This window comes from Zingiber officinale, chromosome 6A (genome assembly GCF_018446385.1).
Source record: "Zingiber officinale cultivar Zhangliang chromosome 6A, Zo_v1.1, whole genome shotgun sequence".
Classification (NCBI taxonomy): Eukaryota; Viridiplantae; Streptophyta; class Magnoliopsida; order Zingiberales; family Zingiberaceae; genus Zingiber; species Zingiber officinale.
In genome coordinates this window covers 25,147,269-25,219,357 of record NC_055997.1, presented here as the reverse complement: position 1 = coordinate 25,219,357, position 72,089 = coordinate 25,147,269, and the positions used below count along the sequence as shown (strand labels likewise).

At 39.9% G+C, this 72,089-nt stretch overlaps 3 protein-coding genes and 2 pseudogenes across 4 annotated transcripts; 4 read left to right on the top strand and 1 right to left on the bottom strand.

Moving 5' to 3' along the window:
* Positions 1 to 22,770: 22,770 nt before the first annotated feature.
* Positions 22,771 to 27,694, top strand: LOC121996153 (tubby-like F-box protein 8). 2 transcript variants are annotated; one of them, XM_042549996.1, is made up of 6 exons: positions 22,771 to 23,015; positions 23,135 to 23,197; positions 23,803 to 24,256; positions 25,497 to 25,584; positions 26,619 to 26,751; positions 26,835 to 27,694. In XM_042549996.1, exons 3-6 carry the CDS (start codon positions 23,900 to 23,902, stop codon positions 27,556 to 27,558), a joined length of 1,302 nt encoding a protein of 433 aa, XP_042405930.1. In that variant the 5' UTR covers positions 22,771 to 23,015; positions 23,135 to 23,197; positions 23,803 to 23,899; the 3' UTR covers positions 27,559 to 27,694. The 2 variants fall into 2 exon arrangements, with proteins under 2 accessions (XP_042405930.1, XP_042405931.1); XM_042549997.1 differs by lacking the exon at positions 23,135 to 23,197.
* A 756-nt stretch (positions 27,695 to 28,450) lies between these two features.
* Positions 28,451 to 30,218, top strand: LOC121996152 (protein ROH1-like). The gene has a single exon (XM_042549995.1). It carries the CDS (start codon positions 28,677 to 28,679, stop codon positions 29,907 to 29,909), a length of 1,233 nt encoding a protein of 410 aa, XP_042405929.1. The 5' UTR covers positions 28,451 to 28,676; the 3' UTR covers positions 29,910 to 30,218.
* Positions 30,219 to 32,850: 2,632 nt separating this feature from the next.
* On the top strand, positions 32,851 to 37,976 carry LOC121996151 (annotated as a pseudogene).
* Positions 37,226 to 38,117, top strand: LOC121994691 (annotated as a pseudogene).
* Positions 38,118 to 38,628: 511 nt separating this feature from the next.
* On the bottom strand, positions 38,629 to 48,810 carry LOC121996150 (protein LIKE COV 2-like). Its single transcript, XM_042549994.1, has 7 exons — positions 48,560 to 48,810; positions 47,259 to 47,311; positions 47,067 to 47,176; positions 39,674 to 39,841; positions 39,445 to 39,542; positions 39,230 to 39,356; positions 38,629 to 39,052 (listed from the first exon to the last, which is right to left on the bottom strand). Exons 1-7 carry the CDS (start codon positions 48,683 to 48,685, stop codon positions 38,946 to 38,948), a joined length of 789 nt encoding a protein of 262 aa, XP_042405928.1. The 5' UTR covers positions 48,686 to 48,810; the 3' UTR covers positions 38,629 to 38,945.
* Positions 48,811 to 72,089: the final 23,279 nt, after the last annotated feature.

The following is a 72,089-nucleotide window of genomic DNA, read 5'->3' as shown; positions in this document are numbered from 1 at the left end:
TACTGGTCGGGTACTCTCTCTTCAGCAAAGCCTATCTAGTCTACAACAATAGGACTAAATTGATTGAAGAGTCCTCAGATGTAGCATTTGAAGAAATCCCTAAATCGAATGATCAATCAAGGGATGTAGGAGAAATTCAACTTGAACTTAGAAATCTAAGTTTGAATGATCAAAATGAAGGAAGAGTCGAGGTTGACTCTGATGACGATGAGCAAAGACAACAAAGGGCTCAGGCTGATCATTTGCCTGATACTGAGTCTCTGCCTGTGCCTAGTGAGACCATTCATGAGGCACCGCCAACACCAAGGCAATCTAGGATAGCCTCTAGTCATCCCCAAGACCAGATTGTGGGAGACATCCAACAAGGGGTTAGGACTAGATCATTCTTTAGAAATGAGTCTAATGAGGTCGCCTTGATCTCAGAAATTGAACCAAAAATAGTTGATGAGGCATTGCACGATCCTGACTGGATCATAGCTATGCAAGATGAGTTAGGTCAATTTGAAAGGAGCCAAGTGTGGGACTTAGTTCCTAGACCTAAGAAGACCACCATTATTGGAACTAAATGAGTCTTCAAAAATAAGTTAAACCAAAAGGGAGAAGTCGTAAGGAACAAGGCGAGACTTGTAGCAAGGGCTATAGTCAAGTCGAAGGCCTCGATTATGATGAGACTTATGCTCCCGTGGCACGATTAGAGTCCATTCGTTTAATGCTAGCTTTTGCTGCACATAGAGGTTTCAAGCTCTATCAAATGGACGTTAAATCGGCCTTCTTAAACAGATTCATCAAAGAAGAGGTCTATGTTGAACAACCACCAGAGTTTGTGAATACCGAAACTCCAAACCACGTGTACAAGCTCAAGAAAGCTCTTTATGGGCTTAAACAAGCACCTCGAGCTTGGTACGAAAGGTTGTCAACTTACCTACTAGAAAAGGGTTTTGTGAGAGGTCAAATAGATCCAACACTATTTCTGCGTAGAGATGGTGAAAATATTTTTGTAGCCCAAGTGTATGCCGATGACATAATTTATGGCTCAAATAACAAGGACTATTTGAATGAATTTATCACTCACATGGAGAGTGAGTTTGAGATGAGTCTGGTGGGAGAATTGACTTTCTTCCTTGGACTTGAAATCAAACAAACTCGAGATGACATTTATGTCCATCAGACGAAATACACTCAAGAGATGCTCAAGAAATTCAACATGAGTGACTCTAAGGAAGTGTCCACTCCAATGGCGACAAACACTCGTCTGGACAATGATGAGAGTGGAAAATCAGTTGATCTAACGCGTTATAGAAGCATGATCGGTAGTCTTCTATATCTCACAGCTAGTCGACCGGACATACTCTTTGCTGTGGGCATGTGCGCTAGATATTAAGTCTGTGCCAAGGAATCTCATTTAATTGCAGTTAAGAGAATTCTGAGATACCTTAAAGGCACAATTAGTGTAGGTCTTTGGTACCCTCGTACTGAGTCTTTTGACTTGATAGGTTATACCGACTCCGATTATGTTGGGTGCAAATTGGATCGGAAAAGCACTAGTGGGGGTTACCAATTCTTAGGATCATCATTGGTTAGTTGGTCAAGTCGGAAGCAACATTGTGTTGCTCTCTCCACGACCGAGGCTGAATACACCACAGTTAAGTTCATTGTGCATGCGCTTTCTCTGATATTTTCTGATTCGTACTTCTTTTTGCCCATCTCTGTTTAACCTTCTGCTGTGAGTCTTTTGGAGATACAGGTTGCAGGTACCATACCAGTGCTTAGTTTCAAATTAAGCCTCATCAAAGGAATGAGACAAAGGATCTTTCCACTGCTTTCTTTGCGTCAAATGCATTTGAAGCAGCAACGGCTACAGGTTGCGATTGGCTGTGTCTCTGGCAGTGATCAGGCGGCGATTGGCTTAACTCCTGGTGATTGGTTCGAGCTCAGAGGCACCAGTGAAGACCGTGGTTCTATTGGTGTGAGCTCAGAGAATCAGAAGAGGAAGAGAAGCGATTGGCGACGCCGTAGCTTGCAGCAGGGATTCGGTGCAGGTTGGCAGCGATCCGGTGCAGGCTGATCGAATGCAGAGACATAAGAAGCAGTGTATGTTGGAAAGAAGAAGAGAACGTGAAGCAAGTGAAAAGCTGTGTGTGTTTCGGTTGAGAGCTTGCTGTGTTCTTGGACTCTGTCTTCATCATCTTCGTGGCTGTGAGCTTACTTCGATTTTCTTTGAGCCACTGTAATCTGTAAGTCTTGTGTGCTTCATTTTAAATCTGTTCGAAGACTTTGTGGAGAGGTTTCTCCACCGAGAAGGAGAGTTTCATTAGCCGGTGTCATCCGGGGTGTGATCTACCGAAGATCAAGGGCTCGTCCACCTTACGGACACGCCGAGGAGTAGGGGCAAGTTATCCCCGAACCTCGTATATCTTGTGTTAGTGGTGCTTGGTTCTTTTCTCGTATAATTTCTTTTTGTTTGCTTATTTTTCGCTGCGCTAACAAACTCGCTTAGAATTTTTGTGAAAAGATTAAGATTTTAGTGAAGGCTATTCACTCCCCCCCCCCTCTAGCCATCCAAAGGATCCCAACAGAGGAGGCGTGCCAAACTTTAAGAACCTATAGAATGAAGTTGAACCCCAACAAGTGTTTATTCGGCGCAAGGAGCGGTCATTTTCTCTGGTATATCGTGACCGAGCGAGGGATCAAGGCAAATCCAATTAAGGTAAAGGCCCTACAAGACATGCCTCCGCCTTACAATTTGAAGGAGGCCCAACAGCTGACCGGACGGATCACCACGCTTTCAAGGTTCATCTCTAAGACGTTCGATCGGAGTCTGCCATTCTTTAAAGTACTGCGTCGAGCTACAAGATTCCAATGGGATGCAGAGTGCGATCGAGCTTTAGAAGAGCTCAAGGAGTATCTTAACTCCTTACCTATGCTAGTTAAGCTGAACACCGGAGAGTCTCTTTGGATCTATTTGTCATCCACCGAGCATGCGGTTGGATCGGCATTAGTCAAGCAGAACAACCATGAACAGTAGTCTGTGTATTTTTAAGTCATATATTGAAAGATGTTGAAACTCGCTACACTGGTCTGGAAAATTTAGCTTATGCTTTGGTGCTTGCCGCTCAGAGACTCCGTCCATACTTTCTTGCTCACCCGATCATCATCATGACCAACAGTACCCTGGAAAAAGTCCTCCTCAACCCAGAAACGTCCGGGTGGTTAATCAAATGGACAACCGAACTAAGCAAGTTTGATATCCAATATCAACCCCGAACGATGATCAAAGCTCAGGCCTTGGCTGGTTTTGTTACAGAGGTCCAAAGCGTCGAGCCGACAATAATTTGGAGAATATATGTCAATGGTTCATCCTCTCAACAAGACAGCTGGGTCGACATTATGTTCATTTCACCCAAGGAGATCGAATACAACTTTCCATTCGGGTGGATTATCGGGCCACCGATAATGAAATTGAGTATAAAGCCTTGATAGCCGGCTTACAGGTAGCATGACATGTCGAAACCACAAAAGTCTTCATTCACTCAGATTCTCAGTTGGTCGCCCAGCAGCTATTAGAAACGTTCGAGATCAGCAGCTCCATACTCAAGTTATATGCAGAAGCTTTCAAGAAACTAAAGGTAAATTTTCAAGAGGTCACTATACAGAAGATCCCCCGATCGGACAATCAAGTAGCGGATGAGCTGGCTAAGTTAGCTAGTTCATTATCACCAGTCAGGATCATCCAGCCGATCAAACAAGTCTCGCTGGTGGCACACATCAACCAGATGGAGGGAGTGGTCTGCTCGATCGATTGGAGAACGCCACTGATCGAATTTCTCCGATCGGGTATCATGCCAGCCGACCGAGAGGTAGCACGTCTATTAAAGAAGAGGGTCAAACATTTCACCTTGGTCGAAGATCAGCTGTATAAAAGAGTCTTCTCCAGACCCTTACTCAAGTACATTGGACCAGAGGACACAGAGTACATCATATAGGAAGTGCACTAAGACTCTTGCGGAAGCCATCATGGCGGATGTTCGCTATCTCGAAAGATCCTCCTAGCCGGATATTTTTGGCCAACTCTCCAAGAGGATGCCGCTCTGACAATAGTCACTTGTCTGTCCTGCTAAAGATTTCACAACATCTACATCGACCAACCGAAGAGATGAAGACATCCACAGTGCCTTGCCCATTCGACCAATGGGGCATGGACATCGTGGGGTCGTTTCCCATGGCAACCAGTCAGCGGAGGTTCCTGCTTGTCGCAGTGGACTACTTCTCAAAGTGGGTGGAGGCCGAGCCGTTAGCAAGGATAAGTGAGCAAATGGTCATCAAATTCATCTGGCAAAACATTTTGTGTCGGTTCGACATCCTCCACCGGCTCGTCTCGGATAACGGGAGGCAATTCGTAGGTCAGAGGCTCAGGGAATGGTGCGAAGGCTATGACATCACAAGCCTTCCCCTCAGTAGCCTATCCTCAGAGCAACGACCAGGCGGAAGTCATAAACTGGGAGATCCTTAAAGGCTTACGAACTTGGCTTGACCATGAAGGAGGTAGCTGGGTCAACGAACTCCCAAGTGTCTTATGGGCACTTCGCACGACTCCAAAAGAAGCGACTGACGTAACACCATTCCAGCTAGTGTATAAAGGGGAAGCAGTGGTCCCCGTGAAATTTAGAGTAGAATCAGATTGAATTTGACTCTACGGCGAGGGAAATACCTAGCGAAAGTTAATGGAGCTCGACTTGGTAGATGAATCGTGGGATAAAGCCACCATCCGGCCAATGACATACCTACAGTGGATGAGGGAAAACTACAACCGAAGGGTAATCCCGAGGTGTTTCCAAGTCGGATATCTGGTGTGAAAGAAAATCAAGTCGGTCGACGACGTCATCAAGTTCGAGGCGCCATGGGGAGAACCTTACAAGGTCGCACAGAAACTACGCTCGGGGGCCTACTACTTACAGGACGAAGACGGAAGGAGGCTCGAGTGGTCATGGAGCGTAAATCATCTCCAACCCTATAGGGTCGGATGAGAGGTGCGTAAGTAAATATAGATGTATTCATGCACATGTCATCTAGATACAGGACAAACATGAATAAAAAATAAATTTTCCAAAATCTTGAGTTGATTAGCCAAGTTAAAAGTCGAGCGGCGACTATAAACTCTTATCATTATCAGCGGTCGAGCGACGACCTTAAACCCTTGTCGTTATCAGCGGTCGAGCGACGACCTTAAACTCTTGTTGTCATCAGTGGTCGAGCGACGACCTTAAATCCTCGTCGTCATCAGCGGTCGAGTAGTGACCTTAAACCCTTATCGTCATCAGCGGTCGAGCGACGACCTTAAACCCTTGTCGTCATCAGCGGTCGAGTGACGACCTTAAACCCATGTCTTCACCAACGGTCGAGCGACGACCTTAAACCCATGTCTTCACCAATAGTCGAGCGGCGACCTTAAATCCATGTATTCACCGACGGTCGAGCGGCGACCTTAAACCCACATTTATGCTATGAAACGGTCGAGTGACGATCTTAAAACTGGAATTGATCGATTAATTAAGAAAACAGATAACTCGTTACCGATCGGAAGAACACAAGGCCACACTTCAGATTGGGCAACAACACTTGGTCTAAATACAATTCTAAAATACCGAACGACTAGAAAGGGACAAAGAAAAATGGTTCGACGGACGGACTATCATTCATTAATACTTTAAAATATTACAGAAGTAAAACTCGCACGAGCAGGTTCACTCAAGATAATCTAAAACATCATCGGGCAGCGACTCAGTCAGCTTGTCCCGGCTAATGATCTTGCTTGTCAAAGCGGTGGGGAGGTAGCCACCTTCCTTTAGTTGATCGACAGTCCCGTCGATAGCAAGATCGAATAGATGAAGTGCCCGATCGTCGACCTTATCGTTAAAAGCGCCCGAGCAGATGTAGACCTGTGATAACCATGATTTTGCTACATTATTTTAATTCATTATGCATGTTTTTATTGGACTATTCACAGCATAATCTCACATTTAGATTGCATTTCATAATTTGCATGTGATCTTGGACTTAATTGCAAATTAGCCTATTTTCATGGTATTTTGGTGCTAATATTTGTTTATTATTTTGTAGGCATTAAAAGGGTCATGGACCCGATCAGATCCGACCACATTTGGGTTTAAATCTAGGGCAAAATGAGGCAATCACATCTTGGAGTTATTTGGACTGTTCATCTTCAATCAAGCAGATCTGAGCCATCCGTGGAGGATCTGGTCCATCCGAGCTACAAGGAAGCACATCACAACCATAGATGAAGATCAGTACCTTTTGATCCAGATTTGGGATGTTTTCCACCGTTGATCAAGCATCGAGAATCCACAGCCGTCCGATCAGAACTGAAGTGATTTAAAACCCGCGTGAGAAGCTACAGTGCCTGAGCTCAATTCGCGATTTTGTGCTACAGTGCCGTCTTCTTCGTCTCCGCGAAGCCGCAGCTCCCATTCCACAATCCAGATCCGATTCTTCTTCTTCTTCAACGACTGCGATCCCGAGCTGTCGGCGTTCATCTCCCGGTGACCAGAGAGCATTGAAGGAGGTTTCCTGATTGCGATTTGGGCTCTGTTTCACCGCCGCATACCCGGTTGAGGAGGTCTCCTGATCGGCGTTATTCGCTTCCACCAGAGCTTGAAGAGAGGTTTCTCAGATGCTTCTGGACATTTTCCGATTGCCATGCCGCAGCGAACCTGGGTCGATTTGGCCGATTGATCTGGTTTGTAAATTTCCAGAACCTGAGCTCTGTTTCTTCGGTTGATGAGGTTATCAAAGGGATGTGAGCTGAAGGGAGGTTTCCAAGATGCTGTGATCATCACCTGATAATATCTGTAAGCTTAGGGATTGTTGTTGAATGCTTATAGGGGTCCCGAGAGCATTTCTGTCGTTTCACAGCAGATTGGAGAAGTTGAGTTCGGGATTTTGGTTTGTGGAATGCTAGGGTTTAGATTTCCTTGTTCTTGTCTTTAATTGTTCTCAAACTAGCTCAGATCATCAGATCTGATTTCCTTTACCTTGCAATTCAGATTTTGTTTCAGTTTTGATAGTTGCTTTCTTTGATTGTTTGCAATTCAAACCCTGTTTAGCTACTAACCTAGTTTACAATTACAGTCATGTTTTCTGCAATTCCTTTAGTTTTAGTCTTCAATTCAGAAAATCTTTGTTCTAAACTTGGATTTGTTGTGATAGAGATTGAGCTCAAATGATGAAAGAATCACTTAGTCTTAACATTGATACCTCTGTTAACCTTCTTGATTGAGGTTGTGAATTGAAGTTTTGCTAATTAATGGATTAGTTTCAATGATGCAAATTTGAGGAGTGAATGAATTATTGATCTATGAGTGTGATTCGGAGTTGAATGTTAGCTCGATTCATGCAAGAATTGTTTGGTTTCAAGCTTTAAATGTTGATTTCTTATTTCAGTTATTGTATCTTAAGTTCTGTGATTGTTAATTGGATATATAGTGATTGATTCATTTGACTAAATGATGCGTAAATCTGAATTTAACTGTGGCCTATTTGATGAGGAGGAAATGAATCATGTTTAGATGAGAATGAATTCTCTTTGATGCTATTCTTGACCTAGTTGGAATTAGATTTTGATTGGAACCAATTCTAGAATTCATACACACTTACTAGTGCTCTTTGGAAAAATACGACTTGGGACTCCTTACTACGACGCGTGTCTTAATTTTAGTGAATTTCCAATCTTTATTAATTTGATGCGCCTTGTGACATACAAAAAGGCCGACACCAAATTTTGGCGTCGTTGCCGGGGAGTAACTAGTAGTGTGTGTTTAATTTTAGGATGTGCATTGGATTTGATTTATTTGGTTAGCATCTTGATTGGATTTGATTGCTTATTTCTCTTTTGTATTTTCATGTTGATTTAATTCTGAATTTTTAAGTGCTTTTATGTTCATATTATCACGTGTTTGACACTTTATGCTTTTGAATCTTCTAATTTTATTTGCTAGTGTTGCAGTGAAGAACAGGAGATTTCTTAAGCATGGATCTGTATTTTCAGAATTTTGGAGGTGGAATGGAGAATTATCAGTGTTTTCAACTTGAGTATCAGTTTTACCCAAGCATGGATCAACAAAATAGGTATGAGTCATTTTCAAATGGTTTTAATGCTAATTGGGTGGATAATTCATGTTTCAGGTATGAAAGTGCACGAGGACAATTTATTGAGCCATATCCAGCTTACCAGAGTTCATATGAGTTCCAAGAAGTTTCAAAAAATTTTATGCCACAATATTTTCAACAAAATGACCCTCAGATGGATGAATCAACATGGAAACTCAGGGAGATGATGCAACAAATGATCGAACATCAAGAGCAACAATTTTCAAGGATTCAGAACATACAGATTCAATTAGATCAAATTACATCATCTATTAATCAGCTGCAAGCACAAAACTCCAGTGGAGAGATGGAAAGTAACGATTCTGTCAGGTCTGACCCTACTTCCATTAATTCACATGATTTTTCTAATATTTTTTGTGATGATTATGTAATTATGCAAATTTCTGATCCTAATGATTTTGTTGTTGAAGATGTTGTTAGTGATTCAGGTTCTGAACATTTCTTTGAAGATGATTTAAGTGTAGAGGAATGCTTACTGGAAGCATTACCTCAAGAATCACCAAGAGCTGAAGATGTAAGTGTAGGGACTTGTGCTATGGAGCCAAGCACCCAAGAATCACTACATGAGGATGAACATTTACAAGAACAAGAGCTTGAGCCATATCATGATGAAAAGGAGGTAACAATCATCACTCCAGATACTTTTCAAGATGACAAGGTGAGTATTTTTTGTGATTTTTCAGAAAATTTAATTGAGGTACCAATTGTAGACTTTATTAGATGTGATTCATTCATTGATATATTTTATACCCACACTAATATTCTCCTACTTTCTTCTTACCCCACACGCATGTGGGAGACGTTTTCTTTGATTGATGTTGTAGGAGAACATAAGCTTCCGGAGTGGATGCTTACACTGAACCGCCTTAGACCTCCAGAAAAAATTTACAATGGAAAAATGATGAATAAAAAGAAATTGATTGCAACCAAAAGTACTCCACTACCGGCATGGATTATTCTTCTCAATCTTCTTCGACCACCGGAATGAAGGGGAGTTGGTTCTAATTTATCTTTCTTTTGCATTTTAATTCATGCTTTGTTAATAAATTCTTTTTATGCATTTCTTTAGTTACGTACTTTGCACTTGCATTTTTGTTTTTATACTTTGCATTTTTGTCAGTACATAGCATTTTCATTTTGAATAAAAGTCTCCATGGAATTTCTTAAGTAATATTTTTAAGATGGTAAAAGTTTCTTAAATTTGATCATCAATTTTAGGTCATTGGACATGATTGAATACTCTACTTACATGATATTGGTTAGTTTGGTGGTGGATTTCTTCTTTGATTAATTGAGTTGATTGCATAAATATTACCTAGGGAGGACCACCACAAGCCTATACTCTACTATATTTTTGTGTGGCATGTACTCATGACAATTGAAACTCTAGAACTTGCTTTGCTTCTTTTCAAAGTCACAATAGCATTTGTATGCGTGTAAATAAAGGAAATTTATCATTCTTGCTTTCTCATAAATTCCAAATTTCCTTCCTCACAATTTTTCTTGAAACATTTTTTTATCTAGCATTCTAACTCTTGATCACCTTGCTTTGTCTTCATTTCGTTTGGAGTGTTGGTTGAACTCTTGATGAGTTGGCTTGATTAGATGAACAAAAGTTTAAGTGTGGGGGAGGATTGGTATATGTTTAAGGATGATGAAGAATTTAGATGGCTTTGTGAGAATTGATCTTTGATTGTATATGCTTTATTGAAATTGTTGGAGCATTATTAAGTGCCCAAATTGCTTAAGGCAGTGAGGTCTACTGATAGACACTTTCCAGTGAATGTGTGTTGCTGTTGGGAGGCAATAATGAGGAGAATAATTGCATGGAAAAGAATAGTGATACATAGAGTAAGGTGCTAATCTGTTTTATGATTTGAATTTCTGGAATTTTTGGTGCAGAATTTGCAGAGAAAAAAAGTGCAGTAATGTAAAACAGAAACTTAAGAGGAGTCAAGAGTTGAGCTGTGAACTGGATTTGCAAACTGTGGGTGCCAATTCCAATCTGTGGAGTACTATTTCTTTGATGCCAAATTCACATTTTGGCTCTGAATATAAGTAGATAGAAACCAAAAGGAGACGTTTGCTGCAAGAACATAGAAATGCAGAAAGAGGAGGTTTTTGTAGCTATTGTAATCTGAGCAAAATGGATCAGAATTCGAAATTTAGTTGGTAAATATCATTCCACTGATGAAACACTTGGAAATAACATTATAAATTCTGAAAAGTTGAAGAAAAGGACAGTAATTGACACTAAAAACAGTTAGGAGAAAAGCTGGAAAACAGAATGCAACTTTAACTGTTGTATCAAGTTTGTATTCATGTTTATGCACCAGTTTTATGTTTGTTGTTCCTCTCAATTGAACATCATAAGTTCTGGAACTCTGCTACAAGAAATGGTGTGAGTCCCTTGATGAAGAAAATGAGGAGTGGAAGCTGAAAATTCTGAAATTCTGAAACTGGAATCTGGAAACTAGAATTTAGAACTTAACTCTGAATTGGATTCTGGATTACTAATTTTCTTTCATCAATGACTTTGAATTGAAGCTGAATTGAGGAGTTTACTAATTTCTATATCAATCTATCTCTTTTGATTAGTGAAGGACCAATTTCAGTCATGCTGGAAAGTCAGTCAACTAACAAGTTCGAAGAGTGTTTACTCACTTAAATGACTACCCAGGTGCTGTAATTCCATAAGTGGATCCTGAACCTAATTTACAAGTAACTGAAAGTTGTTGCTGCTGTAAGTGAACAACAAGGTGGAACTAAGTTTTAAAGCAGAGATGCATAAATGAAGTTTGAAATGAGTTTTGAAATGTTGTAATTAGCATGCCCTTATACTTCTCTTAAGGAATTTCAGAACAAATACCATGATGTAGAGTATGCGGTTCAGAAGATGTAGAACCTGGAATTGTCAAATTGCACTTTGTAGTGGCACAAAGGAAGTGTATCGAGAACCAAGTACGAGTGGCAAATTCATTTTGCAACTTCTGATCTTTGGCCATTTCAAGTTTCTTATGATTTGAAGCATGAATTCCTTAGAGTTCCAGAGCTCTTCATGACCTAAGCTAGAGTTCCCTCAAGATTCTTTAAATTCTGTTATCTGAATCAGATCTGTTGCATTAACCCTACAGCAGTTTCAAGCATTGATTACTGTCTTTAAATTCAGAAATGCAGAATTCTGAAAAATAAAGTGCCAATTCTGTGCCAATTTTGGAAATGGATTGTAGCCAGTTAGAGTTACTGAAACCTGTAAAGTTTTTTGTGTAAGCATTTGTAAGGATATTAAGAAGCGAGATGAAGAAGTATTGAGAGTTGTGATGGTTAAATAGGGCAGAGTTGATACAAAGTCAATTGTTGTTAAAGAAGCTAGCTGTATGGGTAGATATTGAAAGGTGTTACAATTTCTACATAATCCGGCCAAGTATCCAAAAGTTGTCCAATGCTTGATTTAAATTCTGAAACAGAAATTCTGTTGGAAAAGAAGCTGAATTCCGAAAGTGTGAAATTGAAATATGAGAATTGCAGCTAAACTTGAGTTAGAATTCAAGAGTTCCAATCAAATGATTGCAATCTTCTATGCCAACACTCTAAGAGGATTTTCCAACACTTCTAACTGGGGAGTTTCAGAGCTGAGAAGAAAAGCTGGAAGTGGCAAAGCTTCTAACTTGCCTCTGTTATGATAAAAATTCAGTTTTTGGAATTGTGCCAATTGTGTGCTAATTTCCTCATAAATTCTTGAATCATTGAGAAACTTAAATATTGTTGAAGGTTGTGTTGGTATTGTTGTCAAGAAGATCTGAGCCGTGAGTTAGCTATCAAAGAGATCTGCCATTCTTATGTAAGGGGTGAATTTTAAGTTGCAATGAATTTTAAGAGAGATTTTGAAGTACAACCAGAATCAAGTTATTATCTGAAACTTAAAACTTAAAATTCTGGGCCAGATTTTTCTTGGAAACCAACTTCTGAAACAAAGGATCAGAATGCAGTTTCAAAAAGAGCAGTTTGAATTCTGAAGTTTTTAGCATAGTTTCTGAATTTGATTTGATTAGTTGGTTTAAGTGCTTGGTGATGAAATTGGCTTCCTCTGGAAATGATATAGTAAGAAGAAACTGTTTGAATTGTTCAAGAGAAGGAAAAGAGGTTGACATGAAGCTGCAAAATGGAAATCTGTAGAAATGAACTAATGTATCAACAAGTTCATGTGCAACTAAACACAATAGCAATTTCTCTCTTGTTGTGTAGTTGCTTAAGAAACAAATTAGGAAACTTAGCAATACTGAAATTGAAAATTCAATTTAAATTCTGTTGTTGAAGCTGGATTTGGAAGCTCCATTACTGATGTTGGCAACACTACTGGATTTTGAGCAACTTAAAGCTGCAGCAAAAGGGAAAAACAGAACTTAACACAGGTCTGGAAATTTGCAGAATCTGATGTGGATCCATGTAATTGTAAAAATCAGAGAACTCTGATTCTGGTATTAATTGTAGACCAGCAGCTAAGCGTGTTAGAGTTCTTACTCTTTTGAAGTTTCTATGTGTTGCTGAGTTCTTATAATGCTTTGTAATCAGTGAAGAGCTCAAAAGAGAAGAAAAAAAATTATAGAATCTGATTTCTCAAATTAGTTGTTGGATTCTGATTCACAAGCTGTGAAAGTATGTACCAGTTACCAAGTTAAGTCTCCATTGTGCTAAGTGGTGTTTTACGTTTCTGGATTTAATGAAGTGCAGGAATGTAATGGTGCAATCTTTTCAACCTATTTGCTGGAATTCTGGAGCAAGAGTAGCTGATTTCTGAATGGACAGGGATAAAAAAATGTGAATCAACACAAAATTAAGATATTGAATTCTGTTCTTTTTCTTGTAGTTGCTGCTGTTGAAGAAGGTGCCAGAATCACAAGTAACATTTACATGGTACCTGTAATTTTATAATTACTGCAAACAAAGAAACAGTAGTCAATTACAAGCTGTGGAAGTTGCCACTTAAACAGAGAAATAGAAACTGTTTTAAGGTTTATAATTTTTGAAACTGAAAAGATTGAATTCATATTGGGGAATGCAGAATTTAGTTCAATTGATGGAATTATGTGCAATCTGTAGTTGTTATTCTGGACAGTGAGTGGCTATTGACAGCAAATGAAGGTTGATGTTAGATATAGAAGTATAAATGAAGGCAACAGTGAAGGATGGTATGATTCATGGTATCCAAATTGCAGAAGTTAATTGGATCCTTGAAGTATTGTAGCTGCTGAAGGAGTTCCTTGAGGATTTGATTGGATTCTGATTTCAGAAGCTGCAGCTGAATGCTATAGCGATTTTTATTTCTGAAACTTTTACAAAACAAAGATTGTCTTAGTTATCTTTGTGCCAAAGTTTATGTGGATTCATGATTTTGTTCTGGACTTTACATGAATTGCTGAAATTGCTGAAACAGAATTGTGTGAAGCTGATTTCTTTGTCCAAATTTCTGATAGGAGCTGTTATGTGCTGAAATGAAGGTTGCTGTTGTGTTGGAAACTTGTCTGGAAGTGATAAGAGAATTGAGATTCTTTTCATGCTTCTTGTGCACATAATCTAGAATATGGATTCTGAAAAGCTGTTATGTGGAGCTGAGTTCAGTAGCAGTAATTGAGTTTGGGATTCTGAAATTAGATTCCGAACTACTGGGTATTGCAGTGCTGAATTCAGGAAGTTGGTAAGAGTTTCAAGGGATTATTCTGGTATTTTGTTGCTGTCCATTTACTTGGCTGGAATTTTATAGATCATGCAGAATTGAAATCTAAAACTAGAGTACCAGTTGTGTGCCAAATCATTTTACAATTTCTTCACCAGGAACAGCTTCAATTTAAACTCTTATCAGCCTAATAATGAATGAAAACCTTTGCTAAATTGATTTGTTTATGATTAAAGCTGATTTTACCTTGGAATCGCATTTCTGAAACTTATGTCTAAAATTCTAGACTTCTGTGAGCACTAGCTAGTTGCTACAGTTTTGTAAAATCTGCTGGAGTACTGAAGTTTAGGAATCTCAAGCTGGCTTTTTACTGGGCTAAATTTTAAGTGTGGGGAGTACAGTAAGAAGACACAGAAGACAGAAACAGATAACAGAATCTGGGAAAGGAAAAAACAGTGGCTAAATGAATATCAAGACATTGGAATTTGTTGAGTTTCATTGCCCGAGACGGCCAATGGATTAAGTGTGGGGGAGGGTGTTGGATACATGATGTGAGATAAGTTTCCAAATGCTGAAATTTAAGTTGAAAATGCAAAAACAGTGAAGAAGAAAATTGAAAAAATGGCACATCAAAAGAGTATCAAATATGAAAGATAGAGTATCAAGATTCTATGTTTGCCATCAAATTGAAGGAGAGGTTAGCTTGATATTTTGAATTGGTAATGACAAATGGTAAACAACTCTTTTCACATCAAATTGGTAAACTCATCAAGTATATTCCTCCAATACTCTTATCTTCTCATTTTCTTCATTGATACTTTTTTTTTCTTTTACCATTTCATTCACTTTCATTGTTCTTTTTTTATTCCATTTTAATTCTTGTTGATAAAATCCTTTTGATTCATGTATGCTATGTTTATCGTGGTGGAGAATTAGAAAATAAGCAAGCTTATGGTAGTGAAATGTTATGAGTTGCATTGAGTGAGCTTCACATATATGCATGTTTTGAGTGTGAGGGCTAGAATAGGTACATACCTTGTGAGATTGCAATTTGCTTAATTTTTCAATTGGATTGAAACCACCATACCTACCGATTATTGTTTGGATTGTATTCATGATTGTTTGTGATCTTAAAGATGATCTTGGTTAAATTCTTTTTACTATCTTCTAGGTATTGCTAGGGAATTTGTATGGAGATGATTTTAGGTTTTATTTACTTGCACGGGACGTTCAAGACTAAGTGTGGGGGATTTGATAACCATGATTTTGCTACATTATTTTAATTCATTATGCATGCTTTTATTGGACTATTCACAGCATAATCTCACATTTAGATTGCATTTCATAATTTGCATGTGATCTTGGACTTAATTACAAATTAGCCTATTTTCATGGTATTTTGGTGCTAATATTTGTTTATTATTTTGTAGGCATTAAAAGGGTCATGGACCCGATCAGATCCGACCACATTTGGGTTTAAATCTAGGGCAAAATGAGGCAATCACATCTTGGAGCTATTTGGACCGTTCATCTTCAATCAAGCAGATCTGAGCCATCCGTGGAGGATCTGGTCCATCTGAGCTACAAGGAAGCACATCACAGCCATAGATGAAGATCAGTACCTTTTGATCCAGATTTGGGATGTTTTCCACTGTTGATCAAGCGTCGAGAATCCTCAGTCGTCCGATCAGAACTGAAGTGATTTAAAACCCGCGTGAGAAGCTACAGTGCCTGAGCTCGGTTCGCGATTTTGTGCTACAGTGCCGTCTTCTTCGTCTCCGCGAAGCCGCAGCTCCCATTCCACAATCCAGATCCGATTCTTCTTCTTCTTCAACGACTGCGATCCCGAGCTGTCGGCGTTCATCTCCCGGTGACCAGAGAGCATTGAAGGAGGTTTCCTGATTGCGATTTGGGCTCTGTTTCACCGCCGCATACCCGGTTGAGGAGGTCTCCTGATCGGCGTTATTCGCTTCCACCAGAGCTTGAAGAGAGGTTTCTCAGATGCTTCTGGACATTTTTCGATTGCCATGCCGCAGCGAACCTGGGTCGATTTGGCCGATTGATCTGGTTTGCAAATTTCCAGAACCTGAGCTCTGTTTCTTCGGTTGATGAGGTTATCAGAGGGATGTGAGCTGAAGGGAGGTTTCCAAGATGCTGTGATCATCACCTGGTAATATCTGTAAGCTTAGGGATTGTTGTTGAATGCTTATAGGGGTCCCGAGAGCATTTCTATCGTTTCACAGCAGATTGGAGAAGTTGAGTTCGGGATTTTGGTTTGTGGAATGCTAGGGTTTAGATTTCCTTGTTCTTGTCTTTAATTGTTCTCAAACTAGCTCAGATTATCAGATCTGATTTCCTTTACCTTGCAATTCAGATTTTGTTTCAGTTTTGATAGTTGCTTTCTTTGATTGTTTGCAATTCAAACCCTGTTTAGCTACTAACCTAGTTTACAATTACAGTCATGTTTTCTGCAATTCCTTTAGTTTTTAGTCTTCAATTCAGAAAATCTTTGTTCTAAACTTGGATTTGTTGTGATAGAGATTGAGCTCAAATGATGAAAGAATCACTTAGTCTTAACATTGATACCTCTGTTAACCTTCTTGATTGAGGTTGTGAATTGAAGTTTTGCTAATTAATGGATTAGTTTCAATGATGCAAATTTGAGGAGTGAATGAATTATTGATCTATGAGTGTGATTCGGAGTTGAATGTTAGCTCGATTCATGCAAGAATTGTTTGGTTTCAAGCTTTAAATGTTGATTTCTTATTTCAGTTATTGTATCTTAAGTTCTGTGATTGTTAATTGGATATATAGTGATTGATTCATTTGACTAAATGATGCGTAAATCTGAATTTAACTATGGCCTATTTGATGAGGAGGAAATGGATCATGTTTAGATGAGAATGAATTCTCTTTGATGCTATTCTTGACCTAGTTGGAATTAGATTTTGATTGGAACCAATTCTAGAATTCATACACACTTACTAGTGCTCTTTGGAAAAATACGACTTGGGACTCCTTACTACGACGCGTGTCTTAATTTTAGTGAATTTTCAATCTTTATTAATTTGATGCGCCTTGTGATATACAAAAAGGCCGACACCAACCTGCTTCATGAGATTGAACTTGCTCGACTCGACTCCCTGATAAATCTCTAAGGTTGCTCGGAAGGCCTTCAACTCTTCCTTCAACTTGGCTAGCTCTTCATCTTTAGTAGCGAGCTGGGTCTTCGCTGCAGTCTGGTCGGTTATTCGTCCATCTCGCTCGGCCTTTAATGTGGCCTCCACCTCCTTTAGGTATTGGACCAACACTTGGGACTCCTTATTTTTGACTTCTAAGTCCTTGATGGCCCGGAGCTTCCTGGTGTTGGCCAAATTGAGCTTGGACTCGAAGGAGCTAACCTATTTATCAAGCTGAGACAATTGTACAGCCTGCTCGACACCTTTGCTCTTCTCCGCCTCCAGCTGCTCGGAGCTCTTACTCAGATCGGCTCTTAGTTGAGCCATCTCAGCACTCATCTGCTCTAGTTGCACCTGGGAAACAAATGATTAACCACTCGGTGCCCGTAGCTACTTGACTTCCTACTCCAAAAAAGAAGTCTTTGGCACATAGCCATGCTTCCTAGCCAATACTGCGAGGAAGTAAAAAAAATTTTAGGGCCAAGCGGCAACAAATAGTAACTTGTAAAATACTTACCCCAGTGGATATTTGGGTATGACTGTCGGCAAGCGCCACTAGAGGTATGACCGTCGCATGGGCTCGGGCATCGGCCCATATCTGTGCTAGCGGTCCCTAGATGATTATTTGGTGCTCTGGGGCTGGTGATTCAGCGCTGTCAGAGTCACGCCACTCGTCCGTGGGCAGATGAATGACCGCCGTTATGTGGCGCTGGCCACTCAGAGCAGACGGGGTTGAGGTTGCTCTGCCAGCCGACCTAAACGTTGACGCCGGCCGGATGCTAGACTTCCGAGTCTTCGGCAGTGGAGGCGGTATAAAAGCGACCAGCAGCACACAGATTGTCCCTTGCGACAGTCCGGACAAAGACGACGTCCAATCGGATGAAAATGAAGTTTATGGGACGGTCGTCGCTCGCTCGGGTGCAGGGGTGGAGGTTTCACCCCGCTCAGATGAGATACGTGGACTGGTCCTAGTTGGAGTCCGTGTAGCGGAGGTAGTAGATCAGGCAGCAATCTCCATGCAGCGCCTCTTTCGGCTTATCAACATCTCCCCGGAAGAAGCCGATTCCGAGGCCTCGGCGACTGGAATTACAGGAGGACTCTCGGGCAGTGGATTCACTGCGACAATCGCTTCACCACCAACTGTAAGGCTTGCTACTCTTTTGCTCCCTTGGGCTAGGGCTCCTATGATCTCTCCAAGCGAATCCTCATGAGAGCCGATTGGCTGCAAACCGCGGCTCTCCAACTCAACCACGGTCGTAACATTGATCTCTGCATCCATGAGTTTGGATTTTCCTGTCAGACGTGCACACAACATGACTTGAGATGCAACAGAAAAAAGAGAAATCAGTTAGATTCAAAGGTTAGACTAAGAAAGAGCATACCTAGGCTGAACAGAAGCTTGGTGCGGATCAAGCTCAAGCCAAATACGTAGAGGACGCACTCCAGCAGTAGTTTGTGGATATCATACTTCTGACCAACCAAGCTGGAAGCCGCCTAAAGGTAGTCTGATCGACCCTTGTACCTGCCGAGCGACGATGGATTCACAACCTCTAGCTTCTAGTCGGTCAAAAAATTAGGCTGATCGGGGAATTTGACAAAAAAAATAGTAGTCCTTCCAATATTTATTGGAAGACGACATCTTATCGAAAAAGATCAAGCCCACTCGGGCTTGGAATAGGAAGGTCCCCAGTTCAGACAATTTTGGATAATAGAAGTAGTGGAAGAGCCGGGCGGACAGAGGAATGTTGTGTAGGCGAAAAAGGACTACAACGTCGCACAACAGCCGAAAGGAGTTTGGCACTAGCTGGTGGAAAGAAATCCGAAAGTATTTGCAAACTACAGAGAAGAAGGGGTGGACAGGGAACCGCAGACCGACGGTAAATTGGTCCCTAAAGAAACATACAAAACCCTGAGGTGGCTCATGGGGTTGATCGGACAAAGAAGGAAGGGCAATTTCATAGCCCGGAGGAATTTCATAAGCAAAGTTTAGGCTCTCTGCGGCATCCTCGTCGAATCTAAATTCAACGGAGGTGTACCAGAGGCCAGGAACAAGGACAGAAAGATGGGAGGAATTTGCCATCAAAAATAAAGATTGACAAGAACACAACCAGCTCGATTGAAAAAGAGAGAGGGCACTAAGAACAACCAAAAGATTTGAATGAGAAGGAAATTTTATGAGAAAGGGGAAAGATCGCCAGAGAAGAGAACGCAGGAGTAGATCGCTGGAGAAGAGAACGCAGTGAAAAATCATCGGAGAAGAGCACACAGCGGCAAAATCTGAAGACGAAAGAACAAAGTAGACGACGACGACACACGCGAGGCTTATAAAGCTTGCGGGCGATCGACGACAACCATCCGATCCAGGGTACACAAGCCTAGAAACAAATCCAGCCGCTGAATTTGAAAATGGTGCACGTCATTAAGCATAGGGATGTAAACGAGCCAAACCGAGCCGAACAGTATCAGGCTCGAGCTCGGTTCGTTTAAGTTATATTCGGGCTCGAGCTCGGCTCGATCTCGAATCGAGCTTTTATCACAAGGCTTGAGCTCGGCTCGTTTTAGAATTATCAGGCTCGCGAACAGTTCGAGCTCGGCTCGTTATTAGCTCGATTATCAAAGTTAACGAACCTAACTCGTTAAGCGAGCTCGGGCTCGTTTTCGGGCTCGATTAGAGCTCGTTTTTTTGGTTCATTTTAATGCTCGTTTTAGAGCTCATTTTTTTTTGCTCGTTTTAGAGCTCGTTTTTTGCTCGTTTAAGGCTTGTTTTAAGGCTCGTTTTTTTGGCTCGTGAGCCTATAAATGAACATGTTTGCGAGCTCACGAGCCTAATATCCTTAAGCTCGAGCTCGGCTCGATAAAACTGTCGAGCTCGAAATCGAACTCGAGCTCGGCTCGATATGATAAACGAACGAACTTGAACGAGCTTTTTACCGAATCGAGCTCCGAATAGCTCGCGAACTGTTTGGTTCATTTACATCCCTAATTAAGCGGATGTCCGCCTGTCACATTAGGCGTGCGGCGGCAGTATAGGACACGTGTCCTTTAGTCAACAGGTCACATTTAAAGCCCTTAATTAAAAAGGTATGGTCGCGTGCTTAGCCATAATCTTCAAGGATTTAAGCTGATTTCAAGAAATTCAGATGGCATCAGCCAAAATCACGCTCGCCCGAGGGGATACAGTGAAGGTCGAAAATTATAAGAAGTATTGCTAACCATCTTCCCGATCGACACACAATCTTCCCGATCAGCCAAGGCAAAGTAAAGCCGAGTGGCGTTGGTTCTGGGGTCTCTCAGCCGTTAATGGACCGTGTATCGATCGGGCATTAAGGCACCGACTGTCCAGTCAGTCGGACTTGCAACCTCTTTCGACTAGCCTTGAGGGGAAGACTTGTGATGCGGAGATAAGAGCTTATGTGACATAGGTCAATAGTCACGATGTAGGTCAAAGTCAAAGTGATCAACACTAGGGGTTCAAGCAAGATTAATCCGAGCATGAATGACTACATCAGCCGACCGGAATGATGTTGTTCGGTCGACAGGAAATCAGTCCTAGTGGACCACCCATCCGGTCGGATATGACACCGGCATCATCCATGCAAAGTAATAAAGGAGAAGACTAAAGGTCTTGAGGAAGAAAAAAGTAAAGGAGAACACTCCATCTGTCATTAAATGCACATAAGCCAAGACAAAGATGCCCTATGTAGATAATCAATATCATTAAACAGGAGAAGATGTAAGGTCACTAAGAAAGGTATAAAAGAGCATGACATGTATGAGAAAAAAAGGTCAAGAAAAATAAGTCTCGGTCTATATCATTTTCTATTTTCCTTTCTCTATTTTTAACTTGAGCCAACGTCAAGAACCCTTTTCTTAATTTTGATTTTGTTTTAGAAAGAGAAGAGATATCTTCATCTAGTCAATAAAATTATCACCTCCCTAACTTTCAAACTTCACACCTTCAGATAAGATGATTATATACTTAATAGTTTAACCTTATAAACATGCAGTTTATAAAGCACCACGTCATATTATTAAAATTATTAGTTTTTAGAACGAAGGAAAATTAATATAATTAAGGTAGTGACTTCTCAACTGCTCCTATGGTTTAATAGTTATTATTTAGATTTCAGACAATTAACTATATATATACATCTGCTACAGCACATCATCTTGGAAATCAATTTGGCTGCATATTCTTAGATGTCAGATTCTTCGAACTTTGTTCAATTTCCTTAATTTCATCAGGTAGGTGAACTCGGAGTGGCGTGCCGTTTCATGTTTCATCATCATGAGAGCGTGCCGCGGCCGTTTGGTTAGGTTTTGATGTTGACGAGTTGGTGGGAGGATCGACACAATCTCCGCGATTCCGGCGTTCATTAATTCCTCCTCGTGACACTTCTTCTTTCTGGAATTTACGACAACATCGCTCTTGTTTGCCGTGCCATCACGTTTACCACTTTCGCTACACTAAATAACATTCGATTAGATTTCAGTTTACGATGATATAGAGTATTATCATATAACATTTTAAGATCAAAATTTGACGTGTACAAATATTCAAGTATGTATTACTCCACGCAGAATTTATCTTCTTAATTTGATAGAGGCGTTAAGGAAGAATGAATCATCTGTTTTTACTACGGGGATTATGTATTTCTATCCCTATTTATTATATCACATCCCTATTCCATTAGATTTTTTTGCATCACAGTCATGGAGTCTTTCCACAAACTCTTTCATTACCATAAAAAATTTTACACATTTTTTATTATCAAAAAATCTCTTAATAACTCTTTCATGAATTTCACATTTTTTATTATATATATATATATATATATATATATATATATATATATATATATATATATATATATATTTCATCTTTCTATTTTTTAATCATATATAATTAAATTTTAATAAAATTTAAATTCATAAATAGCTAATCAGAAATAAAATTTAAATTCATAAATTATTAATTATTAATCAGAAATTATTTTTTAATATTTTAATAATTTTATTTTTTAAATCAGAAACAAAAACTATTTAATAAAAAATAAAATAAAGAAGAAGTGTTCCAGAGCCGCTTCCCCATAATTACATGCTGGAGCCATGTCACAGTGGAGCTCCTCCTTTTGAGCTCTCATTATGGATGTTTTGAAGTCCTCTCGGGGCGATGCGATGATTAAGACATGAGGTGTTGTCACATGAGATCTTGGGGTCGAAACTTGGTGTGACTGAGCACAACCTCCCCCATGTCTTGGTCATTTACACTAATGGCTAGTAGCACGAATCGCCTTTTGCCACATTATGGATATTTTAAGATTAATATATATATATATATATATATATATATATATATATATATATATATATATATATATATATATATATATATATATATATATATATATATGTTCAAATCTCAAATACAATATATTTACACGAATTTTCCTTCAAATAAAAGACATAACTAAATGATAATGAGCTTCTGGATTTACTATCATATGTGTTTCTTGATTTAATCCAATGAAAAATTTATATAAGGTCAAATTCATCATTAAAAAAAATAAATAAATAAATAATAATAATCAATGAGACTATTAAAATTATCATATCATACAGTAAACATACCAAACCTTTTCTACCTGCTTTTTGGCCCCTCGTATTTGTACCTGCTCTTCTAATGCGGCACGTCATTCCTATGGCTTTTGGTGACCCCTACAAAGTACAAACACGAGCTCTCTTTCCTTTCCCCCTCTTCTTGTTCTCATCGCGTCTCGTCTCGTATATGATTTAATCCTGGCCTCTAGTTACCTGTCTGTTGTTTGTGCTCGAGTAGGTTCGAGGCAGCGGCGAAGCAGCGGCGACGAGGAAGGGATCTGCGGTACCAAAAGTGATTTTGTCGGGCCGATTCTTTTCTTGTGATCGTATCAAAGGCGCGACGTCAGTGGGTTGCCTTCTGTGTCGAGATACTTAAGGTAGATCGTCTGTTCTGCTAAGCTAAATTCTTTGCGCTGGGAGGATTTGTCTATTGTGCGAGATGATAGTCTGCCATCTCCTGTTTCATCAGCCTTTACGTTTTGTTTTTTTGGAGCAGGTTAGGGATTTGGTTTGGAGGGTTTGAGGAAAAGTAGCAAAGATAGGTTTTTTGAGCTTAACGGTTTGTACTTGTAACTCCTACCTTCGTTTTTAGCTTGAACCTGTTGTGGTTTCTATGATCTTGCTCCTTGGCCGATCGTTGTGGAATTTTTCGTATAGATGCGATGGTTTATTTTACATACATATGTCTTAATTTGGCCCACTCTAAACAGTGTGGCGTGCGTTTTAGCGTATGCTTTATTCAGTAGTTGGTGGAGGTTGCTTCTTTTCATATTCATAAGCTTCATGTTTTTTGATGTCTGTAATTATCTCCATGCTAATATTGATTGACTTTATTGAAAGTTAATAGAAAGAGGCATTAGTTTTTTGGCCTTTTTTTTCCTGAACACAATTAAATTATTGGATTGTGGAGAAGTGCCATGTAATTTTTCTTTATTGATTTGTTGAGATAAATAAGTACGTGCTGGTAGTTTCTTTTTGTTTTGTAATATATTTGGCGGACTTAATATATTTGGGCAGTCATACAGTGTTTTAGGACTGCAATATGCAAAATTACCATTGTTTCTGGATCCATAAATCTCATACAAAGTAATAATGTCAAAACATTTTCTTTCCCGATCTTTCTGTTTGTATCACCTTTAGGTATAACTGGTTATCAATATGCAGGTAGTCAATTATATGTGCGCGGTTCTGTGACGTCATTTACATACCTCTTGTGCCATTTTCATTCTCTGTTGCTGTTGTTACAATTGAGTTAAGCCCGATGTCATTTCGAAGCATAGTTCGTGATGTAAGGGATAGTTTTGGTAGTTTATCAAGGCGGAGTTTCGAAGTAAGACTCTCAGGCTTTAATGGGCGTCATAAGGGAAAGTCTCAAGTTGCTGGTCATGAAGTACATGAACCTAATCAAGCTATCCAACAAAGCTGCTGGGCTAGCCTTCCTCCTGAACTACTTCATGATGTAATTAGAAGGTTAGACGAAAGTGAACCGACATGGCCATCTCGCAAGAGTGTGATCTTTTGTGCAGCTGTTTGCAAATCTTGGAGGCAGATGTGTAAAGAGATTGTTCAACGTCCAGAGCATTCTGGGAAGCTCACTTTTCCTGTATCTTTAAAACAGGTAATCTTTAAGAAAATTATGGTTAATCTCTTTTGATTATTTGACAACATAGATGAACACTTAGTTATCTTTGAGAAATTAATCACTGTCAAATATATTGTTTATTTTCATTACTATATATAAAAGTTATAGGTATATACTTGGACTGTTTAACATTAGTTACAACCATTTTGGTGAGCATTGAGGAATACTCAATGGTTAAACCAAAAGGACTAAGAACTTACTGTAATCAGTCAAAATACCAGAAATATACAGGCCAACGCCCATATCCATACTTAAATCCTTGAGATCAATCTCTGTGCATCTCCACTTGTTGATCCAGTGAACATCAAAATCTGAAAAAAAAAAAAAAATTCAAGACTAATTACAAGCTGAATACTTCTTATAAATGTAATCAAAACTCTGTGAAATCAAGCATTAATCAACCTTCATATGCAGTAACAATTCAGCCCCCATTAGGTTCAACATCACACATGAAAATCATTAAATTGCTAGAATCAGAAGATTTTACAAGATTATAGCAATAAATTCAACAATCAGAAGGTCACTTCACCAACTATCAGCAAGAATGAAATCATCAGCTTAACACACCAATAACTTTACCAAAAGTCAATGGTTCAGAGAAAAAAACCCATGATAAGATTCAAAAATTAGTGTTAAGCTCAATTCTGTAGTTGAATGAGCTGTGATCCTTTTCTAGTCAACTTTGGACCAAATTGATTCTGTTGCCACTCATTGCCTATTAGTTCTACCACTCAATCCAATTTATATGTGATAATAGATCAGTCAATAATTGAAATGACTCATAATTAATTGTATATGGAAAGGAAAACACCTTACTCAAAAAATACTAGTATGGAAGAGTAATTAGGTGCATCTACAAGAAACAATAATGAGAAAAATAGATTAACATGACATAGACATACACAGTTAAGGCCAATAGCTTCTACTGTCATGCTAGTTAAACAAATTATGGTTGTGTGATAGGTTGAGAAAGATCAATGGAAATTGTACTTAGTGTAATTAAAAAGTGGCTTAGAAGGTGGATATTTGTAACAATATTTTCTTGCATTGATTTCAATGGTGAGATACAATCCATGTTGCTGACCTTTAAAAGTTGAAACTCATATATCCAATACCTAGAAGTTACTTCAGCAGTTCTGCTACTAAAAATTTAATTAATAATTTTTCCTTGTAAAATTTCATTACATCATTGATTTAGGCCTTTTCCTCTGTACAGCCTGGAGCTCGAGATGGGATGATCCAGTGCTTCATTAAGAGGGATAAGTCAAGGTCGACTTATCATCTCTATTTATGCCTTAGTCCTGGTAAGGTTGCTCTTTCATCATACTCCTGTTTTACATTTGTAGCGTCCTTTATTGATGTGCAAAAGGTGTGCATTTAATTATTCAAAGGAGCTAAATTAATACCTCATTTTAGCAAGTTTTCTTGCTTTATTGATGACCTAGTGAAATTGAAACAAAATTTTCATACTTCTTTCTTAATTGATGCCTTTAGTCAAGTTCCAGAAAATTGTCTAATTGGCTAGTTCATTGATCAGATGTCAATCTCTGGCTTCTTATGTCACTGTGTTAACTTTTTAGTCAGAAAAGTATCTGACCTTGATTCGGAGATTCAGGATTGTTGCCTAAAAATGCTTGGCAATCTCCACTTTTTGCACTGGTGCTTTTTACCAATCTCTTAATGCGAGTTCTCTCTTTTTACCAATGTGTTTCTGCTCTTCTTTGTTTACAATTGTTGCTATCAATTTTTAGTCTACATGTTTTGTCTCTTGCATTGCAATTCTGGCTCACTAAATGATAATCCATGCTAGGAGACTAGTATGGTTCTCTATGCTAAAGATTTAATCTTCCGGATCATAGAATTGGTCGAGAAATTGGTAGTAAAATAGGTTCTTCATGATTGTATATATATATTGTGTGTGTGTGTATATAATTTTTAGGCTCTTAATGTCTGCATTCAGTTACAAGGTTCTGCATGTTATTTTTCTTGAGCATTCTAAGATGGAACCCTTCCTATTCTTGAATCTGGAATTCTGTTTTCTTATTTGGCTGACAAATTTCCTATTTAGATTCTGTTTTGTGACGTTAATTATAAACCCTCAGATTGTCCATATCTACTCCTTACATTTATTATTGCTTATCTATCCCAAAAGTTAGTTGATGCTTTTGCAAGATAAATTTGCAGTGAATACGCTTTTGCATCTTAATTTAAGTGTCTATAAAAGTTGGTTGATGCTGTTCTTCATATAGGCATTCTGGATATGACACATGCTCTTTCATTTTTCTTTTAGCTTGTAATCTTAATTTTTTTTCATTCATTACTGGATTTTGATGTGCAGCTGTGCTTGTTGAGAATGGGAAGTTTCTCTTATCTGCTAAAAAGAACAGAAAAACTACATGTACAGAATACACAATTTCAATTGATGCTGGCAACATATCAAGGTCAAGCAGTGCATATATTGGGAAGTTGAGGTACTAATTCTTTCAAAGATCCCCCGTAAATTGTAGGTGGAGGCGAGAAAGTCGAATCTAGTCACTTTCATTTGGCATTACAGGTCAAATTTTGTTGGCACAAACTTCAGAATCTACGACACTCAGCCTCCATACGATGGGGCTGCTCTTTCTCCTCCTGGTGGAATAAGCCGAAGATGGTACTCAAAGAAAGTTTCACCCAAGGTGCCGTCAGGTAGTTATCCCATAGGTCAGGTGACATACAGATTGAACGTGCTAGGAACTCGAGGACCACGAAGAATGCAGTGTGTTATGCACTCCATTCCAGTATCAGCACTCGTACCTGGTGGTACAGTCCCTGGCCAACCTGACAATCTCGTTACACGTTCCTTGGAGGATTCCTTCCGCAGCCTTTCCTCCATTTCCTCTTACATGGATCAATCCTCCGAATTCAGCAGTGCTCGTTTCTGCAATATCACTCAAGAGGTACTTGCAGAGACTGATGTCAAGATGAATCCATTGGTACTCCACAACAAGCAACCTCGGTGGCACGAGCAGCTGCAATGCTGGTGCCTCAACTTCCGGGGCCGTGTCACAATTGCCTCAGTGAAGAACTTCCAGTTGATTGCAGCGACACAGCCAGCCACTGCCACTGCTAGCCTGGCAACTGCATCACAGCCAGCTGCGCCAGGGCGGGACAAGATCCTACTGCAGTTTGGAAAGGTTGCAAAAGACACTTTCACAATGGACTATCGCTATCCGCTCTCCGCATTCCAAGCTTTTGCCATCTGTTTAAGTAGCTTCGATACCAAATTGGCCTGTGAATAGAATAAGAACTGGCAAACCAGGTACCCCTACCTGCTTCATCTTTCTCATTCTTGCCATTGCCATGTGTGTTGTACAAATTGGACTTGTAATTCTGAACTGCTTATTTGTCAATGGGAATGGTGTTTTGTGGGCGTTCCATGTGATGCACCAACTGGCTGAAAGCATGGAAACTGACAACATGAGTAGGCAGTTCCCTGTATGTTTTGAGCATTTCCTGCTCAATTGATTGTTTTTATTTTCTTGATAACTAGTCAGTGTCAGTGATTCTGATGAACTGGCAGCCCATATGTCTGTTGCATGTAGTGTCTGCTATTGCTAGGGTGTCAGACAGACTTCATCATTCCATCTCATCTCATCTGCCAACAGCTCTAACTAACAAAGTCGGTTAAGATCTATTATTATCTACTGTTGTCTCAACTCTGCAATGTTGCATAATCCCTCCCTCACCATTAATGCCACTCACATTGCACATCATTCAATTCGTATTTTGTTCTCCAGCAACCGGCTTCCACGTGATGCACTGCCTCAATCTGTGCCCTAATGTGCTGCAAATAAGACATTTCTTCTGACAACCATGTCTTTTCCCTGCCCAATTATTTTGTTTTATTATAGGATCGCCCATCATTTACGTTTTCATTTTCATTGGCTTCTCATTTCTGATTAAAATTAAATAAACACCCATTTTATAGCCATCGATCTAAAATATTCTTACAGTTATCAACTTCTATGGCTAAAAGCTAGCATGTGGCTATTACAACTTCTAGAACAACATTAAATTTAAGGGTATTTTTAAAATAAAATAGATATTTTTTTTTAAAGAGACTAATTTGATGTTTCTTTGAATTTGGGGCAACGATAAAAATATTCTATTGTCTCTCAGACATCTTTCCGTGGCACCGGACCGGATTCAACTTTACACAACCCGATTCTTCCAGATTTTGGTTCATTTGGAGGGCGGATTCGGAAGTCGGCTCGACTCGGTCACCACTAAACCACTCCAGGCCGTGCGCGTTCGACTTTGGTTCTATTTCTACATCCCCATCGCCTTTTTCCAGATCCGCCGTTTCCGCAATCAGATTATTCAAGTTTTCCGTATGAACTCGACGATGTGAGTGATCATGCCGGCTATGGATTGCCCGGCTTCCGCCCCCTTCGCCTCGCTTGGCCGCTCCATCCTCAGCCTCCGCCGTGAGCAGGTCCACTCCGTCGACGGCGGCGGTCACCACGATTCGCCGGGTGGGTCGTACGACCTCGAAATCGAAGCGTTTCAGAAGCACGTCGCGGACATCTTCCTCGACCTCGCCTCCTCCTCGGGGGATGAGCTGCTTTCCCTTCCCTGGCTCCGCGAGTTGCTCGATGGGTTACTCGTCTGCCAGGATGAGTTCCGTGGGATCCTGTTCGGCTGTAGGGACGGCCGGAAGGTGGACCTCTCCCGTCCGCCCCTTGACCGCTTCCTCTCTGACTTCTTCGAACGCTCCGTCAGGGCGCTCGACGTCTGCAATGCTGTCCGGGATGGCGTCGACCAGATGCGGCAGTGGAGGCAGCACCTGGAGATTGCCATCGCTGCCCTCCGCGGCTCCGGAGTCGGCAGACCGCTCGGCAAGGGCCAGATCCGCCGCGCCTGTAAGGCGTTGAACGATCTCACCCTCCTCTTGCTCGACGAGAAGGAAGCCCCGTGCATCTTGAGCCTCCGCAATCGTTCATTCGGCCGCAGCGGCAAGGAGACGCCGCAACATCGCCGCGTCGGCAGCGCAGGATCCGCCTCTTCCGCAGGACACTACCGTTCTTTCTCCGGGAGCGTCTCCCGCTCCTGGTCCGCCGCCCGGCAACTCCAGGCAATCGGAAACAACCTTAACGCGCCTCGCGGCAATGAAGTCGCCGCCACCAACGGCCTGGCCGTCTTGGTGTTCACTATGAGCTCGGTCCTCTTCTTTGTGACGTGGGCTCTCGTGGCAGCAATCCCCTGCCAGGACCGCGGGCTTCAGACTCATTTCTCTCCCCCCAAGCACTTCCCATGGGCCGCATCGATCACTGCACTCCACGAGAGAATATTCGAGGAATCGAAGAAGAAGGATCGCAGGAACTCCTGCGGGCTGCTAAAGGAGATCCTAGTGACGGAGAAGTGCAGCCGCCAGCTGTTGGAGCTGCTAGATCCAGAGATAGAGTTTCCTTTGACGGAGGAGAAAGAGAAGGAGCTGCGGCAGGGCGTGGGAGAGCTGGCCGAAGTCTGCGATTCCTTGAAGGAGGGCTTAAACACCCTCGAGCGCCAGGTACGTGACATTTTCCTCAGGATTGTGAGGAGCCGAACCGAAGGTCTCGATTGCTTAAGCAAGTCTCACCATTGTGACTGATTCGTGCTTAGGATCGACATGAAAATACTTGATTGCTTTCGACAATACTTGATCTTGGTTTGTGTGCATTTTGGTAACGTGAGGCCTCCAGGTGAGGAGATCGACGTGAGAATATGAAGCAGGTAGTTTTATTGGTATCTATCTATCTTTTATTACCAATGGTGTAGGAAAAGGGGAAGCAGTCGATCGTTGCCGCTTAGGCTGTTGTTTTAATCTTCTCATGCCGAATCCTTTGTAATGTGGTAAATCGTAAGAATCCTCCTCCCATTTTTCTTGGTTATTGTTCTTAGTAGTTCTTCTTTTGCATAATTGTTATTGAATTATATCGCCGATTTCATTATCTCATGGAAGCTTTAACAACCAGATTTGATATGAAATTAAGCTCATACATGGAGAGGCACATTATGTGGTTTTTTTCATTAGTTACAAAGTGTTTTGTGGAAGCTCAGTGCTAGATCAATTACCAGGTTCCAACCTAGATTATTTTGTTTTACAAATAGCTAACCTGCTTCTTATAAACCTTTTAGAGGTCTAGAGCTTCTCATCCAGGTTAACATTCACTAGTTAGGGAAATAGCGATTTACTTTATCAAAATGCATGCCAGTTTAAGTAGTCAATTGAAAAATGTTGAACCAGGTACAATGTTAAATTCGCAGTGGTAATTAGCCATTTGTAAGGGACTGCTACTGTAGCCTTTGTTCATATATATTCAAAAGGTACCAAATGAAATTTTAAGGTCATTCATATTACGTGGTATCAAATCCGAATACATACCTGAATATATCTGCACAGCTCCTGAATATCCTTTCTATATCTAACTAATCCTCACCAAAAAAAATTACGATTTTGGATCCTTCGCACATAATATATTAGCGATGATAAAACTAAATGATGAGCTTTTGTCACCATCCTACTCCCTTTGTAATATTGTCCAAAGACACGAGGTGGACATCTCGGGACGCGTATGCAGCTAATCTTGAATCCTTTATCATAGGTTTGTAATCGGGAGGCACTAGAAGAACAGATGATCTTGTGTCTCCAACATCTGTCCACAAAACATGCATTGTCGGTCCTCATGATACTCTTGTTGATCTCTGGTAGGGAGCCTCCGCTATGCCAGTATCCAAAAAGTGACTACATGACTAGATTGAAGATAAGTCCTCCAGACTGTCCGAGCCCATGACACTTGGGACTAGGACTTCAGAAGAAATCATAAGCCCAGGTGGCTCTGTCATCTTGTGAAAACCATTCTATCAATCTTTGTCCAATAGCCTCACGTGACCCAATAGCCCAAGGATGAGATCTCGTATATTTAGTAAACGCTTGATCAACGGAAAATCTAAATGAGTTGCTTGCCAGGACCACAAATCAATACGACTCAAGTAGTTATGTTATAACCAACTTAATCCATAATACATCCTCGATCATTTTGTTTTTGAATCAAGTTGTTTAGTGAGTATATTCTCGCATTCCAGTTTTATGCCCTTGAAAAAACAATTTCTTCGGTGTGTGGTATGCTTTCGAGCCGTGGACGACGATTTTATATTGCAAACATGTCGACTGCTCATTGATTAAGTAGGAGCTGGTTCCATATTGTGGTTCCATTTGAACATTTCTGACTGCTCAGTTTCAATTTCACTGCAGGAGAAGTTTTTGTAACATGTTTAAAAATGCAACTCTGTACTATTAATACTTTTTAAAAAATCTCTACCATGTCTTCCTATTATCAAATGTTAAGGTTGCATCTTAATTGCGAAAGAGATGTGTTCATATCACTGAAAATTTTCTTGCAAAAGACACATCTAAGAATGCTTCAGAATTCAATGACAATGGAATTTTTGTACATATTCCGAGTTTCATTTGATCTTCTCATATTGAATCTAATTATTTAACTAAATTCCAATTTCGCTTGGTGAATCACCAGATTCAACAAGGACGTCATCACGTTGCTAATTGCACAATAAAGAATTTAGATTAAGTCACTCATTTTAATTTTTAAATTTGGATATTGTACCTCTTTTAATGAAAAATAGTGCATTTTTCATTATTAAAAAAAATAATCTTAATAGGTAATAAAATTCAGAAAAGTGTCAAACATTTTGCTAATTTCAAAATTCCCAAGGATCATATCTGAAAAAGAAATTAAATCACAAGGTGCAAATTGAAATTTTGCATGTATTAATTAGACCTGACCCTTGGTCGGGACCTTAACCATTTTCTCTTAGGGGACCCTAAAAATCTTTACCAATTAGACTATAAAAAAATTGATATTCATATGTGATAACTAATCAATAGTTTACTTTTAATACCTAGATATTTTTTTCAAGTGTGATTTAAAACTTAAAGGATCGAAGTAAGAGCAATTCGGAACGTTAGATGAATAGTTTTGAACATTAAAGAGGAGGAATTTTATTTTATTTTATTTTAATTGTTTAGATTATTTAATATATTTTTTTATAATGACTATAATTTAACCTGTAATCTAAGTGGAACTTAAATAAGAATAATTTTATTTAATGAATTTATAATTTTAATTTTTTGAATATAATAATTTTAAACTGAAGTGACAATTTCAAACAGTGAATTGATGATTCCGAATTATAAATCGACAATTTCAAACCATCACTATTTTGGACTATTAAAGTTAAAGATCAACTCCTTAGAATCATCAAATTAATGATCCTGAACAATCAAACTGTCGATTTTAAATTATCATAAAACTAACAATTTTGAACTGTTAAATCATCAATTCTGAACTATAATCCAACTAACGGATTTGAACTACGATCGGATCTACTATTAATCTTCCCAATGGTTCGAAATGTGTATTTTGTTAAATTGTAGATGGTGGAAGAATAAAATTAGAAAAACTTCACTTTATCGAGCTTGTTAAATAGAGATCGAGGAGCCATGGCCAACGACCTCCTCTTCTCGTCGCCCGGTTGTATATAAACTCCACTTCCCCGTTTTCTTTCCTTCTCCTCTTCTTCGAACCCGTGAGCGACGCAATCTCTGGCCGACGATGTCGCACGGCGACACCATCCCGCTCCACCACTCCTCCGCCCAGTCCGACATCCATGAGATCGAGGACCTCATCAACACCGGTTCCCTCTCCGCCACCTCCTCCCCGCTCGACCGCCTAGCCCTCCTCGAGCCTCCATCCTCATCTCCCACTCCTTCATCCCCTCCGCTGCCTCTCCTCCAACATACCAAAAGCTGCTCCCCGCCTTGCCTCCTCCTCCCCTATCGTCGTTCCCCTCCTCAATCGTTAGGCCCCGATCGAAAGGAGGAATCTCCGAGGGTTTCCGATCGCCGCCCGACACCCTCACGGAGCCTGTATGGGGCACGGTGCAGGATCTGACACGGATCGTGAGTAATCTGAAGCTGGAGGTGTTCCCCAATCCTTTCAGAGAGGATCCAGGAAAGGCTTTGAGAGATTGGGATCTTTGGGGCCCGTTCTTCTTCATCATCTTCCTTGGGCTCGTGCTCTCCTGGTCGGCGTCTGTGGAGAACGTAATAAAACAAATTATGAATAATAAATGCCCATTAAGTTGCGCATTGATGAGGCCCCTCTTTAAGTTGCGCATTGTCTTTTGGAAAATGTTGGATGTCTTCTTTCTTTTGATTGGAAAAATTATGAATAATAAATGCCAAATGGTATTGATCGATCCTAAATTTTTAGTATTTATGGAATGGATTTCACCATTGGTCTCAAACAAATTGGTTATTAAATGCACCCAGAGTTTGTCATATAACAATTTAATAAAGGGCGCACGTGAAAAATCTAAATTTACCAAAAGACGTACACTACTTTGATATTTATCAAAGAACGTACTTTTTTAAAAGTATTTCCTATTTTACCCTCCTGATAATTTGACTTTTCTACTGTTTTTCTTTTCTTCACTATATTTCTTTCTCTTCTCTCTCATCGCTGTCGGCAGAAAATAAGAATAACATTAGTCAATTTTTAATCACATTTTAATACATTTGAAGAAGCCAAAATAAATAATGGACACCATATTTGGACTCCTTGCAATTTTAGAAATCCACAGGAACTGAAATGGGTGCAATCGGAGCTTTCTAGGTCGATCAATGGGTTTCGGTCAAAACCCACTGATGGACCTAGAGAGCTCCGACTGCACTCATTTCAATTTTTATGGATTTCTAAAATTGCAAGGAGTTCAAATATGATGTACATTATTTATTTTGACTTTTTATAAATGTTAACAAGCAAAATCAAAGAATCGGTATAAAAGCCCACGTTGGGCCTGATATGGAATCATATCAGGCCCAACGTGGGCCTGATATGGAATATATGGAATCATATCAGGCCCAACGTGGGCCTGATATCATTCCATATCAGGCCCACGTTGGGCCTGATTTGAGTCCATATCAGGCCCAATGTGGATTTTTTTTGCTAATTCTTTGATTTTGCTTGTTAACATCTATAAAAGCCAAAATAAATAATGGACACCATATTTGAACTCCTTGCAATTTTAAAAATCCATAGAAACTGAAATGGGTGCAATCGGAGCTCTCTAGGTCCATCAGTGGATTTTAACTGAAACCCACTGATCGACCTAGAAAGCTCCGATTACATCCATTTCAGTTTCTATAAATTTCTAAAATTACAAAGAGTTAAAATATGGTGTCCAATATTATTTTTTGCACTCCTAGTGGTGGACCAGAGGTTTTGAAAATCCTAAATCTCTCTTTATTTATTTTTTATATTTTTTGTTGTTACTAGGCCTGATATCTTCCATATCAGGCCCACATTGAGCTTGATATGGGGAGATATCAGGCCCACATTGGGCCTGATATGAAGAGATATCAGACCCAACGTGGGCATGATATCTCTTCATATCAGGCCTAAAAAAAAAAAAAAAAGAGAGATTTAGAGTTTTTCAAAACCTCTGGTCCACCACTAGGAATGTCAAAATAATAATGGACATCATATTTGGACTCCTTGCAATTTTAGAAATCTACAGGAACTGAAATGAGTGCAATCAGAGTTTTCTAGGTCGATCAGTGGGTTTCGATCAAAACCCACTGATGGACCTAGAGAGCTCCGATTGCGCCCATTTCAGTTTCTATGGATTTCTAAAATTGCAAGGAGTTCAAATATGGTGTCCATTATTTATTTTGGCTTTTTATAGATGTTAACAAGTAAAATTAAAGAATCGACAAAAAAGTCCACATTAGGCCTGATATGGACTCAAATCAAGCCCAACGTGGGCCTGATATAGAATGATATCAGACCCACGTTGGGCCTGATATCATTCCATATCAGGCCCACATTAGGCCTGATATGATTCCATATCAGGCCCAACGTGGGATTTTATGCCGATTTTTTATTTTGCTTGTTAACATCTATAAAAAGCCAAAATAAATAATGTACGCCATATTTGAACTCCTTGCAATTTTAGAAATCCATAGAAACTGAAATGAGCACAATCGGAGTTCTCTAGGTCCATCAGTGGATTTTGATCGAAACCCACTGATCGACCTAAAAAGCTTCGATTACACGCATTTCAGTTTCTGTGGATTTCTAAAATTGTAAGGAGTCTAAATATGGTGTCCATTATTTATTTTGACTTTTTGAAATGTATTAAAATATGATTAAAAATTGACTAATGTTATTTCTATCTTCTGCTGACAGAGAAGAGAGAGGAGAGAGATATAATGAAGAAAAGAAAAACAGTAGAAAAAGTCAAATTATCATAGGGTAAAATAGGAAATGCTTTTAAAAAAGTACGCTCTTTGATAAATACCAAAATAGTATACGCCTTTTAGTAAATTTAGATTTCCACGTGCGCCCTTTGATAAATTGCCGCATCTAGCGTATTGTTCTCACTTTAGTTGCAGAACATGTTTTTCCCAGTAAATTCTTCCGTACAGGTAAATATATATTCATAACTTCCATAAACTACTTGCTGCAGTTGACTATTAGATCGAGCATGCTAGGATTTGCTTGACCCATCACGATCAACAGAGCAGGAAACCAGTAACACCAAAATGTAAGAAAGACCATAACAATTCCATTTTCTTGTATCAAGTGTTGTGTTTACATAAATAACCAAGCAAGTTGTATGCATTCTCATTAGGAGAAATTCCTTTATTACCGATAACATTTCTTTATCTTTGAAAGTGAGAGAAATATTAGTTATCCTAGCTCAACTTTGGTGTTAAAGATTACAGAGTAAGGTGCCTATTCTTCTGAAGTCAATAAATTTCATCTTTGAGATATTAGATTCTTGTCAAACATTTCTCCTGGTAAAGAATTTGATTGTCATAAATTGTGAAGACATGGCATCTACAATCTGTTTCGAGTTTAAGGAAGATAAGCCTCTCAGAGAGTTATTTGATGGGGATTGAGAAGGAAATCCAACTTCATAAGTCAATAGCCATGTCAATGAAATGTTAGTTGGTTATGAAAAAGACTAAATTGTACCATCCATTCCTACTGTTATCTAATCAAGTTGAAATTGTCAAGTAGACTTCTTAATTTTAAGGTTGATAATGGTTCCAGATCCTATATATCGATTTTATAGTAATTCATAACAGGCCGATTTTCCCAGGCACTTACTTTTGGTTTTCCGGTTGTCATAGTCTGAAGTCTTTGCCGTCGCATTTGCTGTCCTTGCCGCTAGTGCTGTAATATTGACACTGAATGTTTTGCTTCTGGTAAGCATCTCATGTATCGCATCCACCTCATTTTGGCATAAGCTTTAAGACCCTTTACTAATCTGTTTCATGTTTTATTAACAGGGAGGACAAATCATTTTCTTTCAAAGTTTGAGACTTCTCGGCTACTGTCTCTTTCCTCTGGACATCGGAGCGCTAATTTGCTTGCTGAAAAACAATGTCATGATCAAAATGATTGTCGTCTCAGTAACTTTGGCATGGAGCTCATGGGCAGCATATCCCTTCATGAGCGCTGCTGTTAATCCGAGAAGAAAAGCTTTGGCTCTTTATCCTGTTTTCCTCATGTATATTTCAGTTGGCTTCTTGATCATTGCAATAGATTAAGCCATCAATCACATTTTTTTTCTCCTGTACCATGTTGTCTTTCATATGGCCTCATGTATTCATATGAAGGTTTATTGCTTTTTTGAATCGTCTCCTAGTTTCAGAGCTGCAATTTTGTCCCTTGAATTTGTTACATCTTTATCAAAGTGTGTGCTTTGTCTAACAATAATAGTAAATAAAACAAGATTTAATGCAGGAATCAGCGTCGCCGTAGAACCTCCGATCTCTCATGGTATTCATTCTCCTCGCCACGGCATCAGCCAGTCTCGATCTCAATCCCTGTATATATGCATACACCTCCAATTCGACACAGCAACACACACTCCATTAATCCCTATGGCAACGCACCTCTTCTTCCTCTCTGCTTCTTTGTCTTCTTCACATCCTTCTCGAAGTCTCTCGCCGGCAGCATCGCCATCTACTGGGCCCAGAACCGCAATGAGGGCACCCTCACTGCCACCTGCGCCTCTGGCATCTATCGCTTCGTCAACGTCGCCTTCCTCTCCTCCTTCGGCAACAGCCAGACACCCATTCTCAACCTCGCTGGCCATTGCGACCCATCCTCCGACGGATGAACCAGTCTCAGCGCTGACATTTTCAAGTGCCATAGCCTCGGCATCAAGGTGCTGCTCTCCATCGGCGGTGGTCCCGGAAGCTATGGCCTTTCCTCAGCCAACGAAGCCAGGGAAGTCTGCCTCCTACATCTGGAACAACTTCCTCAGCAGCTCCTCCTCCCGCCCGCTTGGAGAGGTGGCATTGGATGGCGTCGACTTCGACATCAAGGGTGGCGGCAGCCAGTACTCGGATCTCCTCGCCAGGTATCAAATCAAATCTCTCATGAAAGTTCAATTTTTTTTTCTTTGTCAATGTTTATGATCCTTTATTTTATCATAGAAATTCTATATTAGTAGATATTTCAAGAACTATAGCAAGCATGGGAAGCAGGTCTACCTGAGGCCCGCCCCTCAATGTCCCTTCCCTGACTCATGGCTCGCCGGCGCCCTCAAAACCGGTCTCTTTGACTTCGTTTGGGTTCAATTCTACAACAATCTGCCGTGCCAATACAACTCCAGAGACGCCAGCAATCTCGCTGTTGCATGGAAGAAATGGGTCTCGGTTCCCGTGACCGAGGTTTTCCTAGGCCTTCCAGCTGCCCCTGACATCGCAGGTGTTGCCTAAGATTAAAGGCTCCAATTAGTATGGAGGAATTATGCTATGGCCCAAGTACTACGACGATCTCACTGGCTACAGTTCTTCGGTAAAGAACCATGTTTAAGTTCGTGAGTCTTCGGAGTTGTGGATTCCACTTTTCATTTAACTTGTGTATGACCACCTCCATTTTAGTTGTTTCTGAGCTTCTTCTTGTCTGTGTTAATGGCGTGATTTGTGTGATTGTATGTTTTTATTATAAGTCAATCATATATTCTTACTGTCTCTGTGAAAATTTAAGCTTTAGATATTGTCTGATAAACTATAATTTAGGATAATTTTACTCTGTGATTTATTATTTTTTTTTTGAATGGGTTCACTCCACCGTCCTAAAATTTTAACGCACGCACTAGGTCAACAAATCTGGGTTCGGGTCTCAGTTGGGATCCGATTAGAGAACCAGCACAGAAATTCTTCATCGACGAAGCACATTTCAGTCACAATAATCGGCTTAGAGAAGCATCTTACCCTTACATCCGGATTAAATTTAGATATTTCTGTTCAAATTCGATTCATCTTACTAAACACGGAATAATTAAGAAGCAAGAGTTTATAGAAATTGTACTAGGCGAGAATATCAGGTGGCGAAGGACAATTGAATAATAGAATAAGTAGTGTTGAATCAAACGTGGCCAATGCGGTCTCATTATACAAAATGCAGGCTAAGTTCATCGATATGCTCCCGTGGCACCATAAACCAATTCTTCTGTAGCATTGGCTCAACCATTGAGCCAAGCATTATAAAGGCTTGGTATGATTAACCAGCAGCCGAATGGCTTGACATGCACTTGACCTACATTAACTTGGTATTCTGTTCAATCTGATGCTTTGATGGTTTTTGCGGGGAGGCGTTTCTAAAGGAGCAATTGTCTGCGGCATTGTCATACCACCGGAAACAATAATCTCTACACCATCCAAAAACACACCATATAACTTACGCTAGATGAGTTAATCAATATTATCTTGGGCTTAAGTGGTTGATCTAATAATTGAACGTGTTAGTTTTCTCATCTATGATCGCGTGTTGACATTTCTAAAAGAAAGAAGAAACTGAAGGATGTAAACTGGTTTTAGAGACTGACCTATGCCTTCTCGGACAGAGAGGTTGGGTCTGATGATTTCTTCCGAGTTGACCAAGAATATATCTCCAATATATAGATGGTTGGTAGGCACATAAACACTGCACAACTCTTCATCACCTTTGTCATTCTGCAACGTCAATCAATCATCAAATTACAATATCGAGCTAACCAATTTACTGCCAAAGTAGGCAATAGTGCAACTGAGATTAAAATACCTGAAGAACTACGGATGATGTGATGAAACCAAAAGCATACTCTCCAACACGCGGATGGCGAATAATTGCAACCTCTTTAAAAGCGGTGGTGTTTTGATCTGCATAATAGTTGCCAAATAGGATAAGCTTCTTTAGCCTCTCCCTCACTGTCCTTTCTTAGTACTCCATCCAAATACAGCCTTGAGGAAACTGAAAAAAATGGACTTTTATGTTCAAACAAATTCAATACCTGGAGAAATTGCGGTGCTAATTTGCTTTGATGCCGAGTAAATGTGACGTACAAAGGGCATTCTTTTGATAAACCACTCTCCCAACCAGACAACAGTTGCTCCCAGCCATGATGAGGCAAAAATTCCAATCGAGAATATGAATAGCAAAGATGTCAAGAATCCAAGGCCTGCAGTTTCGAGTAGGAAACAAACTTATGCTACTAATAAACCAAACTCCATTTTTTGCCAAAAAAGAATTTACAGCAAGCAAATTTAATGGATTAAGGACTGAAGAAAATATATGTGGCACAGGTGAAGTAAACTAATTTACTATTAAAGTTGTCCTTCCGGAAAGCAAGTTAGAACATGACGTTGAGCATAATGAGCTGTCAAAATACATGTTATATCTAGTTAATACCAGCTAAATGCCAGTCGAATAACATACAACCAATAGCGCCATCAATGCTTTTGTTATCCCGGCAGTAAAGGCAGAAATCAAACTGAATGAAATAATTAAGAACACATACTCTTAATTTCCGTGAACAATGTTAGTGCAGGAGCACCAGACGATCAAACCTGAGTTTTGATTATGACAAACAGTTCAAAAGTTAAGATGTTTTGTGATTTAACAAATGTGACTGAGCTTGCAAGAAAGTCCTAAGTGTTCTTAGGCAAAAGTCCTAGTGAATTCTAGACATGTAGAAAACCCTAGGGGGAGGTAACCCTAGGTCCTAGGGGGTGATAACCCTAGGTTGCAGAAAGTCCTAGCTGCGGTTAGACAACGAAGTTCTGGTGGGGGGACTGGACGAAGTCTTGGCAGGTCGAGAACTTTGGATGAAATCCTAGAGTTGATGACTCTAAGTGAAAATCCTGTGTCGCGGACTCCAGGTGGAAGTCTGGATGGGTCATGGAGCATACGTTCAACATGAAGTCCTAGGCGCTAAGCAAAAATCCAAACGGTCTGGAGTACTGGTCTGACAAAAGGTAATTTCTCCTGAGAGGAGTAGGTGAGGGCGTGTTCTCCGAAAAGGGAACAGTAAGCGTTAGTTCAACCTAGGGTAGTAGACGTCGGTTCGACCTAGGGTTTCTAGGAAATCCGAAAGTTAGAACCAAACAGTCCGGAGACTGGCAAAGTTACATTTTATACTATTTGTCTATTTATCTAACTCTGTTTTGCAAGAAACTAACATTTTACAGGTTGAAGTTTGCGGCCTTAATCGGTCGACCGAACCTCCGGATCGGTTGATCGAACCTCCAGATCGATCGACCGAACCCCGGAGATCATATCAACTTCCAGCTAAGTTTCGACCAAGGGATCGGTCGACCGAACCTTGAGTTTAGTCGACCGAACGGTGGATAGGTGCTGACTCAATCGGACCAGGTTGATCGGACCAGATAAGCCAGCAAGGAAAACAGGATCGGTCGACCGAACGGCGGGATCGGTCGATCGAATGAAGAATCATCTGAAGCAACAGCATCTGGACGGAAAGCCGGGCAGGTTCAGCAGTTTCGATCGACTGAACAGCTGGATCGGTCGACCGATAAGCTTCGAGTCAAACCTAATCCCGAGATCAGTGGATTTGGATCAGACTCGACTCTACTATAAAAAGGAGCCTCGACCAATACTTCAAAATACCGAAACTGAACAACTTCTACTCTCTTGTGCGCTGCTCCGAGACGATTCGACGACGTCCAAACGCTGCTCCGACAATCGACGAACAAATGTTAATCCTTTATTGTTGGTAAACTTTGTTGTTAATTTCAATACTTATAATTGTTATCTCTGTAAAGATTTCTCAAGTTTATAGTGATTATCCAACGAAAACGATGAACGATCGCAAGGCTTGGAGTAGGAGTCGTCACATGCTCCGAACCAAGTAAAATCCTTAGTGTCCTTGTTATGTGCTCTTTACTTTCCGCTGCGTCTTACTTTTGATTTGTGAAAAACAAACGTGAAAGCCACGAACACTATTCACCCCTAGCACGCATCGATTCTATAATTGGTATCAGAGTAGGGCTGCTCTAAATTGGTACAACTACCGTTCAAGCATTCTTTGTCACTTTTTGTCCGTTTTTTAAAAATAAATTCTTATGTCTTTTTTCTGTTTTCAAATTTTTGCTATAAGTCAGGATTGGTCTAATAACCTCTCCAAACAAATTTGTCGATTCGTCGAATTTTTTCTCGAAATTGGCGCAACACCATTCGAACCGATTTATTACCTTATTTTCTTACCACACTACTAAACCAAGACTAAGTCTTGGAAAAAGTTGTCGTTTACAAGTGTCTTTTTCTAAATGGCCCACCAAGAAGTTTACAGTACTGCCCGACCACCACTATTCTCCAGTGAAAACTTCGAATACTGAAAAAGCCGGATGGAGTACCATCTCAAAACTCAAGTGGAAATGTGGATCATAATCTAAACCGAATTCACATTTCCCACAGAAGATGGATTGTTCATCTCTTGCGACAAGTGGGACGCACCAACAAAGAGGAAGATCGAGGTGGATGTAAAAGCGACATGTACACTCCAATGTGACTTAACCAAAGACGAGCTAAATCGGGTAGGCCCATTTAATAACCCTAAGGAGTTATGGGAAAAATTAATCGAACTGTACGAGGGCACCGACGATACTAAGGTAAGCAAAAGAGATATAATTTTAAATAAATTATATAATATAAAAATACAGGATGGTAAATCGGCGAGTCAACTACACGTATGCATCCAAGACCTTCTCAACGGTCTCCACGCAATCGAACAAAAAGTGAAAAACCATGACATCATCAGGTACACATTAAACACCTTTCTAGGAATGCACTGTGGGCATCAATGGTAGATGCTTACAAGGCATCTAAGGACCTTTCCATAATTAGATTAGATGAATTGTTTTCTGAATTTAAACTTCATGAACAAATTAATACTACTAGGACCGAGAAAGGTATTGTGCTACTTGCAGGGAAACTCGTAAACAAGAAGTCAAAGCTTAAGTACCGAACCAAACCCGAATCCGAAGACAAATTGGATTTCAAAGATGAAGACGAAGTCACCACCAACTAGTCAAACTAGTTCGGAAAGTACTTAAGAAGAAGAAGAAGATGACTCAATCAGACACGAAGGCCAAGTCCGAAGTTATCTGCTATGACTGCAACAAGAAGGGGCACTACAAGTCGGAATGTCCAAACCAGAAGCAAAGAAGAAAGAAGACTTTGAAAGCAACATGGTACGAATCCTCGGAAGACTTTGATGAAGAACACGAGCAAGCAAGCTTCCTTGCTCTACCAATACAAGCGTACGTGCCAAAACCGAGTCTGAGTCCGAAACCGAGAGCGAATTGGAAACCGAGTTCGCGAGAAGCCACGGATCCGTATCAATTTCCGAATGACCTAACCACACTGTAAGTTCTTCTCAAGTAAATAAGTTACATAACCTAGTAAATTATCTCATGCGCAAGCTAGCCAAATCCAACGTTCGGGTTAAGTCACTCCAAAAGAGGTAACAATCCTTAAGGAAGTGACTAACCGAAGCTCCTTAACTAAATCTGTTCGGACTGGAACTTCAATTCAAGTCCAACAACTTGAGGAAGAAAATTCCTATATGAAAAGTCAAGTCAAGGAACTGAAGGATAGATTAGCACGGTTCACCTTGGGTTCCAAAAATCTTGATATGATTCTTGGAAAATAAAGAGCCGTATACAATCGATCCGGACTTAGGTATAAGGCTAAACACAAATTTAAATCTTATTTGTCTCTCATTAATCAAACAAATAGAAGAGTAGTTTAAGCATGGGTGTCCAAGTCTAACTTGATTAATCAAGTTGGACTTGATTAATATTGAATCCCTAAGGATCAAATCCACTAACTTGATAGATCCTATCGAGGCTATGATCCAGGGGGAGCCAATAGAAAGACCATCTTCATTAATAGATAGACTTGCTTGATGTTTGCTTTACTGTTTTCTTTATAAATGCTTAGACTAGGGTAGATAATGACTCAGGCTTAATCAACACTTGATTAGTTAGACCTAGAATTTTCAGAAAGAAAATTAAACATTTAATTTCTTTAAAAAGCTTTATCTAGAAGTAGTTGTTGCTCCAATACCCAAGAAGGCCTAATGCCTCGCCACAGTCTGGAAATCAATTATTGAAATGGATGTTTAATTGACTAACTATTAAATCTTAGTCTAACTCAAATGTAAATCAATCCTTAGATTTAAATTTAAATTAAAGATTAAATTAACAATCTCACAAAATCCATAAGGTACCGAATTGACAATCTAGAAAGGGTGAGATGGATTTAGGTTTAAATTGAGAATGAGCCTAACCAATTCAAACCATTCAAATTCAAAATTAATTTTAAAATCTTAATTAATTTCAAATGTTAATTAATTACAAACCCTTGATGAATTCCAAAATTTTAATTAATTCTAAAATTTTATTAATCTTCAAACTCAATTATTCTTCAAATTTAATTATTTTCATATCGGAAATTAATTTCAAATCATAATTAATTTTAAAATCTTATTGATTTTCAAATGTTATTTAATTTTTAAAATCTTAATTATTTTTACATATTAATTAAAAGTTTCAAAATTCAAAATTTAATTATTCAAACGTAAATATTAAAAAAAATTCAAACTCAAGTATTTTAAAACTCAAACTTACTTTTTATTTTGAAAGTTTCAAATTCAGACTTAATAATTTCCAAAATTCAAAATCAACTTCAAAATTAACCTAACTCCATCTCAGAAGCTTAACATGTTTGACAATTTAAAAAGGGTGAGATGAAAAATCAGGAAAATGAATGATTATTTTAAATATGTTCTTAATTTTTTTATGCTTGAACTCTAGGATTCCCAAACTTAAATAAGTTACCTAATTTTTTGGAGGGCATTAATCAAGGGGGAGAAAAAGGGAGTTAAGTTAGAGTATTTTTCAAAAGGAAGTTTAGTTTTTTTTTTTTTTGTTTAACTATTTTTGAAAGTTTAACTATTTTTAAAAAAATAATCTTAAATATTTTTGAAAAAGCAATTTTAAATATTTTTATCTAGAAAAATAAGTTTTTGAAAAAGTATTTTTAACTAAGGTTTTTGATTTTGTTTTTCAAAAGGCTAAGTACTTGACAAAGTTTTTTAAAATCTAAGAATTTAGCTAAACTTTTTTATTAATAAAAAAGCTAAGTTCTTTCTCAAAACCTTGAGGAATCCTTTAAAAATTCTCTCAAGGCTTTACAAAAAGGCTATGCTTCTTGTTAATTTAAAAGCTGTAAATTTTTGAAAAACTAAACTTCAAAAACTATATTTTTAACCAAGTTCCTTCTAAAAACATAAATATTGTTCAAAAACTTTTTCTACAAGTTTTTAGTTATGTTAAACTCCCTATTTGAATTATTTTTTCTTTCACTCTCCTTTTCAAAGTTTTTCAAAACAAAAATTCTGCTATCTCAAAAAGAAAAATTTTGTTCCAAAGTATTTTTCAAAGTACTTGAAAAGCTAAAATATTATATTTTGAAATTAAGTGTTTTTTCCTCCCTAAATTATTTTTGATGTGTCAAAGGGGGAGAGAATATTCAAAAGTTGAGGAGAGAAAGTTACGGGATTAAGGGGGAGCAAAGAAATTAAATCTTTTTCTTTATAAATGAATCTCTTAACTTTTGCTATATGTTGGATTTTTTTTTATATGTTTTACTTAACTTTTTATATGTTGGATTTTTATATGTTAATTCTTTTTTTTTAATAAATGAATCTCTTAACTTTTGCTATATATTGGATTTTTTTTATATGTTTTACTTAACTTTTGAATCAAATTGTCATAATAAAAAAGAGGGAGATTGTTGGTGCAGGGAGTACCAGACGATCGAACCTAAATTTTGATTATGACAAAAGGTTCAAAAGTTAAGATGTCATGTGATCTAACAAGTGTGACTGAGCTTGCAGGAAAGTCCTAAGTGTTCTTAGGCAAAAGTCCTAGTGGATTCTAGGCAGGTGGAAAACCCTGGGGAGGTAACCCTAGGTCCTAGGGGGTAGTACCTAGGTTATGGAAAGTCCTAGTTATGGTTAGGCAACAAAGTTCTGGTCTGGGGGACTGGGCGAAGTCATGGCGGGTCGAAGAGTTTGGGCGAAATGCTAGAGTCGAGGACTCTAGGTGAAAATCCTAGGATCGTAGATACTAGTTAAAAGTCTGGACGGGTCGTGGAGCGAACGTTCAACATGAAGTCCTAGAGTCTCAGACGCTAAGCAAAAGTCCATACGGTCTAGAGGACTGATCTGGCAAAAGATAATTTCTCCTTAGAGGAGTAGGTGAGGACGCGTTCCCCAACGAGGGAATAGTAGGCGCCGTTCGACCTAAGATTTTCGGGACATCCAAAAGTGAGAGTCGAACAGTCCAGAGACTGTCAAAGTTACATTTTATACTATTTTCCTATTTCTCTAACTCTCTTTTGCAGGAAACTAACATTTTAAAGGTTGAAGTTTGCAGCCTTGATCGGTCGACCAAACCCCGGAGATCAGATCAACTTCCGACTAAGTTTCAACCAAGGGATCGGTCGATCTAACCTCAGGTTCAGTCGACCGAACGGTGGATAGGTGCTGACTCAATTGGACTGGGTTGATCAGACCAGATAAGCCAACGAGGAAAGAAGGATCGGTCGACCGAACGGCGAGATCGGTAGACTGAACGAAGACTCATCCGAAGCGATAGCATCTAGATAGAAACCCGGGCAAGTTCAGCAGATTCGGTCGACCAAACGGATCGGTCGACCGATAAACTTCAAGTCAAACTTGATCTCGAGATCAGTGCATCTAGATCAGACTCGACTCTACTATAAAAAGGAGCCTTGACCAGCACTTTGAAACACCAAAACTGAACAACTTCTACTCTCTTGTGTGCTGCTTCGAGACAAGTCGGCGACGTCCAAACGTTGCTTCGACAATCGACGAACAACTACTAATCCTTTGTTGTTGGTAAACTTTGTTGTTAATTTCAATACTTGTAATTGCTATCTCTGTAAAGATTTCTCAAGCTTACCGTGATTGTCCAACGAAAGCGATCAACGATCGTGGCCTTGGAGTAGGAGTTGTCACAGGCTCCGAACCAAGTAAAATCCTTGGTGTTCTTGTTCTGTGCTCTTTACTTTCCGCTGTGACTTACTTTGTGATTTGCGAAAAATGAACGTAAAAACCACGGGTGTCGATCCTACAAATAGCTTACCACATTCAAAGTTACGTTTTCTTTTAAACTATGATTTTCGATTACATTTTTTTAAGAGATCACCAATTGAATTATTCTACGAAAATAGTCAAATCTATTGTGACTGTTGGAGAATGCAGTCAAACTTACCAAAGAAAAAAAATCCATTTCCTACCGAAATAAAGGGGAAATGGAACACAATCAAAAATAGGGAAGCAAGAAATAACTCACCAAAGATGTCTACCCCAAGCTTGTTATACAGTGGACTGAAGAAACCATCAAAGAACTGAATAAACCACCATGTAATGTAAAAGGTGATTGCAACAGGAAAGAGAACTACACTAGAAGAAATTAGAAAAAAAAAAGGGTTAGAATAAAAAATCAATAACATCAAAGCATAGGAATAAACACGAGAAGCTGTACCATCCAGTCACGAACTTTTTTGACACCCAACTCTGGAGAACGGCAAAACAAGCCTGTGAAGGGTGGCAAAGGAATCAGACTAGATGTTATGGAGGAAATCACATTCTCTCAACAGAAATGAGAGTATGCAAAATATAATTTTGAAAAATATTCATGTGCTAAACAATTGCAAGCTGAAATGCAAAAAATCCACATGTAATATTGAAGACAAGTCAGAATAAGAGATACAGAAGAAAAGTATTCCCAATCATTTAGGACTATTGATTATCAGGAAATGTTTGTATATGACCGAAAAATAAGAAAGACCATCAAGATACAAAGCAGGCATAATGGACTTCTAATACCAGTTATAAGAGAGAATAAAAAGCTTCCGGACATCATCTAGCACATTCTATTGTTCATATGATTCAAAGATTCATATTCTTTGTAAAATGCACAACACAACTTGATACAAGCTCCGTTTTTTTAGTAAAACAAGAAAAAAAAAAATAGCCAGTAGAAAAAGCTGGAAATTGTTGTTCTTTTGGAGTGAGTTTCCTTGAATTGTGGAGTAAATGGGTGTCATTCCCTTGCTGAAGTAATTAGAATACCTATTAAAAAGACATACTGGTTCAAAAATCACCATCATTTTATAGCAAATTTCTGTATGCAAAAACGAGAGTCCGTTTACTGGTAGAGAGGGAGGTTTGTACAATTCTCCTACAGAATTGAATGCCACTTTTAGATGGGAACAGCATGGTAAATTGTGAGGTGCATATTATCCTGGAGAACACAAATTGAATTCACCCAAGACTTTGTTTTCTGTATCCTGAAACAGCATCATAGTCATAAATTGCCTGCCTATGCGGCTGCCCACCCCAACCAGTCAGTAATTTATTGATTTCCATATCAACCAGTAAATTAAAGTACTGACATCTGCATCAACATGGTATCCATGACTTCCATAGATTTTCACCATTGTCATACGTTCTCTATCTTCGTAATTTTATGTTTTGTTTTCCATACTAAAAAGTTGGCGTATCACTTTTAATGTTAGTGTCCCAGTGTCCCTTAGCAAGAAGTCACAGCATCACTATGATACGAATGCATTTCACCAAACTCGATCAAACTTATCCAACCAAGCACCCTCCCGATCTGAACTTGTCCACATTTCTTATAAATCTAGAACCCTAATCCACCATTTCAAAGTTTAAAGCTAACAGAAAAAGGAAAAAGCGAAATTTCCGGTATAGGGACTCCAAAACGCAGTCCCACTGATAAGCATACAAGACAAACACGATAATTATCCGAGATGCACGCACCTTCCGAGTGGAGGAACTCGGCGTAGCTGGGGGCGCTTTGGCGGGGTTTTCGGGATCCACCGCCTGGCTTAGCGGAATCGACGTGGACTCCTTCTCCTCCGCCATCTCCCTCTCCTCTCCTCTCATCTCCTCGCGTCTCCTCTTCTCTGCTCCCTCCTTCCTCGCCCGATCTCGACGGCAACGCGGGACAGCGAGACTTGACCTAACGCCCTCAGTCTCCAATGAGGAGAACGCAGGTGATGTGTCGCCGTCTCGGTGGTGGCTATTTTATATCGCGGCAGTCTGAAAAGTAACAAAAGGACGAAAATGGGCTTGGTGGTTCTTCTATGGCTGAGTCAGCGAAGCAACCAATTATTTATTTTCCATTAATAAATGTTGCGATAAAACCGAGGTTTTAGTCTATTTTCTAAAATTTACAAATACCTCTAATATTTATTAGCTATCTAATAGTTTGACTAATAACCTGTCCGATGAAACATTTTAATAATAAAACCAAATATATTTTAAAAAAAAAATCTATTAGCATTAGAGGGGAGATCCTCAAATCCGTTTTTTCAGATAAAGAGTGGACCACTTACGTATATCATTATTAATAGGGAGTCATGCCCCCCACCTATTTTACAGTTAGGGATCATGACTCCCCACTAATATATACAAATGACTCCTCCTTTGATTCGTAAAAAGTGGACTAAGAGATCTAGGTTGTTAGCATTAGAAAGTATTTTAAAAATTTTAAAAATTATCCTTGCTGATACTGAGATATTTTACAAGGGTTACGCAGTCAAGAAGATTAATAATTAAGCTAAGATGGTAAGTATAGTCAATGAGGGCTGACTCTCAGTTACTCCCGCCTCCCAACTACTCTCATACTCGCGACTCTCGGTTACTCCTCGGCTTTCAACTCCCAGCTCCTAGCTACTCTCGACTCCCAATTACTCTCGACTCCCGACTCCCAGCAGCTCACGTTTCCTACTTTCTCAAACTAAGCTGAAAGGACCTCAACTGTCAAGAATTAAAGCAATGAACAGTTATTCTTTTAATGTAATCGTTATCGCAAGAAAGGCAGAAAACGCAGCTATTTACCCGACATAAATGGGTCATAATGATCATTTATTTTGGGACATGGCCATGATAACGGAAACGAGAAGGCATGGGAAGAACGTGGAGGAGAGTTTTAATCCTATAAAAGGTAGTCAATTCTCATGAACAAAGGTATGTGCACATAACATTCCAAATCCTAATTTCCAGAACAACCTTCTTTACCAAATGCTGACTTAAGCGTCGGAGGATTTCTCTGACTGTCATTCTGATCCGTTCTCTTTGATTATTCTTCCTCATAGAATGGAAGCCTCGCCACCCTCCAAATCGCCCATAATAGCAACTCAATACCGACTACTCCCGGACTCCCGGTTGTTAGCTACTCTCATACTCCCTACTCCCAACTCTCGATTACTCTCGACTCCTAACTTCCGATGGCTCACGCTTCTTGCTTCTTCAAACTAAGCTGAAATGCCCCTCGCTGTCAAGAATTAAAGCAACGAATGTTACTTCTTTTAATGTAATCATTATCGCAAGAAAGATAGAAAATGCAACTATTTACCCGACATAAATGGGTCATAATTAGGGATGTAAACGAGTCAAGCCGAGCCGAGCTTTAAGGTATTCAAACTTTTTTGATAAGGTAACCGAGCCAAGCTTAAAATGAACCAAGTTTTTAAAATGATTGTTTAAGTTTGGCTTGATTTATTTTTTATGAGCTTGAGCTTATTTAAAGATTTGTTTGAGCTTGATTCGTTAGATGTTATTGAGCTCTCGAATCTGTTGGATTGAGATGCGCTAGAGGGGGGGTGAATAGCGCTCGTGGCTTTCACACGTTTCAGATTCGGAAAACGAACGAGTAATAAGCAGCGGAATTAAAAAAAAACAATCGCGAACACAAGTTATTTACTTGGTTCGGAGCCTATGGTGACTCCTACTCCAAGGCTCACGCTCGTTGAGCGTTTACGTTGGGCAACAACTATAATGACGTTAAAGATTACAACTTTAAATTACAATATGTTGAATAAAGAAATATAATACCGACAACAGAATTACGAAATTGAAGTTCCGGGTCATCGGGGACTTGTAACAGCACTTCTGGGTCATCTTGTTAGCAGTTGGTTGAAGGAAGATCGCTTGGAATGTTGTATATTAGACTGCTGCTTGAATACCCCTTAAATAGCCTGCTGAAGGTGCCTCCAAACCTGTCCGAGGGCCCTCAGGTTGCCGAGTCAGCCGCACGAATCAGAACTGAAATGGTCGTAGCTTATCTGGTTGAAGGCGCCTCTATCACCCTTGAAGGGGCCTCCAAGCCTAGTCCGAGGCACCTCCAGCTCCGTCCGAGGCGCCTCCCACCCTGCTGTATGCGCTGGATCTGCCTTGCACTCGAGGCACCTCAAGCTCCATGAGGGCGCCTTGGGTATTGTTCATCCGAGGCTAATCTTGCTCCTTTGTCATAGCAAAACATGTTAGTCCATAAACCAACCACATATCCTGCAAAACAAAGTTAGCACACACAATAACCATAATAATATACAAGTTTGACAGTCGTGGACTGTCCAGTTCTGACTTCGAATTTTTGACCGGAAACCCTAGGTCGAACCAACGCCTACTGTTCCCTCTTCGGGGGAACGCATCCTCACCTACTCCACTAAGGAGAGTATACCTGATGCCAGTTCGGTCATTCAAATCGACTGGACTTTTCACCTAGGGTTACCACCCCTTAGGGTTTTTCGCCACCTAGGTTTCCACTCCCTACGATCTAAGGTTACTCCCCCTTAGGATTCCCACCACCTAGGGTTAACACCCCCTAGGACTAAGGTTACCACCCCTTAGGATTTTCTTCCACCTAGGGTTACCACCCCCTAGGACCTAAGGTTGCCCCCTTAGGGTTTTCCACCTACTTAACCGCAGTTAGGACTTTCCTGCAAACTCATTTAACATATCAGATAACAAATAACCTTAACTTTGAATCTCTTTGTCATTATCGAAACTAAGGTTCGATCGTCGGATGCTTCCCGCACCAACAATATCTCCCTTTTTGATTATGGAAACTGAAATTCAAGGTTAAAAAAAGAAATACAATAAAGAAATGTTATAAAGCATCTCTAGCATAAACATAAATTTGATAAATTTAGCACAAGCATAAATTTGATATAAAGCTCCCCCTTAATAGAAGTTTATAAACACTCCCTCTTAATAAAAGCTCCCCTGAATTTAAATTTTTTAATTTTCTTTGAATTTGAATTGAATTTTGAATTTTTCTCTACTCTCCCCCTTTACCATATATCAAAATAAGCAATAGAGTAAAGAAAAAAAAAATGAAAAAGTGATAGATAACCTTAGCTAGTTTTGAGAAATCTTATCTTTTCAGAAATAATTTTTATCTTATCTTTCAAAAAGAAAAATAGGGATTTTAAATAAGCACTTAGCTTTTAAAGTGGGGAATTTTTTTTTTAGAAAAATAAAGGATTTTTAATAAAGGGTTAACCATACGTTGATAAACACTTTTCCTTTTAGAGTTAATTTTCTTGTAAACCTTTTAGCTAAATAAAAAGTTGTCACAAATTTTGAAGTTTTTTTAAAGAATACTTTAAAATGTTTTTGAAAAGTACTTAGTTTGAAAAAAACTTGTAACATTTTAACTAAGGCCATTTTTAACAAAATTGTTCCTTTACACAAATTCCTAAAGTCCAAGCATGAGTAAAAATATCACTTAATACTTAATTTTCTTGGCCACATGTCTAACCACTAGCTACTAGCTATTTAACTAGAGAGCAACAGTTTTCACTTGGTTAGTCAAGTTAAGTTAGTGATCCAGTTATATTTGACTAAGTCTGGATACCTTACCTTGATTATTGTTATTTGGTATTTAACGCCCAGACTTATGTCGATGCAGAGACATAAGCATTCTTAAGTCCAGGCAGTACCCTATGCATCTCACACAATTCTATAAATTTTCAAACACAAGCAAATTAATCCTAGTGTGCTTGTGAGATGCTCTGGCTGGAACTAGGGGTACATGATTTCTAAGGGGTAAGATCCTAGGCTAATCCATATTTTTGAAATAACTAACAAAGTTTGGAATTTTGAAAATCATTTTTCCTAGGATTTTAAAAACCAAAACAGACAACAGACTAATTTCATGAACTTAGTATAAGTAGAAATAAGTGCTAATCGCCTAAACATAACAACAAACAAAATAAATCCTCCATACATGAAGTATAGGTATAATAAGTACAATGCAAGTATGATGATCCTGTCCGAACGCTGAATCGATGGATGCTGGGCACGTGGCGCTCTTCCAACTGATGACGTGGATCTTTGACCGACCGTATGGATCTCCGGCGGACCTGCAAAGAAGTCGGGCCGGGAAGGGGTTCCCGGCGATGACCCTCCGACACTCAAGTCAGGCAAGAGGAAAACGAGGAAGTGGCTTCGAAGATGTGAGATTGCGTACCTCCGTCGAAGTCTGAGGGCTCTTATATAAAGCTGTGGGGAGGTGTATACACACCTTGTTAGAGTGTATACTAAAAGCCTAGCTTTTGGTATAAACATTTATCTAGAAATAAGAATCACATTGGTCAAATGTCTACATTTATGATAAATGTAGTTGTTCAGTTAATTTATATTGTAGATAACATGGTGTGTGGTGTCACACACAGAGGATCATGTTATCAGTACCTTATAAATTATAAACAGTAGCTCACGACCATAATGGAAAGGAACAAACCATTGGAAGGTCGTAGTGTAATTAGGTATTAGTTTATCTTAACTATATAATTACACTAGTACACTTAGAGTGTATTGAGTAGGACCATTAGAGATCGTTTCTTTTATACTGACTTTATAAAGAAACAAAGACCTCAGTTATTATGGAAGTGTGTGCTCTTAATCCTAATATAATAACAAGCACATATATTTGATATTTATTTCTTTAATTTATCAATGGGTGAGATTTAGTTCGATGAATCAATAAGCCCGATAAGTTGGGAAATGATATCACTTATAGTGTGTTGTTGATTATAGAAGGAAACTGTGTCCTAGTGATCTAGGTTGAGAATGTCCCCAAGAGGAGCTCATAAGGATTGTCATGTTAAACCCTGCAGGTGGACTTAGTCCGACATGACAATGAAGTTGAGTGGTACTACTCTTGGAGCTAGTTATTAATTAAGTGAGTTGTCAGTAACTTACTTAATTAGTGGACATTTGTTATCTTAAACACATGGAGACTAACACACTCATAATAAGAAGGAGCCCAAAATGTAATTTGGGATTGGTGCGATAGTTCAATAATAGTTCTCTAGTGGAATGAATTATTATTGATGAAATTAAGTTGTGTGTTCGGGGCGAACACGGGATGCTTAATTTCATCGGGAGACCAAAACCAATTCCTCCTCTCGGTCCCTATCGTAGCCTCTAGTATATAGAGATTTATACCCACCATACCCACCTTCTTACCCATCCAATGGGGCGGCCAAGCTAGCTTGGAACCCAAGCTAGGGCCGGCCAAGACCAAGTGGATGAGCTAGTTGGTGGCCGGCCAAAGCATGGGTCCCAAGCTTGGGTGGCGGCCACTAGAATATTAAAAAGGATTTTATTAAAATTATTTCTTATGTGGATATCATGGTTTTAAAAGAGTTTAAAAATTAAAAATTTCCTTTTATAGCTTTCTACAAAGATTAAGAGAAGAGATTAATCTCTTTCCTTATTTGTAGTTTAAAAGGATGGTTTTAATTTTGGTAAAACTTTCCTTATTTGTAAATCATCTACATGTTTAAAGAGAGTTTAAAATTTGAAATCTTTCCTTATTTGTTGATTAAAGGAGGATTTTAAATTTTAAGAAAACTTTCATTTTAACCATGTTCATGATTTAAAGAAAGTTTAAAATTAATAATTCTCTTTTATTAGTTTCTACAAAAGATTAAGAAAAGATTTGATATCTTTCCTTATTTGTAGATTAAAAGAGATTTTAATTTTTAGAGATAACTTTCTTTTTATCCACATGTTTAAAAGAAAGATTTTAATTTATTAAATTTCCTTTTTATTAACCACCATGAAGGGAAAAATTATTTGAGAAATTTTTATAAATTTCCAAAAGCAAATTAGGAAGTTTTAATTCTTGTGTGAATTAAAATTTCCTTGATTAAAGGGATTAAGGTGGCCGACCATTACAAATAGAAAAGAAAATTTATTTTTAATTAAATAAATTTTCCTTTTTAATGGCAAAAGAATTAAGGAAGTTTTTTTATTAAATTTTCCTTATTTGCCAAGACCAAGGATTATAAAAGAGGGGGTAGAGGAGGCTTCAAGGTGCATGTCTCTATTTATTCTTCTCCTCTCTTTTCCTCCTTGGTGGCCGGCCCTAGCTTCTTCCTCTTCTCTTCTTCTTATGGCCGGCGGCAACCTCTCTTGGAGCTCTTGATGGTGGCCGGTTCTAGCTAGGAGAAGAAGGAGAGAAAGGTGGTTTTGTTTCTTGCATCCCTTGGAGCTTGGTGGTGGTGGCCGGACCTCTACTTCTCTTGGAGAATTGTGGTGGCCGAAACTTGCAAGGAAGAAGAAGGTGCTTGGTGGTTCTCATCTCGGAAGATCGTTGCCCACACAACGTCCGAGGTTAGAAGAGGAATACGGTAGAAGATCAAGAGGTCTTTTTAGAAGGTATAACTAGTAATTTTTCCTTTCCGCATCATGCTAGTTATTTATGGAAATAATATCAAATACAAGAGGCTTACGATTCTAGTATTTCGAATATATTTTTCGAAGTTGTGTTCTTTTATTTTTCTTTTCCTTGTGATTTGATTGTTCTTTTTGGTTGACCTAAAGTTATTTTAGGAAATTAAATATTAGCTTTCCATAAAAGGTTTTGTCTAGTCGGTGGTGGTTGTTCCCATATCCAAGAAGGCCATGTGCCTCGCCACGTCAGTACTGGGAACCAATTATGGAAATTAATATTTAATGGAATTAATAACTTAGGTGATTTGGATCAAACATGTTAAGTTCCGCAGGAGATCCAAGTCTAAACCTTAAAGAACAAATAGATTAAGTTTTGGATCAAACGTGTTAAGTTCCGCAGGCGATCCAAAATTTAATTTAAAAGAACACATGGTAGCTAGGAAAAGGTTCAGACCTTTGTACAAAATTTTTGTACAGTGGAACCTCTAGGTTTTCCGAGTAGCAACCAACAATCTAGCTAGGTTTTGCCTGCAGTATTAGTTTAATTATGCACATGTCATACATAATTTAGGCAGGATAATAGTAGGATGTGCTAACTTTGTGGATGTAGGATCCAACTATTATGGCTTTTAGTTATTATGTGTGTGATTGGACCCTTGGACATGTCAAGGGCATTTATATGTGTGTGCATGATTGTATTATAAAATACAGCAGGAGCTGTATTTAGTTTTATTAGGATTTTATTTTTGATCTAGATACATGTACATTCCTTTTATGGAATATAGGATCAAAATGTAAAATTCTATTTATGTCGCGGATCGAATCTTGCAAAGCGTGGAACCTTCTAAGGACCAGAGGTGCAGCGGAACTAGGAGCAAGATGGATGCGACAGCTAGACCCGGTGGCGGTGGCCAAATATGGCAGCAGCTTGGGATGACAACACACGGAGGACAACTAGAGATAAAAGCCATAATAGTTGAAAATTAGATTTTCTATTTATTGCTTTTATATTGTGCTGTGTGTGCATGTTGGTTTACATATTTAGTAGGCTAGCATAGTTAAAATTCCTCATTTATAAATAACTAAGTGGGAGAGGATTTTAAGTAAATCCCATGGTCTCCATTCTTGGTTTGTAAGTGATGCAAACAAGCTTGGCGCGTTGGCTCGAGTGCCTTCCTCCATGCGGATGAGCTTGTTTGTGGATCACTAGAGCAGACTTCCATTTTGGATGACTATAGGAAGTTAATTAGGCGTGTGATCTTCCCCAGCGGAAGGGCATAATCTTATTAATGGACTTAGTGTCAAGTAATGGTATACACTTAGACACATCTAATAGTATCCTTCCCATCGGAGTCACTGCTATTATTTGTGTGACCAAATGAAACCAACTATTAATTTGTCATAAAACTAGGTTGACAAGATAATAAAATTAAAGGGTTAAAACCCCTCTTACAAATGATTGATTTTGTATACGTCCACACTAACGTGGCATACAAAATTAACGGTGTTGAGATAATTTTATTTGTCATAAAGTTACGTTGACAAGATAGTTAATGGGTAAAACCCTCCTCTTACAAATGTTGATTTTGTATACGTCCACACTAACGTGGCATGCAAAATTCACGGTGTTTTGAGGTGTTGGTAAATTTAAATAGTATTGTTAGAGGAATCAATATTATTTTAAATTTAGAGTTTTGACCAAATATTTGATTAAAGATAGACCAACTATTAATTTTATTCGTCATAAAGTAAGGTTGACGAGATAATAAAATTAAATGATAAAATTTCCTCTTTGAATTTGTATACGTCCACACTAACGTGGCATACAAAATTCATGGGGATTTTTAAGGAGTTGGTCTTAACCAAATATTTTTGTGATTCTTAGGATGATGGTCAATCCCTAGCTGATATACTTTAGGATAGACTTAGTGGTCCTAATAATAATTGATTGGAAATAGGATTTGGACATTAAGGTAGACTGTCCTCTTAAGACTAAGAACAATTTTGGTGTATTTAATTCATTAGTTGAAACATGTCTAGTGGTGTTATCTACCAGAACCTGGAGTGTAGATACAGATGCCATTAATCATGTCTGCAATTCATTGCAGGGTTCCAGGAAACCTGACAACTAAATGAAAATAAAAACACCGTCCACATGGGCACTACTGTAAAAGTGGTAGCTGTTGCAATGGGAGATGTTTATCCTTTGATAAGAATAAAATATGGATTTTAAGTAATTGTCTTTACGTACCAAGTTTAGAAAGAACCTGATTTCAGTTTCTAAACTATTATAGATATTGTGTCTATTTTGATAACAAAGTTGTTATCAAGAAAAATAGGGAAGTTATCTATTCTGGTATGATGGTTGACAATTTATAATCCAATAACTCCCACGATGCAACAAATGGAAATTAGTAACACATCTTCTAATTTTAAGAGAAAGCAACCTTCGGAAATGAACCAATTATATCTTTGGCACCTAAAGCTATGTTATACTTAAGTAGGATTCATTGGTAGCTGATGAACTTTTGCGTTCATTAGTAGTGGAAATCTTTCCAACCTGCGAGTCTTACTTGGAAGGAAAATAACCAAGAAGCTTTTAAGTCCTAGGGGTATGGAGTCAAAGATATGTTGAAAACGGTTCATTCTGATCTGTGTGATCCTATGACTATCCAGACAAGAGGTAGTATTGAATATTTCGTCTATTTTATAGACAACTATTCAAGATACAAATAAATTTACTTAATGTACCACAAGACTAAGTACTTTGAGTACTAGGCTGATGTGGAGAAACGACAAAGTAAAAAGACACTATGGTGAGATCATAGTGGCAAGTACCTCTTGGGAGAATTTAGGAGTCACTTATCAGAAGTTGGGATTAAATCCAAACTAACTACACCTGGTACACCTCTACAGAATGGTGTAGTAGAAAGAAGGTATAGGACTCTTATGGAAATAAGTAGATTGATGATGAGTTATTTTACCAAATTCATTTTTAAGGATATACTCTGGAAACGGAAGTGAACATAGTACCTTCCAAAGTCAGAACTCTCTACTCATATAGAATTGCTGAATATGCGTAAGCCTATTTTGAAGCATATTCGGATTCGGGTAGTCCAGCACATATGCTGAAGAGAGACAATGATAAGTTGGACAGGAATTCACTTGTTTGTGGGTTATCCTAGAGAAATGAAAGTAGGTTTATAGTCTTAAAAATCAGAAGGTCATTGTTAGCATCAATGACCGATTTTTAGAAAAGGACTATGTAATAAACCACGTGCCCATAAGAAAATAAAGGACATGTCTAACCTAGTACCAACTGTACAAGATGAGATACCACAAGAAAACTGCAACACGTATCACAAATAATACACAATTGCAGAAAGTGCCTTGTCGTAGTGGGAGGGTTGTTAGGCAACCTAAATAGGTTCATGTTTTGGGAGAGTTTTTGGACTCGATCCCTGGAGGACATGAACCTGATCTCTGGTCATATGATGAAGCACTCCAAGATAAAGATGCAGAATCTTGGCAAAGAGTAATGAATAACAGAATTAGAATATATGTATTCTAATAAAATCTGGAAGCTTGTAGAATCACCAAATAGTGTAAAAGTTGTTGGGTGTAAAAAGGTCTATAATAGGAAAAGAGGGATAGACAGGAAGGTAGTAACTTTCAAAGCAAGGCTTGATGAAAAAGGAAACTTTTTCACTGGTAGCCATGCTTAAGTCTATCCAGATTCTTTTATCTATTTGGCAAGTGGATGTCAAGACAGCATTCCTTAATGGAAGTCTTGAAGAAAGCATCCATATAAAGCAACCAGAAGGGTTCATTGCAAAGGGCTAAGAGCATCTTGTGTGCAAGCTCAATCAGTCTATGGACTGAGGCAAAGCTTCAAGGTCTTGGAACATCCGATTTATCAAAGTAATCCAGATCTATGGATTTAGTAACCGGATAAGTCTTGTGTATACAAAAGGTGTGATGGAAGCGTGGTAGTATTTCTTGTACTATACGTAGATAACATTTTTGGTAGTTGGAAACAATATCAAAATGTTGTCAGAAGTAAGGGTATGGTTGTCCAAACAATTCGATATAAAGGACTTGGGAGAATGTATATATTCTTGAGATCAAAGTAATAAGTGATCGCAAGAAGAGAATATTTTACTTATTCCAAGCTTCATATATCAAAAAAATCCTTGCTCGTTTTAACCATGAAAAACTCCAAGAAATGTTTCTTACCTTTTCAGGATGGAGTAACTTTATCTAAAGATATGTCTCTGTAGACATCAAAGTAGATAAAGGAATTAAAGGCAGCTCTTTATGATTCGGCTGTTGGAAGCCTAATGTATGCTATGCACGAGATCAGAAATCTGTTTTGCCAAGGGCATAGTTAGCAGATATCAAAGTAACCCTGGAAAAGGACAGTGGATTGCAGTAAAGCATATATTGAAGTACCTTAGAGGCACTAGAGATTATATGCTAGCTTACAAGGCAGTTAATTTGGTCCTTATGGGTTGCATGGATTTTGATTTCCAATCGGGTAGGGACAATAATAAGTCAACATCGGGGTTTTGTGTTTACTTTAGGAGGTAAAGTCATAACTATGGAAGAGTGATAAGCATAGGTGTTTTTCTGGACTCTATCATAGAAGCTTAGTATATGGCAAGCCTCTGAGGTAGCCATAAAAGCTGAAAGACTCAATAACCTCAAGATAGACTTAGATATAATTTCTGGCTTGTCCAAAGATTATTACAATTTATTGTAATAATGTTGGTGCAGTAGCAAACTCGAAGAAACCATAAGTCTATAAGGCAAGTAAACACAATAGAGAGCAAGTACCACCCAATACGAGAAATCGTATAAACGAGGAGAAGTTGTTGCTGCCTAGAATGCATCAGATGATAACCTATAGATCTTTTCACTAAGGTCCTTAAGGTGAGAGCTTTTGATGGACATGTTGAAGGGTTGGGAATCAGATGTATGGCAGTATATATGAGCACAGTCTTTTAGTATAAGTGGGAGATTGTTAGAGTGTATACTAAAAGCCTAGCTTTTGGTATAAACATTTATCTAGAAATAAGAATCACATTGGTCAAATGTCTACATTTATGATAAATGTAGTTGTTCAGTTAATTTATATTGTAGATAACATGGTGTGTGGTGTCACACACAGAGGATCATGTTATCAGTACCTTATAAATTATAAACAGTAGCTCACGACCATAATGGAAAGGAACAAACCATTGGAAGGTCGTAGTGTAATTAGGTATTAGTATATCTTAACTACATAATTACACTAGTACACTTAGAGTGTATTGAGTAGGACCATTAGAAGTCGTTTCTTTTATATTGACTTTATAAAGAAACAAAGACCTCAGTTATTATGGAAGTGTGTGCTCTTAATCCTAATATAATAACAAGCACATATATTTGATATTTATTTCTTTAATTTATCAATGGGTGAGATTTAGTTCGATGAATCAATAAGCCCGATAAGTTGGGAAATGATATCACTTATAGTGTGTGTTGTTGATTATAGAAGGAAACTGTGTCCTAGTGATCTAGGTTGAGAATGTCCCCAAGAGGAGCTCATAAGGATTGTCATGTTAAACCCTGCAGGTGGACTTAGTCCGACATGACAATGAAGTTGAGTGGTACTACTCTTGGAGCTAGTTATTAATTAAGTGAGTTGTCAGTAACTTACTTAATTAGTGGACATTTGTTATCTTAAACACATGGAGACTAACACACTCATAATAAGAAGGAGCCCAAAATGTAATTTGGGATTGGTGCGATAGTTCAATAATAGTTCTCTAGTGGAATGAATTATTATTGATGAAATTAAGTTGTGTGTTCGGGGCGAACACGGGATGCTTAATTTCATCGGGAGACCAAAACCAATTCCTCCTCTCGGTCCCTATCGTAGCCTCTAGTATATAGAGATTTATACCCACCGCATACCCACCTTCTTACCCATCCAATGGGGTCGGCCAAGCTAGCTTGGAACCCAAGCTAGGGCCGGCCAAGACCAAGTGGATGAGCCATGTAGGTGGCCGGCCAAAGCATGGGTCCCAAGCTTAGGTGGCCGGCCACTAGAATATTAAAAAGGATTTTTATTAAAATTATTTCTTATGTGGATATCATGGTTTTAAAAGAGAGTTTAAAAATTAAAAATTTCCTTTTATAGCTTTCTACAAAAGATTAAGAGAAGAGATTAATCTCTTTCCTTATTTGTAGTTTAAAAGGATGGTTTTAATTTTGGTAAAACTTTCCTTATTTGTAAATCATCTACATGTTTAAAGAGAGTTTAAAATTTGAAATCTTTCCTTATTTGTTGATTAAAGGAGGATTTTAAATTTTAAGAAAACTTTCCTTTTTAACCATGTTCATGATTTAAAAGAAAGTTTAAAAATTAATAATTCTCTTTTATTAGTTTCTACAAAAGATTAAGAAAAGATTTGATATCTTTCCTTATTTGTAGATTAAGAGAGATTTTAATTTTTTAGAGATAACTTTCTTTTTATCCACATGTTTAAAAGAAAGATTTTAATTTATTAAATTTCCTTTTTATTAACCACCATGAAGGGAAAAATTATTTGAGAAATTTTTATAAATTTCCAAAAGCAAATTAGGAAGTTTTAATTCTTGTGTGAATTAAAATTTCCTTGATTAAAGGGATTAAGGTGGCCGGCCATTACAAATAGAAAAGAAAAATTATTTTTAATTAAATAAATTTTCCTTTTTAATGGCAAAAGAATTAAGGAAGTTTTTTTATTAAATTTTCCTTATTTGCCAAGACCAAGGATTATAAAAGAGGGGGTAGAGGAGGCTTCAAGGTGAATGTTTCTATTATTTTTCTCCTCTCTTTTCCTCCTTGGTGGCCGACCCTAGCTTCTTCCTCTTCTCTTCTTCTTATGGCCGGCGGCAACCTCTCTTGGAGCTCTTGATGGTGGTCGGTTCTAACTAGGAGAAGAAGGAGAGAAAGGTGGTTTTGTTTCTTGCATCCCTTGGAGCTTGGTGATGGTGGCCGGACCTCTACTTCTCTTGGAGAATTGTGGTGGCCGAAACTTGCAAGGAAGAAGAAGGTGCTTGGTGGTTCTCATCTCGGAAGATCGTTGCCCACACAACGTCCGAGGTTAGAAGAGGAATACGGTAGAAGATCAAGAGGTCTTTTTAGAAGGTATAACTAGTAATTTTTCCTTTCCGCATCATGCTAGTTATTTATGGAAATAATACCAAATACAAGAGGCTTACGATTCTAGTATTTCGAATATATTTTTCGAAGTTGTGTTCTTTTATTTTTCTTTTACTTGTGATTTGATTGTTCTTTTTGGTTGACCTAAAGTTATTTTAGGAAATTAAATATTAGCTTTCCATAAAAGGTTTTGTCTAGTCGGTGGTGGTTGTTCCCATATCCAAGAAGGCCATGTGCCTCGCCACGTCAGTACTGGGAACCAATTATGGAAATTAATATTTAATGGAATTAATAACTTAGGTGATTTGGATCAAACGTGTTAAGTTCCGCAGGCGATCCAAAATTTAATTTAAAAGAACACATGGTAGCTAGGAAAAGGTTCAGACCTTTGTATAAAATTTTTGTATAGTGGAACCTCTAGGTTTTCCGAGTAGCAACCAACACACCTACCGAGGCGTACACGTGTCCTTTACCATACTTTAATATGGGCTTGTCAGAGGAACATGCCTGACACCATACTGCTACAGTCCGAGCACCTCTCTGATGGGACGGTAGAACCTTCTGTCGTAAGATTTTGCGCATGGCTTGGTCGTTGAACATGTCTATTGTCAGAAGATGTCTCCCAATGTCCCCTTGTCCTTGTCTCCTTTTTCCCCGAGCTGAGCGTTCATCCGCTCGGCAGGCATCGGTCTGACCAGGCGTAGGTATCTGTCTGACCAGGCGTAGGTATCTGTCTGACCAGGTGCTCGGCTGAGACTGTTCCTTCATAGCGTTGATGCTTTACGCCTCGGCCGAGCGGGCTACCCGCTCGGCCCGGCGACCCTGTTCACCATGAGCGTCGGAAACCCGACTCCCCGTCGAGTTGTCTTTGATTCAGCTTGGACCCGTTCGGCCGGTCGACCCACCCCTTCTCTGATCGGCCGGGCCTCATGCTGACCTTTTTGACCTCTACATGGCGTTGACTCCCTTCCAGTGGGGGTCCCCCGACCTTACTGTCGGATCACTTGCCTCCCCTTTAAGTCTAGTTGAAGGAGGCGATTAGTCCGACTGACTAGACCGCCAGTCACGCCGAGCGGCGTCTGTGAAACTATCCTCCGCTCGACCCCCACGGGGATAGCTATAACCTCAGTCAACGTCGACATTCCTTGGATCTTTTCGAAATTTGCGCCAATCTTCGACATTAAGGCTGGGTATGCGCTCTGCGCCTCGTGAAGGCGCTCATTAAATGCTCTCCAGTGGTCAAATGCCACGTGGCGCTGCTGTCGTCATCGTACGGCGGCGGCGTCATGGGCGACGAGACCGAGGCAGTTTGAAATGGACGGCCCGATGCGTGCTTCGGTTCCCGTAACCTGCATCCGACTGTGGAGGCCGCTCGGGCTTAACCTTATAAAGCCTTCGCCTTCTCCCCCTCCTCGCCGCATTTGTGCTTTCGTGTGTCCCGTAACCTCCTTTGGTGCTTCAGTGCTCAGTCAGCTTCGGTTCTCCTCTTTCCGATGATTCCGTGTTCCTCGTCGATCTTCATTCTTCTCTGTAAGGTTCTTCTTCTTTTCTATCTTTGGTTCTTGTGTTTTCTTTGCGTTTCTTTCCCGAGTTTTGGTCCTCTGGGCACTGTTTCGTTTGTCATCCTCTTCCTTCTATCATCTGCATTTCTTCTCGCCTTTTGTGATTTCACCCGTTCGGACAATGACCAGTTCCTCTCAGCCTCAAGACCAAGCCCTCGGCCCGTGGTATACTACTATGGAGTCGCGCTTCAATCGACGCGACGTCGATATTCTGATGGACAATTTTGACATCCCCTCTGATTTTGAAATTATCTTACCCTCCCCCTCCGCTCGGCCACACAAACCGCCGCGCGGAGCTTTCTGTGTTTTCCGCGACCAGTTCATAGCCGGTTTGCGCTTTCCAATCCATCCCTTCATCGTAGAAGTTTGTAATTTTTTCGGCATTCCGCTCGGAAGCTTAGTCCCTAACACCTTCCGCCTTCTATGCGGCGTTGTCGTCTTGTTCAAAATCCACAACATTCCCCTCCGACTGGAGGTCTTTTATTATTTTTATTATCCTAAACAGTCCGAGCTGGGCACTTACATGTTCCAGGCTCGACCCGGTTTAGTTTTCTTCAATAAACTGCCCTCTTCCAATAAACATTGGAAAGAGTTCTACGTCTATCTTCGTCTTCCCGAACGGGCCGCTTTCCGAACCCAGTGGCAGGTCGGACCGCCAATCTCCCTTGAGTTGAAGAGGTTCAAGACCCGACCGGACTATCTTCACGCTGCCAACATGCTTGCCGGTCTGAAGTTCGACATCAATAAGTTCTTGTCTGAAGGGGTGATGAACATATTTGGACTGAGTCCGATCAGGACCCCTCTCCCGAGCGACTTCGGTAAGAATTTTACATGTGCATTCGCTTTGATTGCTAACTGATTTTCTCCTTTTTCCTTTGCAGCGGACATTGTTATGGAGTCCGTGATGGCCGGAATTTTGAAGAGGAAAGCGGCGGCGCTCGAGGCTGCAGCTGCCAAAGAGATGGAGCAACTGGGCATCACCCCGGTCGACTATAACGAAGGAGAGAGCGAGACGAATGCGGGGGAGTCGGCCGCTCAGGCTTCTCTCCCGGAGCCGACGGTTGGCCTAACTTCTAGCCGAGAGCCTTCCGCCCGGGAGGAAGGCTCCGCTCAGGAGGAAGAGCGCCCTCTTCGACAAAAGAGGCGTCGAGCGGAGACACCCCTTCGATCGACCACTTCCGCGGTCCAGCCGTCCGAGCAGACCACCGCCGATTCTCGCGGCAAAGCTCTAGCGGTTGAGGCGATTTCGTCCGATCGGACCCCATCTCAGCTGTATGCGTCTGCGGACCCTCTCAAGGCCATTCCTGTCAGCGCCCTTCCGCCCGCTCTCCGTCAAGTCCAACGTTCGGCCATTTTGTCCTAGTTCTCTGCGTCGGCCTCCAATCCTTCCCCAGCTTCTGCCCAGACGACTCCCGGTCGGCACCGTACCATCAGGGTTTCCCTGCATCTCCCCACCGAAGAGTTGATGCCCGAGTCTGATCGGCCAACTGCGCCCGAGCACATGATCACCATGAAGAGGCCCCTAGCCGAGATGTGGGTCGACGCTCGGGCACGGGTCATGATGATTCCACTCGGCAATCTGGCCAACAGCCACATGCAGCAGGCCACTGGGGTAAGCGTGTTTTCTCAAGTCCTTTACACATTCTTTCCGATCGGCTATTAACAATCTTGCTTATGTCAGAGATGGGTGGAGGAAATCGTAGTCTCCAATCGTCTAGCCATGGTGGACGAGGAGCTAAAGAGGTTAAGGAGTTCGGGCGGCGCGCCTTCTCAGGGTCCTTCCTACGCCGAGCTGCGGAAAGAGCTCAAGAAGACCCAAGCTCTGTTGGCGGCAGAGCAAAAGAAGACGGCCGACCAGGCCCATACTTTGTCCGAACTCGAACGACAGGTCAAATCACTGGACCGCAAAATAAGCCTGGCCACCGAGCGGAAGAAAATGGCTATCTCCGATCTGGAGAAGAAAAATGTCGAGGCTCGGGGCCTGGAGCAACGAGTTAAGGAGCTGATGGATCAGCTGGCCGGCGAGAAGACGGCCCGATCGGACGAAGTGATGAAGCTGGAAGCTGCCTTGCAAGAACACCAGGCCGCCGCCGATGCCTCCCGAGCAACCCTCAAAGAATACCAGGAGGCGGAGCCGGGCCGGGTCGCCGCCTTGAGGCTAAATTACATCCGTTCGGTTGAATTCTCAGAAAAAGTATGCGAGCGGATGTATAATGCTTTTGAGCTTACCATCACTGCCACAACGGACTACCTGAAGTCCAAGGCTCAGCTTCCCGACTCCACAACTATCCCGGCCGAAGACTATGTGGCGCTTCTCTCCTCCATCCCGAAGACTGTTTATGATTTTCTCGAGTAGTGCTCCTTGTAACCCTTTCGATCGGCCGTAAGGGCCTAAATTGTAATGAAGATATGTCGTATTTTCAGCAACTTAATCTTTTTCTTGTGTCTTCTGACCGGCTTGCAAATTACTGCTGTTCACGTCTCCCTCTTCTTTCTTCTTCGTTAATCGTTTCACGAAGTATTCTACATAACCGGGCCGCTCGTCTGAACGCCCCCCACTTCTTTAAATGGGATTCCCGATAAATTTTCACGAAGTACCTTTGGTTACTTGGCCGATCGGCCAAACGACTTATAAGCCGACCTCTTTATTATTTTCGTCCGGCCGGAGGGTTTATAGTCGCTGGTATGACTCTAGCATTTAACGTCGTCGCTCGACGGTCTTCAGGTCGGGGGGTTTATAGTCGCCAGTACGACTCTCGATATTTAACGTCGGAGCTCGACGATTCTTCCGATCGGAGGGTTTATAGTCGCCGGTGCGACTCTCGATATTTAACGTCGGAGCTCGACGATTATTCCGACCGGAGGGTTTATAGTCGCTGGTGCGACTCTCGATATTTAATGTCGGAGCTCGACGGTCTTCCGGCCGGAGGGTTTATAGTCGCCGGTGCGACTCTCGATATTTAACGTCGGAGCTCGACGGTTCTTCCGACCGGAGGGTTTATAGTCGCCGGTGCGACTCTCGATATTTAACGTCGGAGCTCGACGGTTCTTCCGACCGGAGGGTTTATAGTCGCCGGCGCGACTCTCGATATTTAACGTCGGAGCTCGACGATTCTTCCGAACGGAGGGTTTATAGTCGCCGGTGCGACTCTCAATATTTAACGTCGGAGCTCGACGGTTCTTCCGACCGGAGGGTTTATAGTCGCCGGTGCGACTCTCGATATTTAACGTCGGAGCTCGACGGTTCTTCCGACCGGATGGTTTATAGTCGCCGGTGCGACACTCGATTTTTACCGTCGGAGCTCGACGGTCTTCCGGCCGGAGGGTTTATAGTCGCCGGTTCGACTCTCGATATTTAACGTCGGAGCTCGACGATTCTTCCGACCGGAGGGTTTATAGTCGCCGGTGCGACTCTCGATATTTAACGTTGGAGCTCGACGGTTCTTCCGACCGGAGGGTTTATAGTCGCCGGTGCGACTCTCGATATTTAACGTTGGAGCTCGACGGTTCTTCTGACCGGAGGGTTTTTAGTCACCGGTACGACTCTCGATATTTAACGTTGGAGCTCGACGGTCTTCCGGCCGGAGGGTTTATAGTCGCCGGTGCAACTCTCGATATTTAACGTCGGAGCTCGACGGTTCTTCCGACCGGAGGGTTTATAGTCACCGGTACGACTCTCGATATTTAACGTCGGAGCTCGACGGTCTTCCGCCCGGAGGGTTTATAGTCGCCGGTGTGACTCTCGATATTTAACGTCGGAGCTCGACGGTTCTTCCGATTCGGCTGACGATACCCTATACTTTGCGCTAATTTTCCGATTTTTACTCTTGCATTTTAAGTATACAGCCAAACGGAAAGTATACAGCATACATTACATTGGCGCACCTTTCACCCAACCCGTTAAGGCTGGAGGTGTTTCGCGCGATGAGATGTTCTCCGCTCGGCCTCCTGACGCTGATGTCGCTTGTTGCTCCATTCGCTCGGCTTGCGCCTTCTGTTTCTGTTGCTCCATGAGCTTAACTGCTCTTGTCTCGATTAGAGCGTCGAGCTCCTCCTGGGAGAGCATCACGGTGTGCTGTCGTCCAGCTTCGTCCATCTCTTCCGCTCGGATGCAGGTGCGTTCCCACAGACGGCGCCAATTTGATCCTGTCCGAACGCTGAATCGATGGACGTTGGGCACGTGTCACTCTTCCAACTGATGATGTGGATCTTTGACCGACCGTATGGATCTCTGGCGGACCTGCAAAGAAGTTGGGCCGGGAAGGGGTTCCCGGCGACGACCCTCCGATGCTCAAGTCAGGCAAGAGGAAAACGAGGAAGTGGCTTCGAAGATGTGAGATTGCGTACCTCCGTCGAAGTCTGAGGGCTCTTATATAGAGCTGTGGGGAGGCGTATACACACCTACCGAGGCGTATACGTGCCCTTTACCATACCTTAGTATGAGCTTGTTAGAGGAACATGTCTGACACCATACTGCTACAGTCCGAGCACCTCTCTGATGGGACGGTAGAACCTTCTGTCGTAAGATTCTGCGCATCGCTTGGTCGTTGAACATGCCTGTTGTCAGAAGATGTCTCCCAATGTCCCCTTGTCCTTGTCTCCTTTTTCCCCGAGCCGAGCGTCCATCCGCTCGGCAGGCATCGGTCTGATCGGGCGTAGGTATCTGTCCGACTGGGTGCTCGGCTGAGACTGTTCCTTCACAGCGTTGATGCTTTACGCCTCGGCCGAGCGGGCTACCCGCTCGGTCCGGCGACCCTGTTCACCATGAGCGTCGGAAACTCAACTCCCCGTCGGGTTGTCTTTGATTCCGCTTGGACCCGTTCGGCCGGTCGACCCACCCCTTCTCTGATCGGTCGGGCCTCATGCTGACCCTTTTGACTTTTGACCTCTACGTGGCGTTGACTCCCCTCCAGAGGGGGTCCCCCGACCTTACTGCCGGATCATATGACATAGTATCAAATCGGAGGGTCATCAGCTGGAGGAGGTGATGGAGGCTGCTCGTGTATATGCAACGCTCGACGAATCTCCTCCTGGAGAGATGTGACCTTGGTCCGTAGTGTACGGAACACGTCCAAGACCAGCTGATGTGTCAACACGGAGGTCCGCTCAAGACGAGCGAGTCTATCGTTAATGGATAATGAAGTGGAAGGTTGTGCTGACGTCAAAGGCCAGGATGGATCGAGAGGCTCTCCAAATAACTGATCATGAGTGAACTCAAATAACTCCTCTCGTCCCTCAAGTGGCTGAAAGAACTCATCTGGGGCTACGTCGCCTCCCTCGGCTGGAGCAAATGGCTCATCCTCAGTTGGATCGGCTGGCGGAGGCCCACCTCTCCATGCTAGGACCCCTTGAGCAGTGATATCTATATGCGCTAATCTAAGATGACGCTGCCCAAACTCATCATAATGTGTAAGGGGAACAATCATCCCCGAGTCACATCTATGCTCTCTATCGTCGAGAAGATGGAAGTCAACACATGACAATAGGGCATGTGGACTCCTCAGGATGTTACTAGACTAGCTGCATGAATAATGTTATAGAACATATGCAATGCAATGTCTATATCTAGATGATGACATAATGCATATAAAAAGAAAGAATGAGATGGACGCATCTTCGGGACGTCCCGAGATGTGATGAGTAGAATGCATGCAGTCAGGACTCTATACATGATGTAGTCCTGTACCCTAAGAGACATCGACCTGAAGTCAAAGACTCCAAGTGGTCTCTCCCCCCCGTAGGGCTCGTCAAATGGCAGATCCCTACCAGGGTAGCACAGGAAAGGGCATGCTGACTGTCTAAGCTCTAAACTGGTACGTAATAAGAAAGGAGTAAACTGGATGTCTTTTCCACCAACTCTGGTGGAATAGACCAAATCATCAACCCTCTTAAGGTTGTTGTAAAACTGGGCACATAAATCTTGGTTTACCGTACTACTGTAGTAAACCAGTCTATCTAGGTGATAGTGTGCAATCATCTGAATGGCAGTCTGACAATAACTAGTGAAAAAGGTCTACTTAAGTATCTACATTTAATCATAGAGTATGAATGCTCAATGAAACTAAGCATATGTTGCTCAATGGGGAATCTAGCATCGGCAGAAGGGATAGTGCCCAATGTGAACGTAGCATTGTGTCGTTTCCTAATTTTACCCATATACACATAGGGATAGTGCCCAATGTGAACGCAGCATTGTGTCATTTCCTAATTTTACCCATATACACATAAAATAGTAAAACAAGCACAACAAATACATATAAAATGATTAAAAATGGATTAGGGTATACCTAAGAGGCATTGTTGGGTTTAGGTGAGGAAAACTTGGGTTGAAGGAGCCTTGGAAGGAAGAAATCGTCGGTTTGGTGCGTGGAAATCGCGAGCAGAAGACAAACAGAATTAGTTCTGTTCGTTGTAAATTTTGCGGTTGCGCCTTCAACGTCTTTGAAGGCGCCTTGGAGGTGTTGTTTGAGCCACCTCGGAGAAGATCCGAGGCGCCTTAAAATGAGTCGGCGGGAGTTTTCCCGTCTTTCTCGAGGGCGCCTCCCTTATGTGGAAGGCGCATCCGAGAGGCGCCTGAAGTTTTTATAGATTTTTTAAAAAGAATTTTAAATAAATTTTAAAAATATTTTTAAATGAGTTTTAAAAGATTTTTAAATAAGTTTTAAAAGATTTTTAAATAAGTTTTTACAAGATTTTAAAATAAGTTTTAAAAGATTTTTAAATAGGGTTTTAAAATATTTTTAAACAAGTTTTTTTAAAAGATTTTTAAATAAGTTTTAAAATATTTTTAATTAAGTTTTAAAAAGATTTTTAAATAAGTTTTAAAAGATTTTTAAATAGGTTTTTAAAAGATTTTTAAACAAGTTTTTAAAAGATTTTTAAACAAGTTTTTAAAATATTTTAAAATAAGTTTTAAAAACATTTTTAAATAGGTTTTTAAAAGATTTTTAAATAAGTTTTAAAAGATTTTTAAATAAGTTTTGAAAAGATTTTTAAACAAGTTTTTAAGATTTTTAAATAAGTTTTTAAAAGATTTTTAAATAAACTTTTAAAAGTTTTAAAAGATTTTTAAATAAATTTTAAAAAGATTTTTAAACAAGCTTTTAAAAGTTTTAAAAGATTTTTAAATAGGTTTTTAAAAGATTTTTAAATAAGTTTTAAAAAGATTTTTGAACAAGTTTTTAGAAGATTTTTAAATAAGTTTGTAAAAGATTTTTAAACAAGTTTTTAAAAGATTTTCAAATTAATTAATTGGATTATTAAGTTAGTTAATTCGACTAAGTTCGACCTAAATTCATCTCACCCGATTCGAAGTTATCAATCAGGATGGTTATCTTTGATTTAGATTATTTCTAAGGATTAATTTACATTTGAGTTAAACTTAGGTTTTCCAATTGGTTAATTAAATATACATTTCAAATATTAGCTCCCAGGTTGTAGCGAGGCACTAGGCTTTCTTGAATATGAGATCATCCACCACTTCTAGACAGAGCCTTTCAAAGAAAATATATATTTAATTCCCTTTTGAAACCCCTAGGTTTAACTATACAAGTGTAAATTACGCCTAGGTCCTTAAGCTATCATAGTCTAAACATGCATAATACAAGGAAAATAAATAAACAATCATTAATCAATTTTATCTATTTCTTAAGATAGTTTTTCTATTGGCTCCCCCTGGATCATAGCCTCGATATGATCTATCAAGGTAATGGACTTGATCCTTGGGAACCCAATATTGACTAAGTCCAACTTGATTAACCAAGTTGGACTTAGGTACCCATGCTTGGACTATCTTTCTGTTTGGTTTGTTAATAAGCGATAAATAAGACCGGTATTTCTTTTTAGCTTTAAACCCTAGTCCGGATCGATTGTATATGACTTTCTGTTTTCCAAGAATCAAGTCAAGATTCTTGGAACCCAGTGTAAACCGTTCCAATGTAACTTTCAAATCCTTAATTTGAATTTTTAGGCTGGAATTCTCTTCCTCAAGCTTATGGATTTGAGTTGAGGTTCCAGTCTAAACCGATTCAGTCAAGGATTCGAAACTAGTCACTTCTTTAAGGGA

Coding starts and splice junctions, on each gene's coding strand:
- LOC121996153 (XM_042549997.1), top strand. CDS start 23,900: ATGTCATTTCGAAGCATAGTTCGTGATGTAAGGGATAGTTTTGGTAGT. Junction 24,257..25,496: donor TTCCTGTATCTTTAAAACAG/GTAATCTTTAAG, acceptor TCCTCTGTACAG/CCTGGAGCTCGAGATGGGAT. Junction 26,752..26,834: donor GCATATATTGGGAAGTTGAG/GTACTAATTCTT, acceptor TTGGCATTACAG/GTCAAATTTTGTTGGCACAA.
- LOC121996152 (XM_042549995.1), top strand. CDS start 28,677: ATGCCGGCTATGGATTGCCCGGCTTCCGCCCCCTTCGCCTCGCTTGGC.
- LOC121996150 (XM_042549994.1), bottom strand. CDS start 48,685: ATGAGAGGAGAGGAGAGGGAGATGGCGGAGGAGAAGGAGTCCACGTCG. Junction 47,312..48,559: donor CGAGTTCCTCCACTCGGAAG/GTGCGTGCATCT, acceptor CACCCTTCACAG/GCTTGTTTTGCCGTTCTCCA. Junction 39,357..39,444: donor CATCATCCGTAGTTCTTCAG/GTATTTTAATCT, acceptor TTGACGTTGCAG/AATGACAAAGGTGATGAAGA.